The sequence below is a fragment of the Lytechinus variegatus genome, chromosome 1 (assembly GCF_018143015.1).
Source record: "Lytechinus variegatus isolate NC3 chromosome 1, Lvar_3.0, whole genome shotgun sequence".
In the NCBI taxonomy this organism is placed as follows: domain Eukaryota; kingdom Metazoa; phylum Echinodermata; class Echinoidea; order Temnopleuroida; family Toxopneustidae; genus Lytechinus; species Lytechinus variegatus.
Genome location: NC_054740.1, coordinates 19041437 through 19113525, shown reverse-complemented (window position 1 = coordinate 19113525; position 72089 = coordinate 19041437). Strand labels below are relative to the sequence as shown.

The following is a 72089-nucleotide window of genomic DNA, read 5'->3' as shown; positions in this document are numbered from 1 at the left end:
TGTGTTTAATGCGCATGCTTGGCAGAATGGGAAATATTAGAATTGGTGAGCTGACGTCATGTGATTATCGTGAAGACGTCATTAGTTATCTCGTTCATGTTTCGGATTTGAAATGTCATGACTGATAAAAAGAAACCCTCAGTTGTTTGAAAATCTTGTCATAAACTAACTTAAAAATTACGAAGCATGATAACGAATTTAGAAATAATGGGAAGAGGAAGTAGGCCTGCAAAGTGGATGTGTATGATAGATACATTGAATATTTTGTATTCTAATTATTTTCCAGTTCAATTTTCGACGATAAACGATGAATCAAATGCGATTTATTGTGTTTATTAAAACATTTTAATTGTGATTTTAATTAAAAACAGATCGATATTACATTGACGGTAACATCATTTAAAAAATAATAAAAAATAACTACATGCAGTGTTCGATTTTTGTTTTAATGTTGACGTAATGGTATTAAAAAGAAGAAATAACAATAATCTATATCTTAAATAACTGAAAATTATTAATCAATGGAGAATGAAAAATGATAATATATGTCTGACATTAAGCCCCTAAAATCATCAATATGTTTATTTTTAACTAAAACATTTTGTTCGCTCGCGCAGGTGCATATTAATTTTGATTTATAGCGTGTGTTTCTTATGTTTAACAAAAATAGATAAACTTGGCATTTTTAAATATAAATATCATTATTAAAAAATGGCAATATAAAGCTTGATGAGAATGCCTTAATCATCCCCAAAGTTTTCAAACATTTCCCGCCCTGATAGTTTCTAGAGCTGACGATTTATTTCAATATGAACCATATGTTTGCTCGTTTCATGTGTTTTCGGATGTGGTGTATACAAAAGAAGAAAACCCTTTTTTTATTTTCTTTTTAGCGAATATAAAAAAATAAGTGAGGGAGGTCGAAACGAGCATAATAATGAATTTTTATTTATAGAATTTATAGAATCACAAATTGGAGATGACTGTTGACAATTGTGCAGTGAATAAAAAGTATTAATGCGTAAAGACAAAAAACAATTCTAGAGCAGTTCAACCTTGAAATTAATCTATAGTTTGATTAAAACAAGTTTTGGCGATTATTATTTTTCGATTTGAGAAGATGACAGAAGAAAATATAATTTTTGACAAACTTCTGATAGCATATACGGACATTGTCCGAAATGCGGTCGGCAAGCAATGAAGCAGAGATCAACATTCTACAAAAAAAATATAAATAAATGTACCCGATGTAGAGATAATTATGAAAAGGTACAACAATAACTATTTTGTAGTGTTCAAACGCAAGATATTCCTTTCTTGAGGGAACGGGAAGATTGCGTGCTGTTTAGTGTTTACTTCTAAAAAATAGTCTGTAATGTTAACACTACACTCTAGAAAATATCGGGCAAAAGTGCTCCATGATGGTAATAATGTGTCCAACCAGCTATGGGCATTTCTTTCGGGTATTTTCATTTATCCAGTGTGATCAAAATTTGCCCATTCTAAAGTAATTGCTGCTTATTTTTCAACCTTACTGGACATTATGCTTCCCACACTGGTTAAAATACTGCTCCAAATACTTAGTTGGAAACATAATTACCCTCGTGGTGGTAAAAATTTAACCCAATATTTTTTTTACAGTGCATTAGATAATTATGTTCGCGCGCTCTTTGAAATCCTGAGTGAAAGAAAGGGGGAGAGGGGGTAAGAGGGATAGTGGGTGAGCGGGGGAGATGGATGGGGGGGGGGCAGAGAAATTCAATGACAGACATCGTTGGGTTAGGGGTAATGTTTCAAGGCGCGGCGTGGAATACGATTCAAGACCCCCCACCCCCACCCACCCACCCACAAGCACGCACATCCTTGATCAATCTCTGTGCCTGTCAAAATAATTTCTGTCAATCGAACTAAGCTCGTTGTACACGTTAAACCTGACAAACTTCTTAGTGTAGTGCAGGAGAGAGGAATTGTGACGGGAGAGGCTAAGAAAAAAATATTAATGGAAAGACATTTGCCGTACAATCAATGATCAATCTTTTTATCAACTTTAAGATAGTAAAGCAAAATAATGAAAATATTGTATTCTACTAGGTCTCATTGAAAATCAAAATAAAAAAGACTCTGAGCCAAAATGGTGGATATGAAAATTAAAATTCCCACAATCTTTCAATCGCCTACTCCTCTTACTTTCCATCTCCCCTCCACCCCTTCTCCCTTTTTTCTACCCCCCCCCCCCTCGCTCTCTCTCTCTCTCTCTCCCTCTCTTTCTTGATCTCTCATACTCTCCCTCCACCCTATCCCTGTCTTAATCGACATACTCATGAAGAAAAGTGAAACCATCGACTTCAAACTCTACTCCATTCATTCATTTTTTCCATATTTGGGTCCCGTTTAACGAGCAATTGCCCTAATTGAAACGTAACCACCCCAATTCATGTCATGCATGCAGTGTAATTACCATCAACCGATTTTCTCCTATACATAATGACCATCTTTCTTCATCAACTCAGTCGTCTCTCTTTTTTGTAATGCATAAATATGAACAAGTTTAACAAATTTGAGCACACAGCACTTGAGTCACAGTAATACAGGAAATTATGAATATGAAATTCGTGTATAGTGTTGAAAGTAAATGACTTATTTAGGTGAATGCTCTCTCGACCCCTCCCCACTCCCTCACTTTCCGTGCACTCTCCCACCCTATACCTCCCTCTCTCGCTCTCACTCTACTTCTCTCTCCTATATACCTATCTCTCCGGATGGGATACATTATATCTCAGTCATGAGCCAATCGGTACTTACATTAAAAACAAAACACAGTTTCTGTTTATTGAATGATTTCCCAAGGCATGCATCTCTTCTTAATTAATATAATGTGCAAGACCAAACGAGGCATGAATAATCAGGAAATAGTGCAAGAAGCTAGAGTAAAAATAGATTCATTATCGAAAATAACATAAGACCATTGAGGATTCATGCTTTTCAATTTCGTTTCTGATCCAATTTTAGGTTAGGCCTACTGTAAAGACCTAATTTTCTTTTTTCATACTTTACATGAGGTTTAATTACGTTGTTGTGATGAAATCAAAATTTCGTCGTTATTGAGATCCCCCTCCACAGTTAATGAAAATATTTCATGCCAACGCACTTTTGGGGGTCTTAGACTGGAAGAATGTAGAAGATATCCTCATAATGTATTTTTTAATACCAAACGCGCATAACGATCAATGATAAATTCACTGAATTCAAGTTTTTTTCAGTACAGTGTATTGAACCATTACTTAGACCTTCCGTTCATCATGAGAGAAAAGAAACTGCTGTCACAATATTACATTTCAACATCAGTAAATGTTTGCTTAAATTCCAATATAAATCACTTATTTTATTTGTACCCTTCATTTATTCATTTTGATTGTCATTTCATTTGTTACTATGATCATTATTGATTGAATCTGGTGAACATGGTATTTTCCAGTTCAAAAATTTCATGTCGTTTTTATGTCGATATCGCGCTATATGTAAATACCCTATATACCTATTCGGTAAATTACAGTAGGCCTACATTATTTCAATACCCTCCGAATTCATGGAATACATGTGATATTCAGTATTGGGTATTCGACTTTATACGAAAATGTAAATTTGTTTATTTCTTTCATCATTATTTGCCCTTATGAAATATTTGTTACCATTAGTTTCAAGTTTGATGGGGGAGGGGTCATCATGGTATCACTTTCGTTATATATAGTGACACGACATATTGCACTGCAAAAACTCTGGTGTTGATTTAACACCAGCCCGGAATCTACATATGTCCACACCAGAGAAGCCGTGTTAAACAACACCAATTTCTTTTTGGTCTAACACCAGATAGGTGTTTATTAAACACCAATTAGTATTAAAACAGCATCGGTTTGACCCTAAACTGGTGTTGTTTCAATACTTCTCTGGTGTGGACAGATATAGATTCCGGGCTGGTGTTAAATCAACACCGGACCTTTTGCAGTGTAGTCAGGTGTTAAATCAAGGCTAGAGTGGAGCATGATGTCGCCGGATCACTAATGATCGTCATGGAACCGACTTAATTATTGGTTTGCTCTGCTCTTCCAGGGCCGCCATTTGATACACTGTACATTAATTGCATTTGTATATTATTTGTATTCAAATTAATGTATTATTTTTGCATGTCTTTTGAATTGCCGAATATGCACTGAATATAAACCCCTCAAAAAAAGTTTGGAAATCTGAGTTTGACCATTAATTTCTCCAAACTCCCAAATTTACACAATGCATATTTGACATCATTCAAAAGATCATTCAATTCTCTTTAAAATGATACCATGCTTGTTATGATCATGCCATCACAAAAAGAGCAGGATTCGAAAGTGTTGGATTAGGTCTGAATTGAAATGCTGCAAAACGAGCAAAAAAAAAGTTTGGAAATCTGTGTTTGGCCATTAATTTCTCCCAACTCCCAATTTTACACAATGCATATTTGATATCATTCAAAAGATCATTTAATTATCTTTAAAATGATACCATGCCTGTTATGATCATGCAATCACGAACAGAGCAGGATTCAAAAGTGTTGGATTGGGTCTGAATTGAAAAGCTGCAAAACGAGAAGAAATAGTCATGAACATGACTCTTTTGTCTGTGTCAATAGAGATGAAAATCCATTCAAATCAAGCCCCTGCTTTTTCATTTTTTATGTTATGTTGTGGTTTTAGTAGTAATGGTTCTGTGAGATAACATGGTTTGAGTCGCGGTTTAAAATACCCATGCATGTTTGTTTGTTTCTCATGTGTTTGCTTGTGCAGAGATGTGTTTGATTACATGTTAATGTTGATGTTACGGTGCAAGAAAACAATAGAAACCGCTGAGAAACTCACTCATCACCACGGAAAAAAGAACAGTGACTTTCAATATTGTAATTTTGCAACTTATGAATTTGACATTGCCGACATTTCAAGGCACTGCACCTCCATGATTGTGAAGCATAATCATATCATGTAGGGTATCATTGTAAAGAAAATTAAATGATCTATTCATCAATATTAATTACATATTGATATTTACTAAAACCGAGGAGGAATTATCGATCAAATTCCGATTTCCAAAGTTTTTTTAGGAGTTTATTTAAAAAAAAAACTATGCTGGTAGAGATCTAGTAAAACAGTAATCAATTCATAAATTTATTCATCCCTGGCCTATGCTAGAAATACATTTCTAAAAAAATAGATAGATAGAAGACCGTCACAATTCTGTTGAGATGGCGCCTGACATTTTTAGCAACTCTTCACCGATGAGGGGTAATTTTAAAATACTTACAGTCCATGGGAAGGGGAGATGTATTTTAGTCACGGGAGTAATCACAGTAGGGGAACTATATTCTCAAGTTTAAATCGAATGTTGATTTTGTGATAGATAAAGTTTTAATAGACAAAGGCGGAAGATATGTTATAATAAAAGGTAAATGTCAAAGTGAAAAGTTGATCATAGGAAGTGTATATTTTCCAACAGGAGATAAAGAAAAGGCCCAATGTGATTTTCTTTCTGATATGGACAAAATTATTTCCTCTGTATTTAGTGGAGAATGCTCTCTTACAATTGGGGGAGATTTCAATTTTACTATAGATCATGATTAGATTACATGGGTGCGAGAAATGTTTCAAAAATAAATACAAAGATTTTATTAGGTGATTTTCTTGATAAGCTAGATTTGATTGATGTTTGGCGTAAGCGTCATCCAAATAAAAAAGAATTTACTGTTAGACAGAAACAGCCACCTGTTCAGAGTAGAATAGATTATATTTTCATCTCTTCGAAATTAGAGAAGCTTGTAAAAAAATCTGACATCTTACCCTCTATTACACCTGATCACGCTGGGGCTTGTGTAGAATTTATCAATTTGGTTGAGAGTTTTATTTATGGAAAGTCATATTGGAAGTTCAATAGCAGCTTATATGTAATGATAAAGAATTTGTAGAAGGGATAAAAATGGAGGTTTCTGAAATAGAGGGAACCTGGCGAGACCAAATAAATAGTAAAATTAAATTTTGGGATCTTGTGAAAATGAAACTTAGACAATATATTATGAAATTCTCTCGTAAAAAAGCAGCAATTAGAAAAGCAAAGGTTGAAAAATGAGAAAAGGATATTGAAGATTTAGAACATCATTTGGTTACTAATTTTCGCAATGGAATTCAAGATGAAATCGAATTGAAAAAGGTGAATTAGAGCAGCTCTTCGATTACTCTCGTCATGGATAAAAGGTGAGATCATGCGAGGGTGGAATGGTCCGAAGAAGGTGAAAGAAAGGAATTCAGCTTTTTTTTTACAATTATTGAAATCAAATAAAAGGAAAAGCGTGATTAAGGAGATATACAGTGAAAACGGAGAAATTTTGTGTGATAGCAAAGATATTTTAACAACTATTTAGGAAGTTTTATTTGAATTTATATGAATGCAAAAATAGTGATATTGCAGAAGACATTGACAATATGTTTTTTAATGAATAGCCCAAGTTGAGTGAAGAAAATAAGGATTTTTGTGATGGGCCAATTTGAATATTTGAAGAATGCTATACCAAGCGGTAAAGGAAATGAAATGGAATAAGTCACCAGGTAATGATGGTTTTACAGCTGAATTCTATTTTACGTTTTGGCCAATTTTAGGGAAATTTATTGTTGAAGCATTTAATGAAAGCTTTGATACAGAGATGTTATCAAACTCGCAGAGACAGGGAGTAATTACCCTTATTGAAAAGGGCGGAAAAGATCATTTGTATATGAAAAACTCTAGACCAATAACACTTCTTAATGTAGACTACAAAATATTGTCAAAAGTTTTAGCTGAAAGGGTAAAAGAGGTACTGGGGGACATTATTCATTATGACCAAGTAGGGTATGTTAAAGATAGGAATATTGGAGAGGCAGTGAGTTTAATAGACGATGTATGCTTTCATTCCTTATATCAGCCAGTAGGATTTGTAATTGCGGTAGATTTCGAAAAAGCATTTGATTGTATATCACATAAACTTTTATTTAAAGCATTGGAATCTTTTGGATTTGGTAATATATTGTGCTCTTGGGTTAGAATTTATTATAATGATGTTAGTAGCTGTGTGATGAATGGGGGACACTCAACTGGATATTTTGAGGTTAAAAGATGTGTAAGACAAGGAGATTCCCTCTCTCCTTATTTATTTATCATAGTTATTGAATTACTTACTAATTTAAAAGGATCCGGGTATTGAAGGGATTGTGTTTGGTGAAAGAAAAATAAAACAAGTATTGTACGCAGATGATTGTACATTGTTTCTAAAAGACACGTATTCAGTTAATAGGGTGAAGAAAGCCTTCGGATATTTTGAGAAATTGAGTGGTTTAAAAATAAACATGGATAAGACAAATTTTATGTGGTTGGGGGAAGAATGTGATAGGCTGGTTTACCTGTGTGGACATAGAATGCAATATATACAAATTTTAGGGGTATATTTTACGAGACTCCAAAATAAAAGATGACTCAAATTATGAGGAAGTTTTGAGTAAAATCAAAAGATTAATTGGATGGTGGAGACAACGAGATTGGGGGTGGTATATTTGTGTGGTGGGGAGTACTTAGGTGCGTGTGGTGAATGAAAGATATATAACCTTCCTTTTAAAGAGTTTCATGAAAAAAGTAGTTCATTTGATTTGACATAATTTTGATATTGACATGATATAAATATTGAGGTAATTTTGTTCTATATTATGTACTTTTATGGTGTTTTTTTTTTCTTATATTATACACTTTAAAAAAAAGTCATAACATTTGACATAAAAACATTTTCGTGTTAATTTCTTGAAGAAATTGTAGTTGTATTGTTTTGAGATAATTTTGATATGAATTTTATATGCTCTTATTTGTTTTGTTTTCTATATGCGATACTTTGTTTGTGAATATCTTGTTTTGTGATTTTTGAAATCGTAAAATCATATTAAGAGGAAGAAATAAAATATCATTTAAAAAAAATGTAGACGGTGATCGAGGATAATGCTTCAAAGCATAGAGCTATTATTATTAATAGCTCTGTGGTTCAAAGACTACATGGCTCGTTTAAATGCACGGGTTAAATACACATGACTGTATCCCCGTATCCTCAGATAAAATTTATCCAGGATATAAGGGGAAGAGATCTTATGAAAAGTAACCGTGAGAAACGCAACTAAAACGAATTTAAAGAATTAAAATAATGGATAGCATTTTTTTTTTGGGGGGGGGGTAAAATATATGCATCATAATATTAATAGAAATGGTAATATGCAGTGCTAATAATAATAATGATAATATATCTCGGATAATATGCATTTATATAGCGCAAAACTATTTCTATATATTGCGCTGTAGAGCTTCCTAGGGAAAATTGACCCTAACACCCCCCGAGAAATCCGAAATGCACCCATTATCTAAGGCCAATTTTGATTGTTTCGAGAGGTTACCATTGTATTTTTGTTATACATCTCTATGATCGGAATCTCGGAACACAGTAACGCGCGGCGATCCGACAACATCAATTGCATACTAATATGTTAAACAGCCCATCGTAGAGCGCGTGCGCCTCCGTGGCCTAATGGATAAGGCATCGGTCTCCTAAACCGGGGATTGTGGGTTCGAGTCCCACCGGAGGTGTTTTTTTTTTTTTTTTTTTTTTTTAAAGAATAGCTGCTGGCACTATGTTGAAAGCACGATTTAATCTCTTGGCTGCCAATCTTTCTTCCTAATACTTAAAAAAAAATTCTACAATATCTTGATTATCTATAGATCTAGTGTCCCCCTTTTTTTTTTTTTGAATTGATTTATGAATATTTTTACTTTTCAAATGCCATCACTTGCCATAAATATTGACACCATACAACATTAGTGATTGGTTGAATAAATTTGGAAAATTCAAAACCAATTGATATCAATTTTTTTTTTTTGCCTTTCCAATATTTTTTAAAATCTTTTTTTAATTCACTTAAGATGAGTCACCAGTCATGTCATCAAAATCAGGGGCAGATCCATGATTTTCCAAAGGCGAGTACTGGTATAAGTTTTTTGTTTTGTAGTAATCCTTACCCAATCCTTATTACCGTACTAGTATTCATTCACTTCAATCGAAATTCATACATGCGGTATGGCAGTGAAAATATTTTTTTAATAATATCTAACGCAGCTGTGGCAAATCAAATGCAATCGATACTAGACAATTGGAAAATAAATTGTATCAGGACAGAGACATAATATATTAATACCGCGGTATAATCCAAGATCATACCAAAATGATGAAAAGGCATACTCGTGATATAGGCCCCGCTCGAGAAAAAATTGTAATCGATCATACCTCAATATCTAGGTTGCTAACTTCAGCTCACTATATATACTCGTGATATAGGCCCCGCTGCTGTGTTGAACGGCTTAGAATGTCCGTTCGCGGGGCCTGTTTCACGAGTATAGTACTATAATCGTTATATAGGCCCCGCACTACGGCACTCCAAACACTCCAACACAGTAGCGGGGCCTATATCACGAGTATATATTAAGCTTGCATTCTAAGATAGTCGCGAAACTGGCCCCGTCCAATGCGCTTATCCCAGCATTCGCACGTGTGTGGGGCTCGGTTGACGGCTATTAGTATACTCGTTATCGAGGCCCCTTACACTGTTATGTAGTGGAAAATAACGTGGTCGTGGGGCTTGTTTCCCCGCGCGGTGGACGATGAGAATTATGACGGGCGGCGCCCCTCCCCCCGGGGGGGCTCCAATTTGTTTTCCAAATAAACAAGGAAAGAATATCATGGGCGGCGCCAGTTTAGGGGGCGGGGGGGCTCCAATTTCCTTTTTCAGAAATCTATCTGTCGATTTACTTATGTATGAAAATAGTTTTTTATTATTCATTATTCATTTTTAAATTAATCTATTTGTATTGATTAATTAATGTATTCATTAATCATTTAAGTTATTTGTGTTTGGTGTTTTTTTCGTTTGTGATCTATCTATATTGATTAATAAATGTATTCATTAATCATTTAATTTAATTCAATGTTATAATAAGGACAAAAGTATTTCGTTGGCAAATGGTGAACTGGCTCTTTATTTGCATTTTATGATCCAATTATTGTTTTATTTGTTAAGTGGTATTTTAGGAAGAATTTTCACCAACAAACCAATTATCTCTTGTGATTTTTTTTTCATTTCTTCTGTAAAAAGTGGGGGGATGTTTGTACTGGCCACCCCCCCCCCTCCTCGAAAAGAGGGGGGATATATCCCCCCATCCCCCCCCCCCCGGGATTTACGCCAGTGCAGCTGACTACATCGAGATTGGAAGGAAAGAGGAGGGTGCAGGTCCAAGCAGTCGTCAACCAGCCACGGCAAACAACTACTCAAGGATCGAGCGCCTTTACCTGGGGCGAAGGCGATGACAGCGACTTCGAATGACTCTCAGGAGTCATTTTGGCTTGATATTTAATCTCGCCTCTAAACACAACGGCTCTTTTCAGAGCCACCAAATTACCAAGAAAGAAACTGAATAGCTATGTCTCTATTTACCTCTTAAACAAAAATTAATAAACACCCCACATTATTTTCTTCAATTAATACTTATGGGTAAGCGATTGATTTCTAACCAAGAAAATATACAGTATCAACAGATGCGATTTTTAAATATGATATGTAATTGGCAAATTTATTTAATAAAAATAAATAATATAACTATAAAGACAGGGATAAACCTCAATGCACCCATAAAGTATAAGGCACCAGTTTCGTCAATGAAATATGGTTAAAGGAGAATGAAACCATTGGAACAAGATAGCTTGTGTGAAAACAGAAAAATCAAAGAAACAGATCAACAAAAGTTTGAGAAAAATCGGACAAATAATGAGAAAGTTATGAGCATTTGAATATTGCGATCACTATTGCTATGGAGATAGCAAATTGGTAATGCGATAAAGATGTGTGATGTCACTGATGAACAACTCTCCCCATTACTTAAGTATATATTTCACTGGAATTGCCTCTTTTATCACATCTATCCATAGATCATATGTTCTTTCTACATGAGGGCATGTAATACATATTTTTTAAGAATACATAATGGTAAAGAGTTTGTATCATCGTAAGAAAAAGCAAAAAGAGACATTTTGAGGGTATTTTATAGTCCACCAAAGGGAAAGTTGTTCATCAGTGACATCACACATCCTTGTCGCATTGCCAATGGGAGGATCTCCATAGCGCATTAGTGATTGCAATATTCAAATTCTCATAACTTTCTCATTATTTGTCCGATTTTTCTCGAACTTTCTTTATTCTCATTCTTTGATTTTTCTGTTTCTACACAAGCCCATTTGTTCCAAAGGTTTCATTCCCCTTTAAGCAATTGATTTTCAACCTAGAAAAAAAAAACAATATCAACAGATGCGATTTTCAAATAAGATAAATAATTGGCAATTCTCATAAAAGAATAAAAATACAAATTTAAAGACTGGAATCAACTTCAATACACCCCTAATAAAAAGTAAGAAAATCCATCTCTCAACATGAGTAACAGTGACCGTAACCCCCCGCCCCCCCCCCCCCCGAAAATATTAATGAACAGTGAAGTGATAATTCACGATTGCTTAAATATTGAGAGGGATCACCCGAAAAAGTCCCACAAATATAATAAGAACGACAGACTGGACTTAGAAAGTGGGTAATGGAAAGAATCTCGTATAAACGTGTTGGCTAATAAACTTTGGGCAGAAAATAGTATGATTTGTATGCCTACAAGTAAAGAAAATTCAGATAAACAAAACACTGAAAATATGATCAAAATCGGACAAGGAATAACAAAGTTATCGCATTTTGAAAATTTGCATCAATCCGATGAAACAGTCATGGGTGTGTCATCATCATAATTCAATTAGCAAATTGGTGACGTCATATCACCAATTGTTCTTTTGTATTATGAAAATTAGGTTGATTCAATTTTTTTTCCACGAAGAACTTAAAACATTGGATTGGCAACTGATTTAGTGCATTAGATATTCATTGCTGCAACTTATTTCATTATAAAGGAGACGCATTATTCACAAATATATTGTGAAAAAAAATCGAGCAATGATTTTGTTTAATAACATAAGGGAAAGGAAAGTGGGGTCGTGACATCAGCCCACCTAATGAATATTCATGACGACTGTTTTGACAAAATATTACTACTTTAAAATTCAATAATTTTATTTGATATCCGGTTTTGAGGAAATTTTCGGAATTTTGCTCAGTGAATTCTACTCTATATATTAAGCTATAAATACTTTCAACACGGACCATCCCTTTAAGTTTTAAAATGACTGCAGGATGGGGAAATAGGTTAGCTGAAGAAATACTGGAATATCAATGGACGATATTGTAAGCTTTTTAAAAACAAAACATGAATAAATTGATATTTGGGTAAAAAAGTAGGGCCTACCCGAAATAGATAATATACATAATGAAAGGCCGATCCCCAATTGTGGGGCGGGGGGGGGGGGGATAAGTCTCAGTAAAATATAGATTAAGTTAAATATAGTGTAGATATCCCTCAAGCAATAATAAAATTGACCAAACCAAAAGAAAATTAACAAATCTTCCCCGAATGAATATGACTATTCGTTGTCTTTTCTGAACTTAAGTGGATGAAAATTTGGGAAGCGGGGGGGGGGTGTGCATTTATGAAAGGAATGAAAAATACATATCGATAATACACACGAAGCCAGATGAATGATTCAATATTGAATAAGAGAAGAAAGCCGATTTGAAAAATATATATATATATATTGACTTCTTACATCCAGGTGATTGCATGAATGAATGGAAGATTGGGGGGAATTATACAAGAATTATATAATTTGATTATTGATGAACCCCTCCCTCCCGCAAAAAATAATCAAAATGAAATGTGTGTGTGTGTATTTGAATTTTGTCAGACGTGTATCAATCAGATATGATTTTTTACGTCTGCATGGGACCGACCTTTAACGTCACCATCCGAAAGACGTGACCAGGACTCGAACCTCGAGCCTCCGCATCAATTTGTAACTTCCCCACAGCTTGGATTACAGGCGCACGCCACAACGCCCAGAAATGCGGGGGGGGGGGGCTCCAATCTATTTTCCCCAAAACAAGGGAGATAACAATGAACTTCCACACATAAAAAAATAAAATCGAATTATACCCCTGATTCCATATCAAAAAAGAAAAGAATATAGTAAATAATTAATAAATTTATATTTTTTTAAACACAAGTGCACACCTACTTACCAAAAATGCATATAGCATTTCCATTTATTTGAATGCAGGATAAAAGACCATTGTAGGTGCAGTGGCCGAGGATCGAACCCCGGACTTTCCATGTACAGCCAGGCGCGTAGACCTCTCGGCCACGGCTTCTCCGTGGCCGAGCACCTTCGATTAAGAATTTTTTTTTAAGGATGTTTTATTATATTCTCTCAAATCAAAATACACAATCAGATTCTATAAACAATTTGTACAAACTATTTGAAACATAATTATAAATTATACAATAAATCCATTACATAATAATTATACAACTTATACATCAAACTTCAAAAATACTAGAAATTAATGCTAATGCGTTTCAGTAATTACAAAATGAAATATTAACAAAATATATGACATGATCAGAGAGAAAAAAAGATAAAAATGTTGTTCCACCTCCCACCCCCCTCCGTCCCCAGGTTAGGAGCATTCTTCCCTTTAATTATGCCTATACTCTACATGGAAGGGACTGCAATTCTCCGTATTGGTTGTTTTCTGTGTTTTTATTTATTTTGTTTTGTGGCTTTGTCTCTCGTATGTATACCTTTGCCTCACTCTCCCTATTTATTCTTTTAATTAAGATTTTCCCATTTCCTTAAATGAAGAGACATCTTGCCTCTACCTAGCGCCAGCCTTCTTTCTTCCCATTCTTCTTCTTTAAATTTCCTTTTAATTTCATCCATGGTTATATGTGCACCCTTTTCCCTCCCTTTGAAGATTAAAAATTTAACAAAGATTAAAAAGTGATTGATTAAGCGTTCTTTTCCTTCGTCCTTTAATTCTACCCCTACAAGAATTTCCTCCCAGCTTAAATTACCGGTAGAAATAAAACCAAACATCTCCTTACAATTATCCCAAACCAGACAAGCATATTCACATTCCAAAAAAAGATGGCGATATGTTTCCTCCTCTTTTTTACAATAACAACAAAGGTTATTTTGTGAGATTTTAAAACGGAACAAGTGATGATTTGTGTTAATGCCGTGTAACATTTTAAACTGAAATTCTCTTAATCTACTGTTCAGAGTACATTGTCTTGGTTTCATAAAAATATGTTCAAAATACATTTCTTAATCGATTAAAAAAAGACTGACCAAAAATCTAAATGAACTTCCACACATAAAAAGAATTAAAACGAATGATACCTCTGATTCTCTACATTACAAAAGAAGAAAAAATGAAAACAAATAAATCCTATAATTAATAATACATTTATTAATCCGTTAAAAATAAATTAGATGAACTTCCACAAATAGAAATAATTATAAACAAATTATACTTCTTACTCTCTATATCACAAAAGAAAAAAAACACTGTAGATAAAATAGATTGATAAATAAATAAATGAAATTTCACGCACAGATATAATTAAAAACGAATGATACCTCTGACTCTCTACATCACAAAAGAAAAAATGAAAACAAATAGATTAAATGAAAAAATATGAATACATTATTTAAAATAGATTGATAAATGAAAAATTAAATGAACGATGGATCAATATAAATACATAGATAATCAATTAAAATAGATTGAAATAAATTAACTTCCGCAAATAAAAATAATTAAACACGACCTCTAACTCTCTCCATATTTATAACACAAAAGAAACACTGAACACAAATAAATTAAATGATTAATGAATACATTAATTAATCAATTAATCAATTAAAAATAAATTAGATGAACTTCCACGAAGAATTAAAAAGCGAATGATACCTCTGACTCTCTACATCACAAAAGAAAAAAAATGAAACCTAATAGTTGAATGAAAAAATATAAATACATTATTAATCAATATAAACACATAGATAATCAATAAAAATAGATTGAAATAAATGAACTTCGATCCGCATAAAAAAATTAAAAACGACCTCTAGCTGACTCCATATATATAACACAAAAGAAAAAAAAAACACTTAACACAAATAAATTAAATGACTAATGAATACAGTAATTAATCAATACAAATAGATCACAAAAGAAAAAACACTAAACACAAATAAATTAAATGATTAATGAATACATTAATTAATCAATACAAGTAGTTAATGAATGAATAATGAAAAACTATATTGACACATAAGTAAATGGACAGATAGATTTCTGAAGAAGTAAATTGGAGCCCCCCCCCCCCGCCCCCTAAACTGGCGCCGCCCATGATATTCTTTCCTTGTTTATTTGGAAAACAAATTAGAGCCCCCCCCCCCGGGGGATGGGGCCCCGCCCGTCATAATTCTCATCGACCACCGCGCGGGGAAACAAGCCCCACGACCACATTAAATACCACTATATAGCAGTGTAAGGGGCCTCGATAACGAGTATACTAATATAGCCGTCATCCGAGCCCCACGCACGTGCGAATGCTGGGATAAGCACATTGGACGGGGCCTGTTTCGCGACTATCTTAGGATGCAAGCTTAATATATACTCGTGATATAGGCCCCGCTACTGTGTTGGAGTGTCTGCAGTGCCGTAGCGCGGGGCCCATGCATATAACGGTTATAGTACTATACTCGTGAAACAGGCCCCGCGCACGGACATTCCAAGCCGTTCAACACAGCAGCGGGGCCTATATAACGAGTATATATAGTGAGCTGAAGTTAGCAACCTAGATATTGAGGTAGTATAATCGATTACAAGTGTTTCTCGAGCGGGGCCTATATCACGATTTTGCCGAATAAAAAAGAAAATAATGGCAGTCAGGTAATACCTCGGTATAATATAACATTTTGAACGACTACTCTAACTTGTTATATATGCAGCTAGGGAGGCTAGTAATACTAGTAGTGCCATTGGTAAAATTTTTATTGGAGATCGAGATCGAGAGTGTTGTCGAATCTACACACGCCGGCGAGAAAATTCTGCCTGGTTTGAGGCGTTCGCTACGGCTGAGTCTCCAATCAATTGAGGTAATTCTTTTCACGATTTTAGAGCTTGAGTCTTGAGAAGATAATAACAAATACTTAGTGGTTGTTTAAGTGGATATCGACCTTATTATTGTCATTTGTGAAAGTTATTTGACGAAAATAGTCCGTCTTGTTTGACTGAGAATTCGTGTTGTTTATGACGTTCAGCCCCACTCGTAAACATTTCTGTTTGTTCCAAATAACAGCCTAACGAGTTAGACCAAAAGCTTCAGTCTCTGTATTTTGGTTGTTCTGCTGCACTGCGTTGGCTCACTCACCAATACATAGACTGAAGAGCTTGGAGTAACGTTAGATCTAACATTTGGCGGAAACGTGATTTTCCGATCGTTTTTTTGTGCATAAAAATAAAATGTCACATTGACAATGACATGAAATTGAAAAAGAAATCACATCCATATTTACGAAAAAATGTTTAAAATTCAGAAATATCATACCTTAGACCGCAGTTACCGCTTATTCCTTTCAAATGATGATCGAAACATCTTCATCTTCGATCCTTTCGTTGGTCAACGTAAGTCGTAACGTAAGTTTATTCTTGGATGACGTCATCATCCTAAGTTAAGTTACACTACAGACATATTTACCATTCGCTATATATCGCGATTGTTCCGCTTCTTTGCGCTTTTACATGTAGATGTGCGTGCGTTCGGAACTTGTCGCTCGCATTGATTGGCCAAGATATCGAAAATTTAATCGGAAAGTATCAATAGAAAGATTAGAGTCTCAGGAAAATAGTGGGCCTTCATTCAAGATAATATAATGTCATTTAGAATCTGGAAGAAATAAAAAATCTGGACAAAACCCGCCCTCCGAATTGCCGACCCAGATTACACATGCAGGCTCGCACTAACACACTACCATCGGTGAATGGGGATTATAGTAAAATGTCAGAAATTGTTGAATAAATCCCCAGAAACGACGGTTATTCCTGTCTAGTAACAGCCAGTAAACAGTTATGCTTTATCTACCTCAAGTGATGTTCGTGCAGGCTCCACTCCACTTCAATACCGGCCGCTACACTACATGTACGCTCCACCTACCCGAACATAAAGACAGTGAACTCGTGGTAAAGGTGAGGAAAAAATGCACATTTATTGTAAAAAATATCAACAAAAAAAGACATCAACAATAAATAAAAGCTTAATTTCTTACTCTTCACCCTTATTTCGCTCTATTTATTGTTGATGTCTTTTTTCTTTTTTTTTACAATAAATGTGCATTTCTTCCCCACCTTTGCCACTCGGAGTATCCGAACGAGCTCACTCACTTGATGTTCGGGTAAGTCAAGTGGAGCGTAGTGTAGCGGTATTGAAGTGGAGTGGAGCCTGCACGAACGGAGCATAGTGTAGCGGTATAAGTGGGGTGGAGCCTGCACGAACATCACTTGAGGTATGCTTTATCCAACTCTATGATGCGCTAAGACTTGTCTTGTTTATTAAGTTGTCTTGTCTTGTCTTGGGTTAAGTCGGCATTTGCAGACTTGCTGTACTCCGCCAACTTTACCTTTAGATCTAGACTACTTATACAGTTCGGTGACTTTTTGAAATCTTGAAGGAATCCCAACAAATTAATTGGAAAGCTTGTGAAATAAGATTAAGAAAAACAAGTCTCAATCAACTCATTGTCTGATCTATTGACGGAGATATTCCAATTTACAATTAATACAGGGGAAAATATGCAGATTTTTTCTGTCAAAATTTTTTTTATATTAAACTTGTTGTTTGATTGAGTTGGGGAGACAGCACTCACGTATTGCGAGGTTAGTGTGCACCACGTACGTGTTTACGCTATGGATTTTATAGTTGTCAGATAACATCGCTCCATAATGCGAATAATGTTAACCGAAAATCATTCTGCTACTCACCAGGGCTTTTTCTGGTGAAAAGCGGTCCATTTTCAATTTTACAAATTAAAAAAAAGAACAAAATCGCTTACCTTTGCCTGGAAAGTTGCTTCGCCTGTCTCTTCGACGGAAATAAAAGGAAGGTCGTCGGTGGCGCTAATACAATTCACAACCTTAATTGAGCATGTCGATATTTTTAAAACTAGATTTTTTATTCATTGTATGCGCAATTCCAATGATTGTTTGATAAAATAGAGACACCAATAAATGCAATAACTTAAAGAACATACTTTTTATATTATTTTTACTGACGATAATACTTTTTGGAAAATATTCAAAGCGATGACAAGTTGAACAAAAATATAGAAAATTCTACCTACCTTGAACGAAGCCCCACAAGTGCTACCCCGTTCGTTTGTCAATTAAAGTTCTACCAAAGTCTTTACAGTAAAAAGATTGGACACTGCCGACTTCACGTAACGCTCTGCATCTATTTACGTTTAAAATAGTTTTTGTGCCTAGTCTTTCCCTTGTAGTCTCTTTGATATGGAGATAAATCGCGCGCCCTCTTTAGCTCATTAGACAAAATATTTGGCAGAAGTGGAGATTAAAGCAGGGTCTGTATCAGTGTTGTAGTGCCTTGATGCTCGGCCTTGGCCTTAAGGCGCCTTAAGGCCTATTTTTTCAAAGCCTTGGCCTTGAACATTCAAGCCTTGGCCTTGAGAGGGCCTTGGCCTTGGCCTTGAGGATTTTGAGCCTTGAAATTTCAAGGCATTTTCAAGGCTTTTTCAAGGCATTTTGTATTTTGTACTTTCATTTGTTTTATATAAGTAATTATGAATGTGTCAAATGTTCTGTAATGACACTAATGGTCAAAACTACCAGTCACCAGTAACAGTAGCAACAGCAGTAGGTGTAATAGCTGTGTCATCGATTGTAATTGTTAAATCATCATTATTAAGAATTATCATCACATTGTAACAAAGAAAACAGCAGTAATGAAAAATAACTATTAATTGGTAATGTGTTGTAATCATGACTAATGATGATAATGACAATATTAATAATGATAATAATGACAGTAATAATGATTATGATCAAGATTATAGTGCTTTGATGAAAGGAATAATTCTGACAGATCTGACTGCAATTTTGACAACAACTTTCATACTTTAAACATAGCTAACTCTAAGGAATGATTTATAACAAGGTTGATTTCTATTCCATTAGGATTTTCCTTGTATTATTTTCTTTAGCCAACAAGAATGATTTAAGTCTTAATTATATTCTGAAAAGATTTGGAAAACTTGTACACAGACTTTAATTTTGTAATATCCAAATTGGCTATGTCAATGGCATGATGAGCCAAAAATTTAGAGGGGCCAAGCATGGCATATAGAACAAAATTTCTGCCAAAAAATTTGAAAGCGATTGAAGCCAGCGAGCGTAAAAATTGTCACCCTTTTGCTATAAGAAAAGCTTTTTTTTGAAAGACTGTGACAGTATGTTTAGAAAATAATATCAAATTTACTCCACATTTTCCTTTCCTTTATCCCCCTATTTTAAGTTTATTCTTGGTGGTGGAACTTCTTCCTCTCTCTCTCTCATTTTTTTTGGGGGGTCTGATATATTTTTAAACAGACGAGAAAGAGGAATGGGAAGAGAGAGAGAGAGAGAGAGGATAAGGGAGAGAAATATGTAAGGGGGTAAGAAAGATGGGCGTGGCTGGTTGGGCAGAAAATACTGCAAAATTAGTTAATGATAGGCAGTATATCTTTTCTAAATTGTAAGGAGAAACATATAAGGGCGCAAGAAAGATGGGGGTGGCTGGTTAGGCAGATCATACTGCAGAATTAGTTAATGATGATAGGCAGTACACCTTTTCTAAATTGTATACATTTTGTTTTGGGTCTAGTGTCTCAGATTGACAAAGCAAAGGGAAAAAATCAATGAAATAACGTATTTGTGTTTGTGTCAATATGGGTTCAAGAAATAATGATTATATATTGAATTAATTAATTAATTAATTAATTAAAATAATGATATATATTGAATAATTATTAATATTATTAATAATTATTAATAATTAAATGTTTCAGGATATAATCAAGATTTACCCCCCCCCAACTAAGGGTATGGGGTGCGCCCCATTTATTTTGTATCCTTTTGAATAAAACTTTATTTTGTAAGTATTCTTCATTCTGTTTTTTTTTAGGTAAAATAGGTGTAGAAGATACAAGAAATGAGAATTGAAATTTGAAAGTGGTTGTAAGCGGAAAAACATGAAAACTGGCAAGAATCCTAAAAATTACACATTTTCAAGTCAGCATTTGAAAATTTCAGCTTGTGCTCTGTGCTCTCTTGTCCCCCCCACAAAAAAAAATCCTGTAGGAAAAAATGCCTCTTTTTCCAAAGTAAGAAATGCCTTCTTTTTTCAGAATGATTTTGCCCTTTTTCAAAAAGAAATACCTTCTTTAATAGTAAAAATGATACATTTTAGGTTTGAAAATCACAAGTTTTGAATCATGCTTACATCAGTTATTGTTTAGTACAGTACTACAACATGTAATCCTGTTCATGGTTACAAAAATGTAGAATGGTGTTTTCTGGTTGGAATATCACAAATTTTTGGCTCGCTTTCTGCACTCGAATCAATTATTGTACTCATTCTATTCCTGTTTACACACAAAAAATGCTTAGAATGTCCAGTTTTCAGGTTGGAATATCACAATGTTTTTTAGCTCGCACTTTGCGCTCGCATTACTTTGATTGGTGAGTTATGTATCCTATTAAAAATGCAGTCCTTAAATGCTTCCTTTTCTGATCTGTACATTATCTAGCATTATTTCTTTAATTAGATGTACACATCTTTTTCATGATTACAAAAAAAGCTCAGAATATTTAATTTTCATGTCTTATTACACATGTCCAGAAGTTTGAGATCGTGGTTCGTACCGGCAACATCACGCAACAGTGATTTAGTGATTTAACAGTCATTAACCCCATAATTGACCAAAAATCGAGTTTTACAACTTCAGAATTGATTTTCTTTTCAAAACTGCTTGCTCGCTACACTTTCTCGCTGAGAAGTAAAACCTAAATAAAAATATCTATCTTATCAATAAGACATAAATTTAAAAAGGCTTTGCTCAACTTAATTCTACAAAACAAACAACTACTTCACGCAGTTGATAATCTCATTTTGAAAATACATGTATCTGTTAGCACCAAAAATTCCCATTTTGGTATATAAGTGCCTTTTTGGCTCTGAACCACCCCCCCCAAAAAAAAAATATTATATATAATATATTATGTCTAAATTTATCATGAAATTATTTTTGTTTTAAATGTACAAGGGTGAAATTCTTTATTCGCTCAGTCCGCTCGCTCACATACATTTTTGCCATGTGTGATGTCTAGCGGCCTATAAGCATTGTTAGCTCATTGTTCTGTATATCGTAAGTTTGAAATGCCTTGGCCTTGGCCTTGGCCTTGAGGTTTTCAGGCCTTGGCCTTGGCCTTGGGTTTCCATGCCTTGGCCTCAGCCTTGGGTATTGAAGCCTTGGCCTTGGGTATTAAAGCCTTGGCCTTAGCCTTGGCCTTGGAGGTTTGAGCCTTGACTACAACACTGGTCTGTATTTTGTTAACGAGAAGAAAAATCAACGCTTAAATGATGCTATTTTAGGGATACCGGTATTCATCATATTAGGGGGAATTGACTTCACATCGTTTGGCAAGTTTCTTAGGAGTACTTACCTTCAATTTTCATGAACACGGCGGCAGTAATGCACCCACTAGCTGCATTTCTTCTCCGATCTTCTTCAAATGTGGCTTGAAGGTCCATTAGGGTTAAACAAGTCGCCTATTGATTTTGGTGTGGGCAGAGACTTTGTTGCCATGGTAGCAAGAGTTTTTGTGGAAATAGCAGAGATGTCCTTGTGAGCGCTCTACCAGCTGCATTTCTTCTCCGATCATCTTCAAATGTGGCATGAAGGTCCATTATGGGAGAGCAAAGCCCCGTATTGATTTTGGTGTGTGCGGCAGTGTTGTAGTCAAGGCTCAAACCTCCAAGGCCAAGGCTAAGGCCAAGGCTTTAATACCCAAGGCCAAGGCTTCAATACCCAAGGCTGAGGCCAAGGCATGGAAACCCAAGGCCAAGGCCAAGGCCTGAAAACCTCAAGGCCAAGGCCAAGGCATTTCAAACTTACGATATACAGAACAATGAGCTAACAATGCTTATAGGCCGCTAGACATCACACATGGCAAAAATGTATGTGAGCGAGCGGACTGAGCGAATAAAGAATTTCACCCTTGTACATTTAAAACAAAAATAATTTCATGATAAATTTAGACATAATATATTATATATAATATTTTTTTTTTTTGGGGGGGGTGGTTCAGAGCCAAAAAGGCACTTATATACCAAAATGGGAATTTTTGGTGCTAACAGATACATGTATTTTCAAAATGAGATTATCAACTGCGTGAAGTAGTTGTTTGTTTTGTAGAATTAAGTTGAGCAAAGCCTTTTTAAATTTATGTCTTATTGATAAGATAGATATTTTTATTTAGGTTTTACTTCTCAGCGAGAAAGTGTAGCGAGCAAGCAGTTTTGAAAAGAAAATCAATTCTGAAGTTGTAAAACTCGATTTTTGGTCAATTATGGGGTTAATGACTGTTAAATCACTAAATCACTGTTGCGTGATGTTGCCGGTACGAACCACGATCTCAAACTTCTGGACATGTGTAATAAGACATGAAAATTAAATATTCTGAGCTTTTTTTGTAATCATGAAAAAGATGTGTACATCTAATTAAAGAAATAATGCTAGATAATGTACAGATCAGAAAAGGAAGCATTTAAGGACTGCATTTTTAATAGGATACATAACTCTCCAATCAAAGTAATGCGAGCGCAAAGTGCGAGCTAAAAAACATTGTGATATTCCAACCTGAAAACTGGACATTCTAAGCATTTTTTGTGTGTAAACAGGAATAGAATGAGTACAATAATTGATTCGAGTGCAGAAAGCGAGCCAAAAATTTGTGATATTCCAACCAGAAAACACCATTCTACATTTTTGTAACCATGAACAGGATTACATGTTGTAGTACTGTACTAAACAATAACTGATGTAAGCATGATTCAAAACTTGTGATTTTCAAACCTAAAATGTATCATTTTTACTATTAAAGAAGGTATTTCTTTTTGAAAAAGGGCAAAATCATTCTGAAAAAAGAAGGCATTTTTTACTTTGGAAAAAGAGGCATTTTTTCCTACAGGATTTTTTTTTGTGGGGGGGACAAGAGAGCACAGAGCACAAGCTGAAATTTTCAAATGCTGACTTGAAAATGTGTCATTTTTAGGATTCTTGCCAGTTTTCATGTTTTTCCGCTTACAACCACTTTCAAATTTCAATTCTCATTTCTTGTATCTTCTACACCTATTTTACCTAAAAAAACAGAATGAAGAATACTTACAAAATAAAGTTTTATTCAAAAGGATACAAAATAAATGGGGCGCACCCCATACCCTTAGTTGGGGGGGGGGTAAATCTTGATTATATCCTGAAACATTTAATTATTAATAATTATTAATAATATTAATAATTATTCAATATATATCATTATTTTAATTAATTAATTAATTAATTAATTCAATATATAATCATTATTTCTTGAACCCATATTGACACAAACACAAATACGTTATTTCATTGATTTTTTCCCTTTGCTTTGTCAATCTGAGACACTAGACCCAAAACAAAATGTATACAATTTAGAAAAGGTGTACTGCCTATCATCATTAACTAATTCTGCAGTATGATCTGCCTAACCAGCCACCCCCATCTTTCTTGCGCCCTTATATGTTTCTCCTTACAATTTAGAAAAGATATACTGCCTATCATTAACTAATTTTGCAGTATTTTCTGCCCAACCAGCCACGCCCATCTTTCTTACCCCCTTACATATTTCTCTCCCTTATCCTCTCTCTCTCTCTCTCTCTTCCCATTCCTCTTTCTCGTCTGTTTAAAAATATATCAGACCCCCCAAAAAAAATGAGAGAGAGAGAGGAAGAAGTTCCACCACCAAGAATAAACTTAAAATAGGGGGATAAAGGAAAGGAAAATGTGGAGTAAATTTGATATTATTTTCTAAACATACTGTCACAGTCTTTCAAAAAAAAGCTTTTCTTATAGCAAAAGGGTGACAATTTTTTTTCGCTCGCTCGCTTCAATCGCTTTCAAATTTTTTGGCAGAAATTTTGTTCTATATGCCATGCTTGGCCCCTCTAAATTTTTGGCTCATCATGCCATTGACATAGCCAATTTGGATATTACAAAATTAAAGTCTGTGTACAAGTTTTCCAAATCTTTTCAGAATATAATTAAGACTTAAATCATTCTTGTTGGCTAAAGAAAATAATACAAGGAAAATCCTAATGGAATAGAAATCAACCTTGTTATAAATCATTCCTTAGAGTTAGCTATGTTTAAAGTATGAAAGTTGTTGTCAAAATTGCAGTCAGATCTGTCAGAATTATTCCTTTCATCAAAGCACTATAATCTTGATCATAATCATTATTACTGTCATTATTATCATTATTAATATTGTCATTATCATCATTAGTCATGATTACAACACATTACCAATTAATAGTTATTTTTCATTACTGCTGTTTTCTTTGTTACAATGTGATGATAATTCTTAATAATGATGATTTAACAATTACAATCGATGACACAGCTATTACACCTACTGCTGTTGCTACTGTTACTGGTGACTGGTAGTTTTGACCATTAGTGTCATTACAGAACATTTGACACATTCATAATTACTTATATAAAACAAATGAAAGTACAAAATACAAAATGCCTTGAAAAAGCCTTGAAAATGCCTTGAAATTTCAAGGCTCAAAATCCTCAAGGCCAAGGCCAAGGCCCTCTCAAGGCCAAGGCTTGAATGTTCAAGGCCAAGGCTTTGAAAAAATAGGCCTTAAGGCGCCTTAAGGCCAAGGCCGAGCATCAAGGCACTACAATACTGGTGTGCGGAGACTTCGTTGCCATGGTAACAAGTTTTTGGTGGAAATAAATGTAGCAGAGATGTCCTTGTGAGCACTCTACCAGCTGCATTTTTCCTCCAATTATCTTCAAATTTGTCACGAAGGTCCACTATGGTAAAGCAAAGTTGCCTAATGATTTTGGAGTGGGTGGAGACATGGTTGCCATAGTAACAATATTTTTGTGGAAATACAGAGATGTCCTTGTGAGTGCTCTACCAGCTGCATTACTTTTCCGATCATCTTCAAATGTTGCATGAAGGTCCATTATGGTAAAGCAAAGTTGCCTAATGATTTTGGAGTGGGTGGAGACATGGTTGCCATAGTAACGATATTTTTGTGGAAAATTTGGTAAAACCTGTAACATCTGCTTTTTTTCCAATTTGTCATAACAGTTGGCACACAGAAGCAATATTAGAAGGTGAAGCGAAGATGCCTATCATTTTTGGTGGGGGGTCTTAGGGTTAGGTTTACAAAATAAATCCAGATTACTCTATAATTTTATTCCCCAACAGGTGATACTGGACAATACTTTAGGTTCTGCAGAGTCACGCTGCTTCGTCACATTATTGTCATAAAATTTGGTACCCACAGGCAAAATGTGGGCAGGGCCATTGTCGCCATGATGATTGTATTTATTTGTCAAATTTCTGTATGAGCTCTATATATCGCAAAGACAGATGACGTGGTGGGTTCGGGGGATACATGTGCTCGGCTTCGCGACCCGCCGAGCATCTCTAGTTTAAGTAAAGTTTGTCGTTTAAGAAGTAAGTGACAGAAAAAAGAAGAATTTTAAATGAGTGCAATAGATTGGCCCAGAGTTTGCACAAGTATAATTAAATATTGTTACCTAGAGGGATGCAAGCTTTCACAGAAAATCCCCCCTCCCGTTTTAGAGCCATAATCAAAATTTGGAATGTAAATATGCAGTTCATACACAAGTGAGGACCTTTTTTTTGCTTGTCAATTTTTTTGTGGACAAAAAGACCTTCAATTTTGGATGATAAATAACTTTCTTTTTTTTTTTGCTTGTCAAAGTTTCCTCTGGTAAAATGTGCCCCCCTTTGGAAATCCTGGATCCACCACTGATTGAAGTAAAAGTTAAAATATAACAAAAATGAAACCACAAGTAAGTCTAGAATGCCTTTTCAAGATAAGTCACTAGTATTTTATTGATTCTTTAAAAAGGTACATAGTACTAAATAGGAACTACCAGAAATTAAGAAATTGTTATCGACATGTACCTTCATTTCATTTTGTTTATTTCCATTTTCAACAAGCACAGTTTGTTTTGTACATTTTGACATAAACAAAACATATTTCAAGTATCCCTGTGCAAAAATTATATTCAAGATTATTACATATCAGGTTGGAAATGGAGGAGGCTGCTAAAAAGTGTAGCTTGTAGAGTGCAGCCTCCTGATAAATATTCTTGTAGTTACATAGCAATAAAAAAATCAAAATAACAACTTGAGCATAAACCAATTGAATTGAAAAGAAATAGGGGAAATTAGAATAGAAAAGAAAATAAGAAAAAGAGAGATTAAAGGCTTCCAGAATCCAGCCCCAGCACTCACAAACAGACCTCGTTGATCAACAGGAAAACGAAAGAGATGGAAAATTGTATGCCACATGATAATCATGTTTGATTAAAAGAAATACAAGAATTTGAGTGATGAAGAGTTAATTCAATGGTTATCTTGGAGAAATTTTTAAACTTATATTTGAAAGAATTTAGGCTTGGTGATTCTTTGATGTTATTATTAATAGTTCCCCAGAGTCTAGGGCCTTCAAAAATAAAAATTGATTTTGTAAGGATGGTCCAGGGTAGTGGTAAATGGAATTCATCTGATTGATGTGGGATATTTGTGAAGAATTTTGTTTTGTTAAATGAAGAATTAAATATGGGTGGTAACATATTATTGTTTAACTGATACATGAATTGACCTAAGTTATATTGGTACAGTGTTTTTGTCTCACCTGCATAGCAGAGTGAGACTCTAGGCGCCGCGTTTCCGACGGCGGCGACAGCGTCAACATCAAATCTTAACCTGAGGTTAAGTTTTTGAAATGACATCATAACTTAGAAAGTATATGGACCTAGTTCATGAAACTTGGCCATAAGGTTAATTAAGTATTACTGAACATCCTATTAGAGTTTCATGTCACATGACCAAGGTCAAAGGTCATTTAGGGTCAATGAACTTTGGCCGATTTGGGAGTATCTGTTGAATTACAATCAAAACTTTAAAAGTTTTTGGATCTGATTCATGAAACTTGGACATAATAGTAATCAAGTATCACTGAACATCCTGTGCAAGTTTCAGGTCACATGATCAAGGTCAAAGGTCATTTAGGGTCAATGAACTTTGGCTGATTGGGGGTATTTGTTGAATTACCATCATAACTTTGAAAGTATGTTTGTCTAGTTCATAAAACTTGGACATAAGAGTAATCAAGTATCACTGAACATCCTGTGCGCATTTTAGGTCACATGACCAAGGTCAAAGGTCAATGAACTTTGGCCATAATGGGGGTATCTGTTGAATTACCATTATAACTTTGCAAGTTTATTGATCTGACTTTTGAAACTTGGACATAAGAGTAATCAAGTATCACTGAATATCCTGTGCAAGCTTCAGGTCACATGATCAAGGTCGAAGGTCATGTGAGGTCAATGAACTTTGGCCACATTGGGGGTATTTGTTGAATTACCATCCTATCTCTGTAAGTGTATTGGTCTAGTTCATAAAACGTGGAAATAAAGAGTAACCAAGTATCACTGAACATCTTGTGTGAGTTATAGTAGTTTTCAAAGTCAGCACTGCTGCTATGTTGAACTGCGTGATGCAGGTGAGATGGCCAGAGGCATTCCACTTGTTATTTTTAGAATGTTATTGAAAAACAAGTGATCTGTGTGGGATCTCCAGGACAGGTTGAAAATAACATGCAAAGTCTTCTTTTGTAAAAGCAATATTATATCCAGGTAGGTTGAGTGTTTATTTCCCCAAACAATTGCTCCATAATTTAGATATGGTAAAATTTGTGTTAAATACATTTTTACCTTATCTTGATATTCAACTGCAATCTGTATGTACCTTAACTTGCTATTCAAGCTTTATCAGATGTATTTTTTTTTTATCTCTCACAAGGGTGGATCAGAAAGATGGATTCTGAAGATGAAGATGGTGGCCATGAATTCTCATTGACTGGATTCATGTTTGGTAACATTGATAAGAGTGGACAACTAGAAGATGATGTCTTAGATGAGGTATGGATATATCATTCATGACATTTGACCATTACTGTGCGTGTGAATCACATGCAAGGATGGTTAAACCAATAGCATTAAATTTTAGGATGTTGTTAATATACATGTAGCACCAATCTGATCAAGAATTATCATGTTTTAATATTTCTTTATAAACCCATCAATTTGCTTTTAAAGAGCTTTAATTTGGTTATGGTATTCAATACATGTGTATCTTCTTTTTTTTTGGGGGGGGAGGGGCAACTAGGGTATAGTCAAGCACTCAAAATCAACCACTCTCGCACAGCGAGGAACTGGTGCATGGCTGGGCTGGTAAACCGGGAGCGCCGCACCGTACCGTGGTCGTCACAAGCCGAGTGGCATGCGTGCTCTCCGTCAGCGCAGCATAAGAGCAGCGGTCGGTGCCTCGCTCCCTGTCCATCTCGCACCGAGTTTACCTACCAAAACGCAATGCATGGACACGTACATGTACTGTACGCAACGAGAACTTGACCTCTTTTGTTTGGATTTGTCGAGTGTAAAAACCGCGTATGACACTCTGGTCACTTGACCATGACGAATGGCTCGATCACAAAAGATTGACGCCGAGTGTAACACGCTATTGACACGAGAGCAAAATGACACGCGAAGAGAAATAGTAGCACCTGCTCTCGTGTATTCGCGCGTGTGACACACATCCGGGTTGGATGGCTCGCCGCGTGTCCGCGTATGCTCAAAGATTAATGACTGGTACTGTAGGTTATGTGCATGTATACAAGGTTGCAATTTTGATTGAGAATGCCTATTTCACTCCACATAAGGATTTGTTTAAGTAACTGCATGAGAGGAAGTTCAATGCAATACAGCACAATAAAATACAAGTAAAACAGAAATATGCTGCATATAGCACCATACCACACTCATACCAGTAGCAAAGTAGGATTACTTGACACAAGAGTATGTGGTGTTAACCTCAAGTATATTTACTTTTGTTATATTCTATCTTGACAGAGGTGTTATGGCTCAGTGGACAAGTCTCTGAACTTTGAACCACAAGGCTCAGGGTTCGAATCCCATTGCGTCACTTGCATCTTTTATCTAAATCTATCAACACTCATCTTCTATGCTCTCCACCTAGGTGTAGTAAATGGCTAGGAAAGAATTGCTTAAATTCTAAAGTACATGTATCTGATCAGGCCCAGGTAACATAATAATAATTGTACATTTATATTGCACAATTTCTATATGTATATATTCTACTGCGAATTACAATAATGTTATCATTACCGCGGCTATAGCCGTGCTGCCTACAGGCGCTCTGGCATTTGAGGAATTTTTTCCTACTGGGTACCCATGTACCTTACCTGAGTGGAGTGCAGCACAATGTGGGTAAATTTCTTGCTGAAGGAAAACATGCCATGGCTGGGATTCGAACCCACAACCCTCAGATTGAAAGACTGGAGTCATAACCACTAGACCACGACGCCCCCACAATATTATGCAGGACTTGCAGACATTGTTCAAATTGCTGTAGCCTATAGATGTTGCATATTATTGTTACAGTATTTGTCTTTTTATAATATCTTTGATCATAATTTCATTCTATTGTGCAACAGGATGCCAAGTGTCACCTTTCAGGACTCGGAACCCTGAGTGGTCTGGAATCCATGTTTAAAGAGCTGACTGGAGAACAGAGGAAGGATGATGAGGATGACGAGGAGGAGGATTACGATGATGATGATGAATCAGGTTCTGATCAAGACTCTAGCAGTAAGGAATAGATAGGCAGGGCTGAAAGATGAGACCATTCAATAATGTGGTCTAGGCTACCAAAGCTTGAAATTATATTCTCTTTAAATTTAAGCTCATAATAAGAGTTGAGTTGAAATAGCAAATATATCTAGATGCTGGAAAGAATGTGTCTTTAATAATCTATCTTTCTTAATTTTAATGATTGTGAACTGGAGTTACAGATTGGTACATGTATGTATCATATTCAATAAAATTCAAAGGGCAATTAGAAGGCAATTGGTTCTGTAATGAGATGAACTTCTTTTTGCTATTGTACATTATTACATCTTGACTTCCAAGCTTAACATAACAGCCATATTTATCTTAGTATTTTATTGTAGACTGACATTGGGACATTGATGACGGATTGGGCTGAACACCAGATAGTTTCATCGTTTATTTACAGTAGAATTAAGCAAGGAGTATACATTATTTTAATTCATTTCTTGTGTTGTATGTATTACAGGTGAGAAAGAGAAAGGAGTTGAAGCTGTGGATTACTCCGACATTACAGAGATGGCCGAAGAAGAACAGGTCTATATAGATACAATGGCTTCTATGTCCACACAAAATAAAGGTAATTACTTGGGATTCTAGAATAAAATAATCTGCTATTTAAGATGATGTTGCTGCAAGGTGGTGTTTGTAATATTTCACCACATTCCATGGAAAATTGGTTTCTGATACTTGATACGATAGCTCTATTTGCACATTTCTACCAAATATTGCATATAAACATCTTAGAGATATCTCTTTATCTCAGGCATGTAAAGGCCACCGCACACTTTAAGACCCGACTGGTCGGCGACTGGCTTGCGACTGAGTGAGGGGAGATGAATCGCAAGGTAGTCATAAGCCTCGACACCGCACACCTTGAGATCCGATCTGTGACTCACGCATGCACTTTTTGCTTTTTGCCATAGCATCTGAGAAAGTGTGCTTACTACTGCATATGCGCGTTGTTTATCATATACGCGTCGTGCAACTCCGCTGTCTGATTGGCTGGAAGTTGGATTGAGCTTGCGATCCAGTCATAAGGATTCGACATGTCAAATCCTTACGATTTTCCTTGCGACTTGTCTCTGACCGGTCTGCGACGCTCAAGCTGACAAGAACTGTGACGTCACATCTCCCCTCACTCAGTCGCAAGCCAGTCGGCGACCAGTCGGGTCGTAAGGTGTGCGGTGGCCTTAAGGAGTCAATTACTGTATGCCCATTTTATTTTTTCTTGTTAAGCTTTATGGAACAGGTTATTAATATTTGAAATGTGTTCATGACCATGTTATAATAATAATAACACAGTTCTTGTATAGCGCATATCACATTATGTCATAACGTCCCTATGCGCTTCCAAAGGACTTGGATATTATTACCCTGGCCTTAGTCCCGCAGCCTTTTACAGCGCAGTAGCATTTCAGGGAATAAATTCCTGTCAGGTATCCATTCATCTCACCTGGATTGAGTGCAGCACAATGTGGATGAAGTTCTTGCTGAAGGAAATCACGCCATGGCTGGGATTCAAACCCATGACCCTCTGTTTCATAGTAAGAAGACTAATCCACAGGGCCACTACACCGCAACGTTCTAACAGAGAAGGGAGAAATGTAATTTTTAGGATGAGAAGGGCAGTGATCATTATTGAATATACATGTATGCAACAGGGTTCTGTAAACATAATTTAAATACGAAATAAATATTTCTCAAAAACATTGACTTGTTTTGTATGAAGTTGAAGTTATTAATGTTATATTGATTTTGTTTATTGCTTTGTAATGCTCCTGTTCTCATCCCCCAAACAGATAAAGATGGCGACGATGACGATGATGACTATGATGCTGATGATGACGATGGTGAAAGCAAGAATAAAGATGATTCTATCTTGATGCCTCCTCCTCCTATACCACCTCCAGTAACCAGACTGATGCATACATCTTCTTCAGCCTCATCTCAAGACAATGATAACAGCAGTGATAAGAGAGAAGAGGCAGAGACTGGTGAAGGTAAATCCTTTCCATAGTGCACAAATAATAACATAGTTTCTTGATTTAAGATATTAGATAATGATAATAATAAGATTTTTACAGCCCTAGTTATACAACAAAAAAAAATGTTTATAATAAGAATTAGAGATACATATTTTGATATAAAATACTTTATATGCTTCATAGATTCAATCCTGTTTGCTGATTGGTTTATATAGCATCATGTGACCAAACATATTCTCGTTATTTTGCGATGATGTGGAAAATGATACACCCACTCAAGAAAATATACTATTCCGTGACGTCAATGATGGAAAAGTGCACTATTCCATATTCCATCATTGACGTCACAGAACATGACGGCGCAGGCGCTAATGCGTGTTCTGCGCGCTAGGCGCATGGTTCAGGAAAAGTAGGTCAGTCAGCGCAGATGGTTCAGGAAAAGTAGGTCAGTCAGCGCAGATGGTTATCTATATTTTGTTCAGATTAAAAAAGGATGAACTACGAGTACAGGAACTAGATTATCAAAATCTTTTGCTCTAGTTTATTAAAGTAGGATATAAAACAAATATACCAGGCTTTAAAGCCTGGTATATTTGTATACTATTCCCTTGTCTAATCAATCTCACCTCTATCTTCTGCCTCAGTGGATTTGATTCCAGTGGGTTCAATTCCAATATAGAATTGTATGATTTAGTGTTGTGTACCATCTTATTGTTTGTCAAGTGTTTCCAAATTTTATTCAATTGCAACACTTAACCTATAAACAAGATTTCACTGATAATGTGTGCTGAATATCTTTTTTCAATTTTCATGCATTATATGTATCTTCAGATAAAGAAAAACAGGATGAATCAGAAAAGGAAGGCAAGAAAAAGACAGATGAAAAAGAAGGAGAGAATAAAGAAGAAGGAAAGATAGAAGCACCTCTGAAGCACCTGTATGTCACGGCTAGCGAAAAGTTCAAAGATAAAACAGTAACAGATCTCTTCCCAGAATTCAGGCCTGGTCAGGTAGGTGATGATGAGTTATACCCAATTCAGCTTAATAGGATATATATAAATGTATGGAATATCTTGTAATCAATGTATTAGTCAGAGTAGGATGTCTTCATTGATAAAAGGCTGTTGATGTTCACACTAGGAAATCCTGAACAGTGCTTCTTTGATTGTTTTAGAACAAACAGACTTCTATTGGATTTGATACCGTTTAGGATATAGACAATACCGTTGGTTGACTGATTAAATTTAGCACTGGGCATAGGTTTAGAGGACTGGTCATATGAAAGACAAAATTTATTTATTATGTATAGAGTAGAAATATGTTAGGGATGATCTATGGGTCATCTTTCCTTTTAGAAAAAAAGAGGTGCTATTGCAAGACTTTTTGTATTTTGAGATTCTTTCAATTTGTGTATCCTTTGTAAATGTATGAAATTGACCTAAGTTATGTTGTGCAAACATCAATGGATAACTAGGTAAGTGCTAACATTTTTATAAGACTTCTTACAAGACCAATACTGTATTCTTCTTATTGTAGGTCTTGAGATTCTACCGGCTATTTGGGCTCCCTCAACAAAACCTCCTGCCACAGCTGTGGAGGGGGATGAAGAAGAAAAAGAAGAAGAGACACCCCTCTGGTTCTGATGCCATCCCAAAGGACTCTCCTCCATCCAGTCCTCCAAGGAAAACTATTGATGGATGGGATTATCGCTATGCTCCCTCTCCTCCTCCTGAGGACTGCATGCCTGACGATGCGGTATGTGGATAGGTGCTGGGAAGTCACTTGAGAGCTTACTTCAAATGAACAGTCTTGACTATGACAGTAGTTAATTTCTCAATCTTTTGCCATGGGTTTTAGTGATTTGATAAGATTGTATTTGAATGTGTGATAAAAAGTAATACATAATGGCTATGAAAGATTTGCCTCTAAATGTCAAAGGTATAAAGATTAGATTGAATGTCTTTTTTATTCTGCGTGCTCCATGATATCCACAGCATAAATGCAGGATACATAACGTATTGTTGAAATTGCCATTTAAGGTAATGGTTTGAAACTAGAACACAATGAATGCCACAGTAAACATCACTTTAAAGCAATTCAGAGTAGATTCAGGAATGAAAAGTGTTAGAATGTGAGAGTCATGATCAAAGGTATATTCATCTTTGTTATAAACCCCAGGAGTTAATCATGGCTGCCATGGAAGCGGATGATCGTAATGCTAATTCTGATAAAGATAAGAACAAGGATGCTCTTCCTGAGATAGCAGAATGGCGGTATGGACCGGCTCAGTATTGGTATGATATGCTAGATGTACCTGATAATGGAGAAGGATTTGACTATGGATTCAAACTCAAATCCGTAAGTAATGTATTCATTTTGCTAAAAGTTATCAGTAATGCATATTTTGTTAATAAATTGCCACTTGGTCATTTGACCTCTGTCACAATTGTGTTTGTAGTCATGTTTTAGTGGAAAAAATATAACCTATGCATGATGAGATTTAGTCCTACATGTTACTCAGAATGGACACTATGGCCCGAATTCACGAAGGTGGTTTTTAAAATCATCAGTTGAACCCATGGTTTATACAGATTTCCTGTATAACTTACACTTATTTACCGTGTATATTAAAAAATGTCCAATGCTGATGCACGCTTTTGTCACAGTGTGCCAAAGTAACGCCTATTGCCGTGGTTATCCACGCTATTTTATTCATGAGTCCACTCCATTTAATCATACCCAGACATCAGAAACCAAGGTGAAAGAAGAGAGCAAGGAAATCAAGAAAGAACCTGACGACACCCCGACAGCACCATCTATATCAGCCGAGGAGCTTCTGTCTCACCTCCCTCCAATCCCACAAGCCTCTGATGAATGTTTTGACATGGTGACCCAACTACCTTGGGAGAATGATGTCATATGGGATGCTGAAGATGTCAAAGATAAGGTCCTTAGTTCAACTGCAGCAAGCAACGCTGGATGGGTACCTACATTATCCAATAGGACTGCTCTTGCTTACTACACTCAACAGGGTACGTTCAAATATTGTTTTGTAAAATTTCTGATCTGTACCACTTCATCAAAGAGCTTGGATACATTACCCTTTTGATGTTTGGTTTCAGGTTTGAGTTACATGCAGGATTCAATCCAATATTGAAATTATTAAGATGTTACTAAATTGAGTAAAATAAAACACACTTTTTTCCAGATTTCAATATTGTGGGTCCTAGACTATATGTAGTAAATAGGTATATATAAAAAAAACTTACATGTATACAAGACAAGACAAGATATTGCTTTGGTTGTGGAAGACATACCTCTATATGATACTCGTCCATTGATATATAGGGATTTATCCCATCCAGTCAATAAATTGCTTGATTGATTGGTGGTCGGTAGAATGGATGAATAGATAGATAGATAGATAGATAGATGGATAGATGGATGGATAGTTTGAATGCGATTTCATAACTGATAAAGTAAGAAAAGTTTTATATCCTTTTCTTGATGATTCCTTATAGGTCAGAAGATTGTTGACTACCTTGGTCCTAACTACAATGAGAGAACAGCAATGAAAGTGGTTGGTCCTATGTTGAGTGACCTGACAAATAGTAAACTAGCTAAGACAGTCTCGACTCCAAACAAACAATCGCAGAACCCAGGTAAGCATTTTCTTCAGATAATTCCACTTCTGCTTAAGTATTTAAAAAGAATTAAATTGTCTCAGGATTTTAACCACAGTCCTGTCTGCTCTTCGACTGCCTTATCAAAATCAACAATCAATACAGGTGGGTGTTTCATAAAGCTTTTCATAAATTATGAGAAACTTTATGGACGACTGGTGATCCTTTCTTGTGTTTTATGGTGTACACCAAATGTTCATTGGTGACGATTCAGCGCATAATGCCCGTCTCACACTATGCGATCCGATGCTACGCAATTTTTTAAGAAATCACAATTTTGCTTTGAATATGAAAGTTCCAGAAAATAGATTATTTTATTCAAAGTTTGGCATATTGTTAGGAAAAGTAAAATTATATTTTTACTCTGCAGCAAGCCCTATGGTCAGAATAAAGTCCAAATCAGCTTCAAGTTTCAGCTGATGATGATGTTATTTACGATTGGGAATTGAATTAGTTTAGTTTTTATTCATTCAGGGAGGCTCTAACTGGACTGAATTTCAATTTCTTTAGTCCTACCACTATTCTGAACTCTGATCCGTAATATTTTATTAGTTGGAATATCCATATCAAATGTTATCACAATTAGTATGAAATTTGGATCGCAACCAATCATGTGAGACTGCCTTAAGAAAGTATTGTAAGTCATTTGTAATTGCACACTTCTTGATGATACACCCTCCAGATTATCAACATTGTAATAATTTAGTCATGTCTATCAGTAGGTGAAATTGAAAGTCACTCTTGGCCTTCATATTGGATAGTTTAAGATAAGTTTTCCCTATATCTAGTAAGATTCGTACATTTATGCAGGATTTCAGAAATCTCCCTAGTTCATTTATAGGTCAATATGCTTTACTTTTAACCGACAGCTTATCATTTGTTTACATTATTTTTCTATCAGTTGTAGAAATTTACATGCAATTAAAATATGTTAATGTTATAAAGATACGCATTGCTTCCTTTTTTTCTCTTTGGGTCTTATCTTTCATAAAGATGAAAAAAAGAAGGCTAGATTCATTCATTCAATGATTTGAATTTAGGTGTTGACCTTTTTAGGTACTGGTTCAATATTTACATTGGCATAAATGAAGTTTGTGCTGGGATTGATATCAGAAGGGTGTAAGGCTAGATAATTGACACGATTTGAGGTTTGAAGTTAGGGATGGCAATCTGAATTTTGCTTTTTACACAAACTCCAACACCAAACTTGAAACCACACATATTTTGTTTTATACAACTCCCAAGAATGTTCTGTAATCTAATTGGTCCAAATTGGATCACATGATATTCAGCGAATTGCGCTATTGCATCCAAAATGCATTATATTGCACTCTGACGTCAGAGTGCAGGATAGTGCGAGGTCTGGAATTATCTAGAATTTAGCAATTGGGGCAACTCAGTAACATGGGGGGGGTTGTATAAAATTAACAATTCACACATTCTTGTGCATAGAGGACCTAAATAATGAACTCTGTGCTCAACTCGCCAAATGGATACACCGCACATCGTTCATTATTTGGCCCTGCATGCACGCGCTTACGTGCATTATTTGTATATTAAAGATTAATCTGTCATTTTGTTTGAAAGCTCAAGAGAAATCAGATTGTACGTGGTACTCCATCTTCCCTGCTGATAATGAAGAGCTTGTCTACCATCGTTGGGAGGATGATATCATCTGGGACCATGAGGCAATGGATAAGATACCGACCCCGCCCGTCCTTCGACTCGATCCCAACGATGAGAACATTATACTTAGGATACCAGATGATATTGACCCTGATAAGATGGCTGCCAGTGGGAAGGAGAAGAAAGAACCTAGGAAATCAAAGATTGTGATGGAGAAGAGTGGGATGACTAGATCGGATGATCAGGATGAGGTTAGTACATTGTACCACTAATATTAGACTTCTTAAAGGGATACTCCAGGCTGAAAATAACATGTTTTGAAGAGATGAAGAAAAATCAGACACATAACCGTGACAATTTCATCAAAATCGGACAAGGAATAACAAAGCTGTGGCATTTTAAAGATTTGCATTATATCGGTGAAATTGTTCTAGGCATGTCTTTGTTAATATTCAATGAGCAAACTGATGATGTCATATCCCCACTTGGTCTTTTGTATTTTATTATATGAAATTAGGTTTATTCTACGAAGTACTTGAAATATTGGATTGACAACTGATTTAGTACATGAGATATTCATTGCTGCAACTTACTTCATGATGAGGGAGACATATCATTCACACATGTATGAAAAAATGAAACAATTATGATTTCATGTAATGATATAAGAAAAGGAAAGTGTGGATGTGACATCATCAGTCCACCTAATGAATATTCATGATGACTTGCATATCTGTTTTCAAAAAATATTGCTTAACTTTGAAATTCAATAGCATTGTTGTCTGATTTTAATTAAATTTTCAACATTTTTCTCTGAATTTTACTCTATTTATTTAGATATAACATTTTTCAGCCTGGAGCATCCCTTTAAGGGTGCTAATACCTCGGTCACATTAGCTCTACGGCGAGTCGAAAACAGACGTTTTAACATTTTTTGTACCAGCTATATATAGGTGGTTTGTATAAAAATTAATAAAACGGCTGTTTTCGACTTGCCATACGCAGAGCTGCCAAGTAGTACGGATTTTCTGTATTTAGTACTGAAAAATGAGAAGAATACTGATGCAAAATACTGATTTCTCAAGTTTCAGTTTTATGTGTTGTCCTGTGCTATATCTTCAAAAATAATGATTTCCTCACCAAAATACTGATTTTCAGCTTTAAAAATACTGAAATGTTATTGTTCACGTTGGCAGCTCTACATACGGCCGCCATAGAGGAAATGTGACCGAGATATAAGACTTGTGTCAGGTTTGTCAGGTTTACCTTAAATGAGTTCATAGACTGGTATAATTTTCTTTGAAAACTAGTTTTCATGCTTATATTATTTGCTTCAAATCATTCAGAGAATATATTACTATGTGGACATACATTATTCAGTTGATAGTTTATATGTCAGTGTACCTAAGTAGTATTCCTTAATTCTTCCTTACTTCAACAGGCAATTCTGATGCTGATACCTTGTCTAAACAATTGTTTATTTATTATTTGTTGATGTCTAAGTTGTTTTGTTGTATCTTATAAGATGTTTCATCTCATACTGTATTAATAATTGGCAAAATAAATAAATGATTTATTTTAAAAATACTTAATCAAGATGAGCAAGGGGGATCACTTAATCAAGATGAGCCAGGGGATATTCACCAATAAAACTCTCACTATTTACGTAATTCTATATTCCAGGATTTCAACGACCAGCAGGAGAATAAGAATCCCTTCAACATCTCAAACGATGAGAACTACTATCCTAAGAACTTGGGTGAAGGCAAACTAAGACCAAACATGTCATCTGATTTACAGGTAAGGATAATCTACCATGTATTAGTGTGCAGTGACTGGGAGTGTGAGTGATTGATTTACACAAGGAAGCACTTTCTGAGTATTATAAGCACAATGATGGTATGTATGATAAATTCTGAAAGAGTATAGTCAAAATAAAGATTTGAAAGCAACAAAAATATGTCCTGTATTGTATGTCCATTGACAATGCTGAACTAATTTTACAATGATTTTAATAATCAATTAAAATTCATGAATTTTACAAGACAGTGATATTATCGGAGCAAATCACTGGTGTTCTGTGAATGCAATTGTTTTTCTGTCAAGTTGACAGAGAGATGCAGAGGGGGAATGGATGTCCATCCAACCCTCCTCCATTCCTGTATTCATAACAAGTGATGTAATTATAAAATTATGGCATAATTACTCAGGATTTGATCACATTGTCAGTGGAGATTTAACACAGGGTATACTTACTTTTGTTATATAATATATGGGTAATATTTGAGAATTCAGCATATTAATATCCAATATGTGTCTTTCATTTATAACACAATGTCCTATCAACAATGTCTGTAAAGCTTACATGTGAAGAATTACTATTATGTACTAACTTGTGCCAGGAGTGTACCCAGTTCTGTTGTATACTGTATATGTAATCTGATAATTATGATACAATTGAAATTCATCAAATCTTTCAAGTTGTATAATTTTATTAACCATCACTATTATAGCACTAAAGTCAGTTGTACAATTAAAAAGCAGCTGAACTCATTTGTTTTCTTCAATGTTTTTACAAAAATCTTTGCAAACATTTCATGATTATCAGACAATTAGTAAATGGTAAAATGACCTAGTGCGTTTAAAGACCTATTCAACTGAAATTATTTTGAGTTGAACCAAGTATAGAATATTCTAAAGATCTAATGAAGCCAATGTCTGAAATGTCTCAAGTAACAATTCAATTTAACCACTTTTTTTTCGATCAATATCAAATCTTTCACAAAATTCATTTACATAATAACATTCATAGTTCATGTTACAAATTTAGTATAATCAGTCAACTCTAAATTTTGTTCTTAGCTTTATGTACAAGAATTTTAATGTTTTATTACTTCTAAAATATAGTATGACAGATTTATAAGATATAATAAACACACAAATTGTGCCAACTTATCAAATATCCTGTCAGTTATCATGCAACAACTAGTTATTAATCATATTCAAACCATCTACAATTTTTCACTTCATTATCTACAAAACCTACAGATTTACCATTCATTTAACAATCAATTTATAATATGGATTTTGAATATTTACAAATTATACAACTGTATTTTTTCTTCACTCGTTAAGCAAGACAATTTAATATTATATTCATTAACTCACTTAAGATATACCAGTGCATCGTTGCATAAATGTTCATTGGTGGTAACTTAACCTTTAATTGTAAACTACCATGGTAATGATGCTCAAAGCCAATCAAAATCAAATATTCCATGAAAGTAACATTTGGATGGCAAAGTTACCATGATTGTAACTTTTATGAAGTGAAGCCTGGTGTATTTACAAACCCTGTCAACTAAACTTATGAATTGAGTTGATAAAATACATCAAGCAGATGTTGAGAATTTCATTTGAATCAGATTGGAATGTTATTTGATATAAGTGACACTATATTTTTATAGCACCATGTCCTCTTTGATAGAAATGCTTAAGTTGCTTTAAGACAGGGAAAGAAAAGAGAGATATATTTAAATAGAACTTCATTCAAATGTACATCCAAACAAATAAGTCTTCATGTAGTTCTTAAAGGAAATTTCAAAGTTTGCATTTTTGAGATCATGTAGAAACTAGTTTCACACAATTTGCATTGGGATTGGGAATAAATATGCATTGCATAGTTTTCCAGTGGTCAGATGATCTTCCAAAGAAGTGCTGTGCATTATGCAACTTTTGTGTAGATGTAATTCATATTCGACAATCATTTTATTAAAAGATAACATCCTTTCTAAGAACCTGCGAATGAAATCCAAAGTGGAAACAAAAATTGTGACTTGACTTTCAAATATTTGGGCTCTGTTTACATAAATATATTTTCTAGTTCATATAGGGATAACGCTATTGAGTTCCCTATTTGCTCTCATACTCTTCTCAAACTGAGCCCAGAATAGTTCCTGACCATCTTCATCATCTGTCCACAACATATAAGGTTTGTCCCTACTAAGGAATAGTCGGACCAGGTACGGCAGATCATCATCATTTATATCCTCAAGGAAAAACAGTATGATCTTGTCCAATCTGCTGTCATTTAGTTCCTCAAGGGCTATACGTACCTTGGTAATAAACCAAGCTTCACGCACAGAATTGTTGCTTAGCAGGAGGACAGTCTTGAAACTGTTCTCAACAGCATAATGGAGAGCATTGATGTAGAACATCCCGAGGTGGAGGTCATCGTCACCATAGACCACTCTATCAATATTAGGAAACCTTTCCCGTAGAACTGGCCTCATGACATCTTCCACCCATTCCTGGTCCTCCTCTTGGTACATCAGGTTGAGCTGAAACTCATAGTCCTGGTCCTCAAAGTCCTGGACCATTTCCTTGTAGCCACAGATGGCTAGTCTAAGAAGGAACACCTTGTAGTTGAACCACCATCTTTTCCAGTATGCAAACAAAGCAAGAGCTGCAACCAGAAGAGCTGTCAAAGACACACTTGTTATTAGGAGGATATTGATTCCACAGTATTGATCAGGATCGAATGACAGGATTGGTGATTTCACCATGTCCTTGAAGGAAGAACGTGAGCACAGCGTGTCATTGGGATAACTGAGTTCAATATTGCTTGAACGGAGCCACTTCACAAACCAGCTCAACTCACACGTGCAGGTGAATGGATTTCCAGAAACATCTATTGTGATGTTCATAGGAAATATTGTTCCTTCCTCTATTTTGGAGATTTTATTATTTTCCATGTTAAGTTTGTACAGGTTTTGGGTTCTCTTGAATAGAGATATGGGAATCAAATAAAGTTTGTTTGAGTTTATTTTCAAAACATGAAGCTGAGACTGACTTATAAATAGGTTTCCAGAAACTGATGAGATATCATTATTGCTCAGATCAAGTGTTTTGAGAGAATTCAGGCTGTCAAAGACACCAGGTATAAGTACTTTAATAGCTGACTGAGAAAGGAACAATATTTCAAGTCTCTTTAAGGGTTTGAAAGTTCCTGCATCTAACATATCAAGGTGATTCCCACTTAAGTCTAGTCTCAAGAGAGATTCAAGTCCAGAAAAAAGTGATGTGGAGTTTGTTTGACGAAATAGGTCTTTGCTTTCCAAATTGTTTCTATGCATGGCCAATTTCATAAGATATGTATTATTTGTAAATGGAAGTTTGCGATTAGGTATAACTGTCAAAGTCCCGAATGATAAATCTAGTATACGCAGAGCATTCACATTGCAGATTACCATATTGAGTACTTGATATTTTTCATTAGTGAGGTATAGCTGTTTGAGGCCCTTGAGATTTCTGAAGGGACATTCACTCTCATACCATTCAATACCACAGTGAGACATGTTCAGTATTTTTAGATTGATGTATCCCTGTAGGAATTCCTTGATCATTTGAAATTTGTTGAAAGAAAGATTCAGAGTTTCCAGGGAAGGGAGTGTTTGGTTCGTAATCTCAATATCCTTGATGTTATTATGAGACAGGTCTAAATAATTCATAGAGCATCGGTTGGATATTGTACTACTGGACCATCTTCCAATTTCATTTTGATCAAGTCGCAATTGACGCAGCAATGTATTACAGTAAAACATATCATGTGGCAATGATGTTAACTGATTACGAGATAGGTCCAAAACAACCAACTGGTCTAATCCACAAAAAGTTTTGTTAGATAAAGTTGTTATACGATTATGCTGAAGTGATAAAGTATTTGTATGATTGAAACCCCAAAACACAAACTCAGGAAGAGAGCTCAGCATGTTATCTTTTAAATGTATGAGTTGTATCTTTGGAAAGCTGTTAACATTGTCATTGGTTTGGTGAAGTGGAATTATATTATTTATGTAACATACTCTTAAGTCCAGATAATTTATTTCATTATTTCCTAAAATAGAAGAAATGTGAAATTCTTGAATAAGATTACTTGGAAGCTCTAGATATTGAATGCTCTTTATAACTGCAAAAGTATTTGGTGCAAGGTTTTTCAATCCATTACAACTTATGTCAAGTAATTTCAGTGAGCAATCCTGAAGAGGTGTAAAGTCAAGAGATTTTATGGAAATGATGTTATTGAAAGCCAGACTAACTGATTTCATATTGTCAGACCATGGCAAAGAATCTGTAGGGACTGAGGTCAGTTTGTTATTACCAAGGCTGAGAGCTGATAGAAATTTATTTGCATGAAGCAGACCTGTCGGGAGAGACATTAATTTGTTATTCTCCAGTGTTAGTTCTGTGAGATTACCCAGAGGCTGGAAGGTGCCTTCTTCTATCAACGTGATCTGATTGTCTTTGAGTATAAGTGTGATGATGTCTGGAAGATAGGTAAAAGAATCATTGTAGAGGGTTCTAATGAGGTTGTAGTTGAGATCAAGTGATATTGTGTTGTGTGGAAGGTCCTGAGGAATAGATTGAAGATCACGCAATTGGCAGTTGGCAATGACACCACGGCTGGTGTATACAAGATTGCACACACTTGAAGAGACCAAGCTCCAGTTTCCTAATACATCTTTTCCTGATGCACCATCATTCCTAGACAATTCTCCAGATAGAAAGAATAGCACACACATAATCCATGAACAAAGGGGTGTTAGTAAAGTCATCCTGGAATGAAAGGTAGTGATCTGTTAAATAATAATCAAGTTTTATAATCCTGTTATCACTTATTTCACCTGCCAAATAGCAGGGGAGAAGGTATTAAGAAGATTCCAAGCTATGTGGAACAAAGTGCATAATAAATTTCCTTCAAAATATTATTTTTATTCAGCAATATGTTCCCATCAGTTGTCATCAAAGGTCTTTGATATTTAGAAGAATTTCAATTCAGGATTTGGTGGTCTCTTAAGTACTTTCTCTTTCAGAAGAAAGCATCCTTCAGACTGCAATGCAACATGTCATTTCATCTTCAACAATGGAAACAATGTTTGAAGGCTTTTTTTCTCTTAGGAACTCAAGGATTCCAAAAGCTTTTCCATCAACTTCTTTTGACATAGTCTGCTCTTGTAGTTGCTTCCAATGTTTTCAATGACAATATTAGTCCCATGCTTCCCTGAATGACTCTAGAAGTGTCACTCAACCAATGCTTTCTACAAAAACTAGTAAGAGATTTTAAATGACTCCTAGTGAATCATTGAACTTCATGTTGCACCGTTGACAAATGAAATGTAACTGCTTGCTATCAACCCACCTACAAAGCTGATCAAGAGACTGTGATAAAAATTTCCAATCACGATCATCGTCTCATATGCTCGATGTTCCAAAAAACAGAGAAGAAACCAATCAGAGGTCATTTAGTTTCCAGTTTATGACAATCCTTTCATTACAAAATCCAGGTGCTCAAAAAGCCAAGTTACAATGCGAGAATAACAAAAACTACAGAACTTGGATCTATTTCCTTGACATGTATTAAAATTACAGGTAAAATAAAAACTCTTCAGCGATTGCAGAAAATTTATGGTTTCACCAAGGAAATTAAGTTTTTTTTTTAAGACATGAAATGATATGTAAACTTCCTTGTTCTTGTATGTCATTTGGTAAAGAAAGTGGCAAATATTTAGATTCAAGAAAGATTTTGGTTCAAGTTCCACGGAAAGAAAGTACAATCAGTTTATTATTAATTCATTTTCACCAATAGTGGTTATTTGCTTAATAAACAAGTAGGATGTAACTTGATTTATAATGTAACATTTAGTGGCTTGCAGCAGACCTCTAGTGGGAGAATGAAAAAAACTGTGACTTTGATTCATGTTAAAATGCTGACATGCAAATGTCTATGATATATAACACGCAATCTTATTGATTGCTACGTAGAGATGAAGTGATGCTTTTTGTACCGCACACAACAAGGAATTTAAGTGTGACTCTAAGTCATAATTAACTCTTTGTGAATCATCCCCATGGACTGGTTACAACCCAGTAAAAATTGTTTGACCCCTACCATAGGGACCTTTGAACAAAAAAAAGTCAATTTCGTTCATTCGCTTTTTTATACAATTGTCCAAATTCTCCTTACTCAAAAACAATGGGGATCAGACATTTGTAAGCTGCTATGCAAATCTATATGTGACACAGCCATGGAACTATTAAAAATCAAACTCCACCCCAGCAACCAATGAAGAACAACCAAACAAGTTTAACAATATGAATTTCTATCAAATTAAGAATTTGTGACATTTTTTTTAAGTTGTGCTTTTTTTCTCAAATCACATCCAAGTCAATTCCATATGCTGTATCCTATTTCCTACTTGGCATTTTAGATTTTGAAGAGAAATCTGTTTTTTCCCCTAGCTACATCGCAATATGTCTTTGTGTACATGTAGCAAAGGCCTTATAAATCTCAGTGTATTAATTGCTTGATTTTAGTTCACTAACATTGTATTTTATACACTACTTTCATTAATGTATGCTGTGAAAAATAGAAGACTATTTTCACTCCAGCATGAAACTGAAACTTTTGTAAAAATATGTCTGGTTAGCTATCTTTTTGTTCAACTCCTTGTAATATTCTCACCCATTTTGGTTTAAATGAAAAAAAATTTCCTCTAATCAACTCTCACTTTTGTTATTCACAAGGAAACAAATACATGAATATTTGATTACAGCTGCACTTTAATGTTTTACTTTTCTGATAATACAATCCTGCAATGTATGTTCTAGCTCCAATGACATGAAAAAGAGAAACATAATATGATTAATACATTAAAGTATGACTTTGTTTTTCTGTTTTTAATTGTGGAGCTATCACTGTCTCACCTGCGAAGCAGAGTGAGACTATAGGCGCCGCTTTTCCGACGGCGGCGGCGGCGGCGTCAACATCAAATCTTAACCTGAGGTTAAGTTTTTGAAATGACGTCATAACTTAGAAAGTATATGGACCTAGTTAATAAAACTTGGCCATAAGATTAATCAAGTATTACTGAACATCCTATTAGAGTTTCATGTCACATGACCAAGGTCAAAGGTCATTTAGGGTCAATGAACTTAGACCATGTTGGAGGAATCAACATCGAAATCTTAACCTGAGGTTAAGTTTTTGAAATGTCATCATAACTTAGAAAATATATGGACCTAGTTCATGAAACTTGGACATAAGGTTAATCAAGTATCACTGAACATCCTGCATGAGTTTCACGTCACATGACCAAGGTCAAAGGTCATTTAGGGTCAATGAACTTTGGCCGAATTGGGGTTATCTGTTGAATTCCCATCATAACTTTGAAAGTTTATGGATCTGATTCATGAAACTTGGACATAATAGTAATCAAGCATCACTGAACATTTTGTGCAAGTTTCAAGTCTCATGATTAAGGTCAAAGGTCATTTAGGGTCAGTGAACTTTGGCCGAATCGGGGGTATCTGTTGAATTACCATCATAACTTTGAAAGTTTATTGGTCTAGTTCATTAAACTTGGACATTAGAGTAATCAAGTATCACTGAACATTTTGTGCGTGTTTCAGGTCACATGACCAAGGTCAAAGGTCAATGAACTTTCTCCGAATTAGATGTATCTGTTGAATTACCATCATAACTTTGAAAGTTTATGGATCTGATTCATGAAACTTGTACATAAGAGTAATCAAGTATCACTGAACATTCTGTGCGAGTTTCAGGTAACATGATCAAGGTCAAAGGTCATGTACGGTCAATGAACTTTGGCCATGTTGGGGTTTTTTGTTGAATAACCATCATATCTCTGTAAGTTTATCAATTGGTCTAGTTCATAAAAAGTAGACATACATGTAAGAGTAACCATGTATCACTGAACATCTTGTGTGAGTTAGAGTAGTATTCAAAGTCAGCACTGCTGCTATATTGAACCGCATGATGCAGGTGAGACGGCCAGAGGCATTCCAGTTTTTAATTGTGGAGCTATCACTGTCTTAGAGAGTACTTAAAGCACAAGGATCTCAAATGTGCAATGTGTGTAATAAATTGTAACGTAGTCATACAGTAGTCCTCCAATTTGTAAAAACAAAACTTATTTCTCAGATATCTCAACTCCTTCCTCAATATATAGCTCAGTAGAGATGCTAAATAGAAATGCATATCATCAGCTAATCCTCATGTCTTGTATCTCCCTAGCACTCCACCGCTTCAGTAGAGCTTCGTCAGCCGTACTTCCCAACCCACATGGGTCCCATCAAACTCCGTGGTTGGCATCGTCCTCACATCAAGAAATATAACTTTGGTGCTATCTCAGCTCCAGGACCTCACGGAGTATTCCCTCTCGTTAGGAGGATCAAACAGAAAGCAAGGGTAAGATAGAATCCTCACATCAAGAAATATAACTTTGGTGATATCTCAGCTCCAGGACCTCATGGAGTATTCCCTCTCGTTAGGAGGATCAAACAGAAAGCAAGGGTAAGGTGAAGTCTGTTTTAAAGGAAGACATACCTGCCGTGTTTCCATATCAGTACATTCAGTACTAGCTACTCCTATTTTCATGAATAGTCCAGGAATCATCATGTTCCTCATTCAGTGGTGAAATTATTGTACATGTATGCCATTTAACATTTTTAGGTAAAAATGCTAAATCTCTTTATTGTGTCCCTTCATTCTTGACTTTACCCATCTATTGGATATTAATATTAGAAAAGGTGATTTAATGTCATGGCTAACAATGCCAAAGTGGGATGTGTTTCTTTTAGAAAAAGTTTGCCTTACATGGAGAGAAAGTGATTTAAAATATTAAAATACATAAGGGCAATTCCATGGAATTATCAACCTTTTTGTATGTGTGATCCTTATTTTGCATTTCATTTTATGAACTGCTCAAGCGATGCTATTGTGAGAGCTTTACGATTCTTCGTATAAACAAGAAAATAGAATCAAATCCTTTAGTGTTAACCTAAGCATTTACTTCTGATTTAGTCTTTATTATTGCAGCATTCAAGTGACCAATTAGCTGAACAATCTCAGGTAATTCCTATCTGACTTCAAGGTTTGCAATTATAGCTGCAAATGAAAAAAATATATTTGATCATGAATGAAATTAAACAACCCTCTCATGGGATTTAGAATGCATTTTTTAATAAAAATTTTTTTTTTTACTTGACAGCAAAGGGAGCAAGAGAGACAAGCCTCAGGAGGAGGTGAGATGTTCTTTATGAGAACAGTAGAAGATCTAACTGGTATGGATGGTCATCTTATTATGACTGAATACTGTGAAGAATACCCACCACAGATGATGCAGGTTGGCATGGCAACGCGCATCACTAACTACTACAAGAGGGTAAGTCATTGATGGGCACACATAGTACTGAAAAGATGCTCTGGTTTTAGAAGTCCTTTGAAATTTTTTATAAATGTCAATTGATTTGATCTTCTATTTTCAATTCATATAAATCAATGAAAGTCAAGATCTTCCTATAAAACAAAGTACAGTCATCTTAACTGATTTTCATCAGGAAGTCTGTCTGATGAATGATGTGAATTATTGTGAATTTTTTTTTTTTAATTCTAACCTTAGAAAAATTGTAGTACCTGTTATATCATTCTAATTAACCAATTCTTTTGAAAATTTAATGTAATTTCAATTTTACCAATAATTATTAGATTTAAGATCAATTCTTTCATGCAACATGTATCTTAAGATACAAGTTTGTTGTTTTTCTATTCTTTTCTTTTTATTCAACAATGAATTCAAAGTTTGAAAAAAAGATTTTCTTAAGACTTGCAAAAATTTCATACAGAATTTGAAAAAATGGTATTACATAATACAATTTGGTAAGCGAGTGATTAGTGATTTGATATTGATCAAATTCTTGTCAAATTTTTCATATCTTTATAAGTATTTGTGATTTATTTCCTTTTCCGTTAAGTTTTAACAGTATCAGATGTCATCTTTCCATTTGATTAACATTAAAGTTTGAAAAATAAATTTTCTTTAGACTTGATAATATTTCATATACGCTTTGAATGTATCCAAAGTCTGCTTTGATTTTTGAAAATGATTTAACGCAATATTAGGTAAGTGAGTCATATAAGTGATTTGATATTGATCAAATTCTTTTCAAATTGTTTATAATCTTTATGAATATGTGTGATTTCTTCGCTCTTCAATTAGGTGTTAACAGTATAAGATGTCATCTTTCCATTTGATTAACATTAAAGTTTGAAAAATAAATTTTCTTTAGACTTGATAATATTTCATATACGCTTTGAATGTATCCAAAGTCTGCTTTGATTTTTGAAAATGATTTAACGCAATATTAGGTAAGCGAGTGATTAGTGATTTGATATTGATCAAATTCTTGTCAAATTTTTCATATCTTTATAAGTATTTGTGATTTATTTCCTTTTCCGTTAAGTTTTAACAGTATCAGATGTCATCTTTCCATTTGATTAACATTAAAGTTTGAAAAATAAATTTTCTTTAGACTTGATAATATTTCATATACGCTTTGAATGTATCCAAAGTCTGCTTTGATTTTTGAAAATGATTTAACGCAATATTAGGTAAGTGAGTCATATAAGTGATTTGATATTGATCAAATTCTTTTCAAATTGTTTATAATCTTTATGAATATGTGTGATTTCTTCGCTCTTCAATTAGGTGTTAACAGTATAAGATAGCATCTTTTCCATCTAATTGATATTGATTTAATAATAGAAACCAAGCTCAGATGCCAAACCACCATTGTATGAATACGGTGAGACGGTCAACGTCCACAGCTCACCATTCCTTGGTTCATTGAGACCCGTCAGTCTCTTCAAGCATTTGAGAACAATCTCTTCAGAGCTCCACTTTACAAACACAAGGTCCCAGCTACAGACTTCCTTCTCATCAGAACAAGACACAGGTAAGATCCTTAAGTATACCACAATGTCGACATGACAAAATTTTTGTTTTTTATTAATATTTTAGAATTATTATACCACATCTCAACAAAGTTTGATGAAAAAACATTTGACAACCTTAACTTATTAGAAATCTGTCTGCTGGGGCCCAGGACATGGCCATATTAAAACCTACTTAGCCCAATTGAAATAAGTGTTATTTAGCCCTTTTTCAAACATTGGGTATTCACTTAGCCTTATTACGAGCCACCATGTACCAATTTATGTCAAATTTGGTGTGTGGAGGATTTTCATCATGTACTACTGAAATATGGTCTGACAAATGTTGAAATGCATAAAGAGAAAACTATGATGTCACACTTTAGTACTTTACATGTAAAGCTTTCATCTTTATTATTCAAATGCTACTTGAATACATAGAAGAACATATATCATTTTGACAAGAGGCTAATCTTGTTTGCCCCCATCTATTGCCTTACATTTTACACATCAACATATCCTTCCTTTTTAAAAGTGATGTTGCTTCACCAAAAATCCAGAGTGTAAGCAGTGACCCTGTGTCACATGATAGTATAGTGACAGTTGTCATGACCTTGTTTCTTCTTAGTTTTTTACATGATGCAATTTATGATACTGAAGCTAAATATTTGAATATATTCATTTTGATGATTTACTTTCAAATAGGTATCACATCCGTGCATTGAATGATATCTTCACTGTTGGCCAGCAATATCCTCTTTTAGAGGTCCCTGGTCCGAACTCCAAGAAATCTAATAATCATATTAGGGATTTCTTACAGGTAAGATTACAGTTAGTGATGATTGGTAGGGAATGATGGTCAAGATTATGATTGTATGTCAACTGTTTGGTGTGATGGTGATGATAATGATGGCAATGATGATGTTGACCATGATTATAATGATAGTTATTATGATGAGGATGACAACAATGGCAATGACTATGATAATATTGATCATGATTGTAATGATGGTTTTCATGATGAAGATGATTGTGATGATGATGATGATGATGATGATGATGATGATAATGATGGTGTTGACAATGGTGATTGTGATGATGCTGATGATGATGATAATATTGATGATGACTATGATAATATTGTATAACAATATAATGTTGATCATGATTATATTGATGGTGATCATGATGATGATGATTGATGATGATGACTATGATAATATTGATCATGATTGTAATGATGGTTATCATGATGAAGATGATTGTGATGATGATGATGATGATAATGTGATGATACGGATGGTGTTGACGATGATGATGGTGACGATGATGATAGTGATGATGATGATAATGATGATGATGATGATGATGCATTTCTTCTTCAATCCTATATTTATCAGGTATTCATATACCGGCTGTTCTTGAAGAGCATTGATCGTCCTCGTAGGATCAAAATGGAAGACATCAAGAAAGCATTCCCAACTCACTCTGAAAGCAGTATTAGGAAAAGACTCAAACTGTGTGCTGATTTCAAGAGAACTGGTAAATCAATTTATATAATGCCCTCATTATCATTTACTTTTTGTAATTTGAATCGCGTATAATTCAAAATAAATTTCTTTGAATAATAGATGGCATTACAATGTATTGAGTGAAAATATTTCTTTTCAATATAAGCCATAGTAGTAAATCATTTTTGCTTTGCTAATTTGCTATCCTGATTGGAGAATCAATCTTGGCTATCATATGTGTAAATAGTGCTATATTTATAATATATTTTCTTGCATATATTAAAACAGAAAGCAAGGGTAAGAGAGAGTGTGGTAATGCCCCCTAAGTCTGCGCAGTGCCCCTTGTCTGCGCATACGCATATCTGCGCGATTCCAATAAAAGAAGATGCGCAATGACGTCAAATTTTACACCTGCAATTCATTGACTGATTTTCATTGAAAAAAAATCTGACATGGAGGAAAAATAAAAATTAAATTTTAGGCATTTCATTTGATGGCCTAAAAATGCAGATTTTCTTATCAAAATCCCTGAATCATGTGTAAAGTGAATGGGTGCCATTGTTTTGTTCTGAAAATGACTGGCCAAGGTTTTTTCCAGGAAAATGATTAGCACACTTATTCATAAGAATATAATAAACATTATCAACTGAAATTTTTGTGAAATAAAGAAAAATAAATGTTAAATCTTAAGTTAAATGATTAGGTGCACAGACACTTGAGGAATACCCAGAAAACATATAGTTTAATTTGTTCATCATCTGTGAATCCAAAGTCTCATATGGTCCATTCAACCGAAGATGTTATAACTAAAGCTAACCAACTATGTTAAAAGCATCATGATAATCACCTTGCATTTCCTTTCATTGTATCTGAAATTCAATTCAGTTCAAAATGATTTTATTTTCCAATCTTTAAAACACACATAATGTGTATAAAATCCATAATCGCTTGATGAAATTAGTAATTGATTGTATCAGCTTTTATCTTTTCTCTTTCAACCATGAATATATTAGGTTTGGACTCTAACTGGTGGGTGATGAAACCAGATTTCCGTCTTCCATCAGAAGAAGAGATCCGTGCCATGGTATCACCTGAGCAATGCTGTGCCTATTACAGTATGCAGGCCGCAGAACAGAGACTCAAGGATGCTGGCTATGGAGAAAAATCATTCTTTGCTCCGGACAATGATGATGAAGATGATAATCAAAAGATAGATGATGAGGTTAGATGATTATTTTTGTGTTATTTGTTTGTATTATATTGGGAGAATTGTGGAATTTGTATTTTACAGATAGGTATGGCTTAACCCCAAAACATTCTAATGGTGTAGTTTTTTATCTCTTCTCTTCAGAATATTAGCACATTTCATCATAATGTTGTAAAAATAGATTTAATCATTGATTAATTGTCAGTCATCATAATCACTTTCTAAGTGGCGCATATTTGCTCCTTCATTTTTACTGATGTGCATGGCAATCTGTTAGGCACTGCATCATTAGCAATGAGTTTGACACGATCTCCTGTTTCTATGAAGAAAAACAGTGTATCCAGTGGATTAAATGAACATGGATAAAAGCGTGTTTATAAGTTTTAGTAATTTTTTACTCATATATTTTGCATATTTGTGTCCGCAGGTCAAAACAGCTCCGTGGAATACAACTCGTGCTTTCATTGCTGCAATGAAAGGCAAGTGTCTGCTGGCAGTGACGGGTGTGGCTGATCCAACGGGATGTGGAGAGGGATTCTCTTACATCAAGGTTCCTAATAAACCTACGCAACAGAAGGTATGATATCAGCAAAATCTAAGACCATACCTGTAATAGAATAGTTTCCTGCACCTCCCATAGACAGCCTGTTCATCACCAAAATTAGTGCAGCCATCAGCTTCCTGCTTTTGTTGCATTGTCCAGATGGTTTTTGCTGACACACTGTATTAAATATTGTAGAATAGATCAGCTGAGGGACAGATTGAAATAGTTTTTCGAGATGATAAATTTATAATCTTTATGAAAAAGATCTATTTATTAATCCTATTAATTGATGATCTATTATGATCTGTTCCTCCTGCTTATAGTAGGAAATTATTAGTTTTAATATGAGATATTACAATATTACAAATCATCCAACTATAAGTACATTAACTGCATGGCACCCATACAACCCAATCTTTGACGTACATGTAGCATGTATGTACCCCTTCTCCCAATCATTTTAAATGCATGTAATATGGTGAATGACTGGGTGCATGACTTTTTTTTGCTTTCATTGAGCTTTTGCATTGTAAATCTTTCATTTCAAAGTACTTTATTATCATGTCTGCACTACTGCTTCAAAAACTGTACTAAGAATCAATGAACTTCCTTAATTTGATTGATGCCCTCTTCATGCCAACAATTTTGTCATTTTGAGTCAAACTTATAATTCAAACTCAAATGTGGGTGCTTGCAAAAATCCAGTTTTTATTGCAGACTTACACTAAAATTTGTTCAATGTATGCTAAAAAGTACACACAAATAAAATGTTTTGGTTCTGCCAGTTGCTAATGTATAGTTATGGTGGTTGTATTGAAAATGAGTCCAATATTCATATATCAACTCCCTTCTGTTATTATCAGGGTGATCTCCCTGAGAGCCTTATGGTAAGTTTTACAAGACATCACAGTATTGTTGTGGCTTTATCTGGTTTTACCAAATCAATCTCACAGACTTCACAATTAATACATATTTGTGGATAATAAGAAAAAAATAGAGAAAATATTCACTTTTCATTCTGATTGTGTGTGGTGAGTTTGGCGTTTTGTTTGAATTTGTCTGCAATTGAAACACTACCATCACATTGTGCTACTACCAATACCACCATCGCCTCCAACAATCACCACCATCATCACCATTCTATCTCAATACCTGATCCTATCCTGTCTTTTCAACATCCTCCAACCATCATGTCAAATTTCCGACTCTATCTTCCAACTCTCCTTTTTAGATAGATTTCTTGTCAGTTTATGTCATAATATTTATGCATATCTTGCAGTATGTGTTTTCATATTTTGATGTATGCACTCTTTTCTGACATTCACCCTTGAATTCATCATTTCTCACATATCATTTGCTCAGTGAATATAACTTTTCTTTGCTGTGTTTGTTTGTGTGCTGTTTTCTTGCATGACCTCCTGCACTACTCTTTCACCTCACTGCTTCATTCATCCATTCCCACCCCTAGCTATCCCCCACCACCCTTACCTTTCATGAGCGTCGTCGTGGCCGCAAACCTCGAGAGGTGGAAGGTCATAGAGTGAGCCAGATCTCCCCAGTATCTTGGTACTGGGACTTGTCCTTTGAAGATGGCTGGACGGCTAAGCTCAACAGGAATTTATTTAGACATTTACAAGATAGGACAAGGATAGATGTAGGTATAGGGTATAAGCGATCAAGAATCATTAAAGTTTCTGCATACATGTCTGTACTTTTTATAAATCCAAATACAGGTTGTATCATGTAATAATACAGTCTGTTCTTGTTTGAAACTATTTTAACATAATCCCTTTCTCTGTATGTATGTGAATGCTGTTTGGAATCAGAGTTATGATAAATGATAAAGAAAAAATTATTGGTAAAGGTATTGTTAATTTTTCAGAGTGGTTAATAAGAGATCATTATGATAGTGTATGTTCTCTAATTAGATTTACATTTTGATCTCTGAATGAGTAAGTTTAGTTATTTCTGATTCACTTTCATTTTCTTCTTGTTTATGTGATGAAATAGCTTTGTATGCATCATTTATCATTGGAGCTTTTTTTTTGGGGGGGGGGTTGCAAAATATGGTTCATGAACAGAACTAGTCCATATCTAACCTGTATTTTTCTTAATAACTTTGCATGCTGATGTAAACCATAGTGAAGATTGGTATTGAAAATGATGATTCATATTTGATCATGTCTTTGATTTACAGCAAGATGAGATTGAGAAACCAACCCAACCCAAGAAGACAGTGACAGGAACAGATGCTGATCTCAGAAGGCTCAACCTGAAGCAAGCTAAACAGCTACTCCGTAACTTTGGTATTGCTGAAGAAGATGTAAGCAATAACTTCTTGTTTATGATCATTAAATTCAAAGGTTGTTAAAATGTTGTATCAACAGGATTTTTATCAAAATAACTTTTTCATATTGTTCACTGATCATATCAATATAGTTCATAGTTTGTTGAACTTAAAAAAATATTATTTGGTGATTCTTACTTTAACTCTTTCTAAGCACAAACATGTTCAAAGTGTACTCCCATTTATTGGATTGTAAGAAACAATTTGATTTTGTAAACCATACAACATAACTATTACAAGTATGTTGCAATTTGTATTTCTCACCACTATTAAGAGTATTGTTTTGATATGTGGTATTGTACATCATGTAACAAAATGACAGATCAAGAAGTTATCTCGTTGGGAAGTGATTGATGTCGTCAGGACCTACTCTACTCAACAAGCCAGGACGGGGGATAGCACCACATCTAAGTTTGCCAGAGGAAATAGGTTTGGAATCGCTGAGCATCATGAACGCTACAAGGAGGAATGCCAACGTATATTTGATCTGCAGAGCAAGTGAGTTAATTGTGTCACCATTTGCATGAATTCAATTTGCCTTTCATGGAATAAGTGTTTCTGTGCTATAAAGTTCATACAAATTTAATTAGCAAAGAAAGTTTTCAATCAAATTTTCATGATAATGTGTATATATACATAATTTTATTTATATGTTTAATTATTTTAAGGGTCTTTAGTTGATACAAAGATACAAAAGGTTTATTAACTACAAATAACTTTAGCTTATTTTTTTATGTCTTCTTAAAATAGCAAATGTGTATAGAATGGCAGGATTGTTTCTTGTTATTGATTTTGATTTTTAATAGTTGCCCACTGAGATGAGATGATTCCTGTACAAATGCTGTGGGAACTACAAAATTATGGATTGAATTATTTACAGTAATATGTTTACAGATCATTTGTGTTTTCTAACATTTCTAAATGTCTAGGCATTTGTATGATGTAGCCCTAAATTACTTCATCGATGGAATGCTATCAAATCAATATCCGTAGATGGTTATATTGTTGAAGTTGTATTTCAAGTACTAAAAATTTATTTCAACATTTCAGAGTATTATCCAACACAGAGGTATCAACCGATGAGGAGAGTAGTTCAGGAGAAGGAGAAGATAGTGACTTTGAAGAGATGGGAAAGAATATTGAGGTCATGTTATCTAGCAAGAAAACAAGCTCACAGGTAAACTCATTAATATTTGCTTTCTCATATCATTTGGGTGTATAAAAAGTATGATGCTGGATGGATTTAAAATCATCCCTATTCTCATTCCATGGAAAATACCTTGAATGATAAGTTTAATATCAACTGATTTTATAGACTCGATTTCATTTGGGAAGAGATGGATGAGTTTTTTATGTTTTTATTCCAGTATAAAATATTACAGAAATTATTTCATGAATCTAGACAGCACTGACAAAACTCCGACTCAGGCAATTACTTAAGTAACAGTCAGAAACCAGTTTTCACTAAAATTGCCAAGGCTGACAAATCAGTCAGTGTAAACAACCCCACAGGACTGTTTAAAAGAAAAGTGTTAGCCAGACAAGGTGGATTTACTATTGTTGATCTTCAAAAAAATCTGTTAATTCAATAGAATTATTCTCTCATATTGATAGCAATAGTTTCTTTCCATTTAGTGCTATTATTCTTTAGCACATGTGTTTGTATTGTAGGATAATGTGTTTGTTTCCTTAATCATTTCTTGTTGAATTCGAAGTTAAAAGCTATTTGTGAAATTACTTTCTTTAGTTATCCCATGAGCGTGAGGAAGCTGAGAGACTGGAGCTTCAACGTATGATAATGGGTGAGGATTCCAATAGTGGTCTACCTAAGGGGGGTAAGGATGGTTCTGGACCTTCTACCTCTAAAGGAAGTAGGACCAATACACCTGTACCAGGCAAGGATGATGATACAGGATCAGTACATAGCTTTGCCTCCTCTCTGGTAAGATGACTGATAATTTATAACTATGTATTTACCTGGTTATACTCGATGCTTTTGTAGCATCTGAAGCTTTCAGAAAGGAATAGGGGAAGGCGGGGTAAGTTGAGCATAGGGGCAAGTTGAGCCACCAGCTCCAGGCCAGTAATGAATGAGTCAGACATTGTGGTGGTGTCATGTATTGATGACCCATAGCATAACCCCTAACCCCACCATATTGTTTTCAACTTTGAAACAAAAAATAGTTTTTTAGAGGGAAAAATATGAATTTCAGCCAAAAAAGTAAAAAAGAATGTGAAATAGATAAGTGCTTTATAAACACACACGTCTTTAAATATAATAAAGACATGATAACAACATTATTAGTCCAGGTATGGATCTTTATTCTTGTCATAGTCTTTTATATGATGGATGCATAATAAATGTGTGGATACAAAATTATCACACTAAGTTCAGACTGGGGTAAGTTGAGCCAAACAGCATGGGGCAAGTTGAGCCATGGTAATTCCTATGGTAATGTATCTTAAAAAACAAACAAACCATAAAAATCGATTGAAATGCTGGCTGAAAGGAGCAAATTTACATGACTGCTCTTTTCCTTTTAAAGGATGTTCGTATTTATAGAGAATTAGCAAGTGAAAAGACTTCAAACAAAAAATTGACATGCTGGTTCTCCCCTCATACATTTTGTACATAGTTTTTGTGGCTCAACTTACCCCAGAAGGTGGCTCAAACTTACCCCATATATGGGGCAAGTTGAGCCATTTGACATCGTTTTTTTCAAAGGTCACGATGACTTTCAGTGTGGGGATAGAAAGTTATATATAGGTGGAAAATATATCAGAAGAATTAAATTTCAAGGCAAGGTACTTATTTCGACAAGATTATTAATCATATCAATTCTAACATGCCAAAAGCAAAAACTGTCACAACTTACCCCGCCTTCCCCTACTCTATAACATTTTCTTTGCAATGCCACCATAGATCTTTGCATTTATGCCTGATTTATAATCTGAAAAATATTTCTTTAATTGATAGTAAAGGCAAAAGTAAAAGTAAACATGACAATGAAATGGGGAAGTGCATGATATAATCTAAAAATGCCTTGTACAAGTGCAGCTCCCACAACATTGTAAGCATGGTAAATAAAGGATAGCAACTGAATGAACAAAAAGCATGTTATGACACAATTCCAAGGTCCTAAAATCAAAACAAAGATATAATTAATCTTTGTATTCATTTGTATATCATCTTGATCTCAAAGCCTTTCATAGAATCATAGCGCTGACCATCATGATGTTAGATAGTATATAAACGTTTGAACTGTTGAAGAAAAAAATGATTTCATTATAGTACACATTTCTATCGGTCCTTGTTACAGTCTAGGGCGTAGGGTTTAATGGGTTAATTGCCAGAGAATAAAAACACAAATTGACAACACCGCCCATATCCTTTCTTGTCTTAAAGTTATGTAAGCCATCATTAGTTTATTTCTTGATTTGTACATGTATGTTTAAGCAGACATGAACGCCATGAGAAAAATATCAGTAAAGTGTCAAGATTTTATTTTAAACATTTTGAGAATTTTCCATATGATACTAAAATCATATTTGTGTGTTTGTTTGTTTATTAGTCTGGACGTAGATTAAAGATTCATAGAACCTTTAAAGGAGAGGATGGTAAGGAGTATGTGAGAGTAGAGACAGTCAGAAGACAAGAAGTTATTGATACATACGTCAGGATTAGACAAACAAAAGATGAATCATACATGTAAGTGGTATACTCTTCCATCCTTACTGTATTTTAACTTAACATTCATACCCTCATGTTAGCAATGTGCTTTTGTCTTGATTTGCCTATATTTCATCTGATTGCTTTAAATGGATTGGTATTAAGCTTGTTGTTTGTTTACTGCTATAAGATATTAATCTGATTAATTAATCAATTGCTTCCCCCCCCCCCCTAATCTCAATTTCCCTCTTATCTTCATATTCCAATATTATCATTTTGTTGTAATATACTTATTGCTTGCTCTGATTTTTATTTTATAAATTTTATCTTTCCCCTTGACCACTTCTGATAAAAAGTTCAAGTGGATTAAGTTTTAGGTGAACAAACTATTGACATCATTTAGTATGACTTGTGAGATCATAAAGAAATCATGACTTAATATTACAAAAGTAATTGCATCATGATCAAATTATTATGATATCATGACTTTGTCCACACAATTTCAAAACTATATTATGTTATGTTAATTAAAGTTAACACTGAGCATTATTTAGCATAAGTGAATTCATTTGTTTCCCTCCCTAGGAAATGTGAAAAAGTTTGAAGAGACAATAGAAAAGTGTGTCAAAAAATTTGTTTGCCCCCTGCCGTCGAGGGGGCGAATTGTAATTGGAGCTATCACCTTTTGTTCTTCACTTGGCAAAAAAGGATTCATTATCCCTGAACATGCTTTACTCTGTCTTTTTATCTCCCAACAGTCGTCAGTTTGCCTTACATGATGAGCGTCATAGAGAAGAGATGAAGAAGGAGAGAAGAAGAATCCAAGAACAGCTCAGAAGGATTAAAAGAAACCAGGAGAAGATGGAGAAAGAGAAGGTTAATCCTAAACCAAAGGCAATCAAGAAACCAAAGAAAAAGAAGGAGAAACCTGACCTGAAGGTAACAATATAAAGTCTTTTTTATCATGAATGAGAGATATAATCACAGAATAAATAATTATAACAATAATGCAACTTGTATAGCTCATTAATCCATTTTACATAGTGCTGCTGTCATGGGCGATGATGAGGAGTAAGAGGGTGGTTATGATGATGGTCAAAAAGATGACAATGACGATGATGATGATGATGATGAAGATGAAGATGATGATGTTGATGATGACAACGACAATGACGATGGTGATAATGATGAAGATGATGATGACAATGAAAGTGATGATAAATACAAGAATATGTAGAATCCTAATATGTGGAAGCATTGTGGTATAGTATTCAATTTCCTTTGACAAGAAACTCCTTATTACACCTGACCCAAGTAATTTAGTAACTAAACGGCTCCTTAAGCACTCTGCAGAGTTGATAACTGCCCTGCATAAGTTGCTTTGTTATAATCATTATTAATCATATTTTTTTGTTCTGTGCGTGTCTGTTTAGATGAAGTGTGGAGCATGTGGTCTGATAGGTCATATGAGAACCAACAAGGATTGTCCAAGATATAAGAAAGAAGACTCTGAGAAACCAGCTCCTATTACAGTTGCTATGACGCAGGAACAGGAACATGAAGAAGAGAAACAGCTTGGTGATGATGAATTGGTCAAAACGGAAGGAACAAAGATTCTCCTTGATAGAAGAGTTATTGCCCAGTAAGTCCTGATTTGTTGATACAGTTAAACCTGGGTCCCATTTCATAAAACTTGTTATAATATGAAATATACAATGAAATCTTAAAGCTACTGAAATCATTTCATTTCATTGGCTGACAGTAAACTTCATATAGAAATCGTGCCTTGGTTAATGTAAAAAGTGTTTATGAAATTGGCCATTGCTGAAGTGACTATCTCTATATAAGGACCATCAGTTTATAAAAATTATTGAATATTAACCTGTCAATGCACAATTTATTTGCAGTTTCTATTGCCTGGTTAATATTCCAGCAACAAGTCAAGATAAGATTCTGCCCCTTAATCATGCACTCTTTTTTATTTCTTATTTTGTAATTTTAATAATGATCATGATACTCATCTTTCATTACATTCAAGGGGGGCGATCTCTTACTATTTTCCATCAACCCCTTTTTCTTTCCATCATCATATTAATATGCAGTCTTTTTTTTTACCTCCCCTTGCTTTTCTTCCATTTATTTAGTCAGCAGCATTATTGAAAACTACAAGCTAATAGTCAAGAGATCATAGAGTTTGATACTGTAGTGTTTTCCTTTTGCTTCTGTAAATTTTGGCATGAAAGGCCCAATGAGAGAACTTATACCTCGGTCACATTTGCTCATTGGCGGCTGTACGGCGAGTTGAAAACGGCCGTTTTTAACATTTTTGTACCAGCTACATATAGATTGTTTGTATAAAAAAATGAATAAAATGGCTGTTTTCGACTCGCCGTACGGCTGCCGTAGATCAAATTATGACCGATGTATTATTCATCCACACATGGCAATTTAATTGGGTCTATGCCCTGATTTTCAACATACCTTTGATTTCCTTCCTTCATTTCAGTGCTGATAAGATCAGAAGACAGTCGTTGGTTCTCAGGTTTCCTAAGGAGAATATCAAACAGACAAAGAAAAGGAGAGTCAACCCTGAACCACACTGTGATTACCTCAAGGTAAATATACATGTCACATTATAATACTTTAAGGATAGTATCATTATATTTAGCTTGACCCAATTGATCAGAGCATACTCTTTGTCCTCATTATTTTAAAGTTAAACAGGTTGATTCAATTTAGTATATATCTTCACAAAAATGTACTTCATAACATACTGCTAATACTAATTCTGAGGAGCTATAATTATGTGAATTGAATATTGTTGATTAAATTACTTGTAACTTACTTTGTTCTTCATGGCAGAGACCCAATAAATATTGATTAAAGATTGATTCTATTTGATTCATCTGTTCACAAAAATGTCTTCATAACATACTACTGATACCACTTCCCAGAAGTTATAACTAATTTAGTATTGTCAATATAATTGCTTTTATCTTCCATTGTATTTAATTACAGAGACCCAAGCAATCAAAGAACAGACGTAGAGCTGATCCTCAGGTCATCATGAGTGGTATCTTAGAGGAGATCCTGAATGCAATCAGGGAATTACCCTATGTAAGTCACCCTGATCATAGGTTTTGCCCAAATTTAAGCATGATCGGTGACTCTGGTTAAGTGTTAAATCACGTATTGATTTCCATCTTCTAAAATTGAAATTTAGTCTTTGTAGATTAACATTATTGTTGATTTTTTTTTCTTAAAAGGTGATATCACAAATACCAAGTAATTAGTTAAAGCAAACATCAATTCATGAACTCTATAGATTACATCTCCTTCAAGTAACTATAGTTTGTTTCTACTTGTATAATATAATCTTGGAACTTTGTTTTCACCTCCCCTCTATAATCCTTTATTAAACAGGTAAGTACTGGTTATTCCTCTGATAGATATATTTCATTATTTTCTTTCAGACTCAACCATTTCATACTGCAGTTGAGAAGAGGAAGTTTCCTGATTACTACAAGATTGTCAGCAAACCTATAGCCCTCCAAACTATCAGAGATGTAAGAATTTACCATCATGCATGGATCTAAACGTTGTGAAAACATATAAGCAATCATAATTCATATTCTAAAAAAAACAACAACACTTAAACTCACAAGAAAGGTTGTGATTTTTATAGTATCAAATGTTTAATAAGCTATTTTGACTCATGTCCAGTGTGTTCCCACTTTCAGGAAATGCATATGTATGAATACAAAGATGACAAATAGCATAGAATAACTGGTAATTTTTTACATCTGTTTTAAGTTCCCCAGATTTTTTGCCAGTTAAAGAGAGATAAATAATTGATACATCAATGTATGGATTATTGACTTATCGACGTATAAAAGTGGAGCATTGTGGCCCAGTGGATTAGTCTCTGGACTCTGAAACAGAGGGTCGTGGGTTCGAATCCCAACAATGGCGTAAATGATCCACAATGTGCTGCACTCAACCCAGGTGAGGTAAATGGGTACCTGGCAGGAATTTATTCCTTGAAACGCAGCGCGCGTAACAGCTGCACTGCTAAAGCCAGGGTAATTATGCTGCATATACTGTAGAGCGCTTAGAGACTTATGACAAAGTAAGTATTAAGCGCTATATAAGCAAGTATAATTATTATTATTATAACATTAAATTGACCATGACACCTTTACATATAATAATGTCTTTGTCCACAGAATGTTCGCAAGCATCGGTATGCCTCAAGGGATCAGTTTGAATCAGACATTAATCAGATTGTTGATAACAGTATCCTCTACAACGGAGAGATGAGTCCGCTCACCATGGTCGCTAAGAATATGCTTCTCATGGCACAGAAAAAGATGCAAGAGGTAAGTGTTTGTGAGAAACAAATAGATGTATGTATCCTCATTATGTCTTTAATAGGGTATACCTGAGAATTTTTTTCCTTTTACATTGGCTACTTGGGTGAATCCATGCTTTAATCCCATCACATACATGTCTAGAAATCTCAATTTTGAAGAAGAAAATAGATTTTGAAAATAAAGCCTACATTTCAATTTGCAATGTCTTGAATTAATATGAAAAATTTAGGGATTTCACTGTGCTAATTTGAACAGAGTACCCCCCCCCCCCCACTCCATGAGGGTACAGTCATATACACAGTTATCTGTGTACAGTACACGTCAACTTCTGAAGAATGAAGTCAGTTCATCATTTCTAGTGATTCCATTACTTTACAACAAACACCAGTTCTTGTCTGTATTATATAAATAACTTTTCACAATCACCTTGCAACAGTTTTCTCCATTTTTCCGATTCACATCCAGAACTAAATGTATTTTTAATCTTCGAATTCTGCAGAAAACTGACAAACTCTCTCGGTTAGAGATGGCCATCAATCCTCTTCTAGGTGACGATGATCAGCTTGCTTTCTCATTCATCCTTGATAACATTCTAACAGCTCTCAAACATGTACCAGAGGTAAGGAGATTGATATGTAATCTATAAATATATAAATTCTCAGGATAAGACCCCTTTGCTTGGAATGTTTTCTTCTTTGCTTAAATATGATTGTATTTTTTATTCAGATACATCAAAATTACCCTTTTGATAGCCACAGTGCTCAAATTTTAGAAAGTGAATTTCTTTGTTGTCTAGGATTTAGCTATTGCATTGCTAGACAATGTCATGTATAAGTTTTTCTAAGCATTACCTCCCTTATCTCCCATACTATGAATTTACTTGATGTTAGAGTCCCTGAATCTTTTTATACAGTTTGCACAAGCTGGGGACTGTTCATGAAATAACTTGTCACATTATTTATCCTACAGTGGTAATATTCAGACACCTCACAACCAATCAAAACAAAAGAAAAAAATAGTTGTCAAATCTGACAGCTTGTTAAATGACAAGTGTTGATGAAACATTCCCCTTGTTAACTAATTTCATTCAAACTCATTTAGATAAACTTATGGTGGTGGTGAAATTTTCCGAGACCATAGGACATGAAACAGTCATTTACAGCCAACACAATGTGAAGGATTACCAACATCCTTTCATTTTAATTTTCTCTGCATTTTTTTCCAGTCCTGGCCTTTCCACAATCCTGTGAACCCTAAGAAGGTTAGAGATTATTACAAGATCATCAAACATCCTATGGATCTTGAAACCATCAGAAAGAACATCGCTAAGCATTACTACCATTCATCGGAGGAATTCCTCAAACATGTAGAGCGTATCCGTGACAACTGCATCCAGTACAATGGTAAGATGAAGCCTAGTTTATGGTATCTCCAGCCTTGAGAAACACTTTGTTTTTATTGTCATATACTCTTTTGCGAAACTATCAAAAATATTTGATCTTTATTGAAAATAAACAACTATTTTGAAGCTCAATGTAAGTATTTTATATTTGGCAAAATTGTTTTATGAGTGTTGTAGAGAGAGCAAAAACTTTTGTTGTCTTTCTGATAGACTTCATATCAGAATGTTGCATCCTCGGTAAGGAACCAGGTATTCTATGAGTGATTTAGATATCGAACTTCTGCTGTTCAAAGTGGCTATGGTATATTGGATTTAATGTTCAGTAAATGTATGAGTCATATTGAAATTAATTAATCCTAGAAAATATATCAATCTACCAGATTACGTTTAATTACACTAATTTTGGTTCATTTTGCAGGGAAGGAGAGTCAGTTGACATCAGTGTCAGAAAAAGTCTTGGAGACATGTAAGAGTAAACTTCTAGAGAATGAGGAACATATCTCACAACTAGAGAGAGACATAGCACTCGCCCAGGAAGCTGTTCTTAAGGGAGCTGAGACAGAGAGTCTAGGGGCTGCTCCTCATACACCAATGAGTGGTGTCAATGATGATAGTATGCAAGGTAGGTATTTCCCCTTAACAGCACCACCATTCTGAACAACTACTGCTCTAATATTCACCATCACTCACACATGATATTTATAAATTCATATTGATGATAGAATTCCACTTATATAATTGTGCTCGAAACATTATGTTGATGTCTTGAATGTGTCCATTTTGACAACTCATTGAAATGAATATACTTTTATTGAATAAACGAAGTGAGAGGCACTTACTGAATTAATGCCCCTCCAAGGTGTATAATATCCCTCAGTAGTACATGGTGTCCAGCACGGTCTGGAGGTCCTGACTGTTGCTGCTGAACACGTACTTGACTTGACCTGAACTCTCCGGACACAGAACTCTTAACTGACTTTGTCGCACTCTTGGTCATCGGGGGTAGATATTTTGTGGTATTGCGGGCGCGGTGCATTATGTTCACTCATGCACGGAGGTGAGTGCAGGGCTATTAATCGTCCGTATCGCGGGTTAAGCCCAGGCGACATTGTTTAACGACCCTTTATGCAACACTATTAAACCTTCATCTCTTTTATCCAGGATATGAGGATAGTCTGGCTAGTGGTGACAGAGATGGTATGGGGGACTTGGAAGGAGACTACATTGATATTGAAGGGGAAGATGTGAGTAGCACACATCATTACATGTTGGCTTAATTCATTTCACGTGTGAGCATCTACAATCAGTTGTACCATGTTGAACTCAAGATAAGTATCAAATGTATTGCTGGTTGTGATATCAATCGTTTTATTCCGGAATGAACTTTACTGTTCTTCCAGCGCAGAATGAGAATCACGTATGGTTGGAACCTAGATGATGGTTTATGCCTTGTACACAAAATATGGATTGAATAAAAAATTGTTATAAAGTTGAAATAATTTTGAGTATCCTGTTTCAACAGAATTTTAGTATCCTGTTTCAGCAGAAAAGAACATAAGATTTAATTTAGTATCAGTTGTTCACTTCAAAACTTGGTGTACTTATAATTCCATGTGAAGATATATCTGAATGATAATATTTTGATTTGTATGATCTGTTTAATAGAGTCGAACCATGGAAGGTTTCCACGATGAGAGCAGTGTCCTGGTCAATGATCTCCAACTCACACCAGATAACAGTGAAGATGATGAGGATGACTTTGAGTTTGATGACGATGAGAGCAAACAGGGTCCATCCCACAAGCTGAGTGATGAAGAACACGACGAGGAAGATGAAGATATGGGAGCATCGACATCGATGTCGGCTTCGATGATGATTGGAGGAATGTTTGGTGATGAGGCTCGTGCTGCAATGTTTGAGGATGATGATGATTCTAGGAGTTCCGTTTGGATGGAAGAGGAATCAATGGATGTCAGAGATGATAATAGACTCTCACTTTCACAATCATTGGGACTAATGAAGTCGGATATAGGGGATGAGGAGGAAGAGGAAGACGATGTCGGGGAACAAAGTATAGATGATGTCAAAGAAGATGGAGATAGTGAGGATGATAATGATGAGGATGAGGAAGATGATGATGACATGGTAGATCTTGAAGAAGAGACATGAAAATAAGATCCTCTGTGAGTGTAGAAGGCAGTTTTAGGAAAGATTATCATAAAGGGCTTGCTTGCACATGATGTCAATTAATAATTTACTGGTTATTTCTGTTACACATTTAACCCTAAAAGAATTGGGTTATCGGGACCCATCTCACAGCTGGGGGGTGGACGGATTCCGCCCCCCCACGAGATCTCGGCCTTCAATTGCGCAAGCGCCGCAAAATTTTACACAGTGGTAGTGTGCGATAAAATCTACAAGGCTGTTTTTTTTTTTAAAACAATAAGATCTTTCATTGAATTAACTATGCTAATTTATGCATGAAATGAAACCTTTGCTCTAATCAGCTATCATACGGCCCCAAAACCGCTAATTTTTTATTTACAGACTCTTTGTAGGATCCCAATCAAATGTACTTCAAAAAAAATGTGGTATCACAATTTTTTTCTTGTGTTTTTAGATTTCTTTGTTTTTGGACTTTTTGGTTTTTTTATTGTTTTCGATGAAAATTTATAGACTTTTTGTTTTTGTTTTTTATGGAAATTGATGCAGACTTAATTCTGATCATAAACAAGACAAAAGTAATTAAGTTAAATCAGTATTAGTAGAAATAATGATACATTTATGAATTTTAGCTAAATACACAATTTCAATTGGATTTGTACATGAATTGACTTTTTTTAACCGTTTTGGGTCTGATATGCACTTAAACAATGTTGCGTAATTTTGTTACTGCATACCCAGGCATTGCAAATTTGGTTTCAAAAGTTAGGCGAGATTTGAAAGTATAAAGTCCGCGAGTGGCACGGTTGAAACGTTTCGCGCAGTGAATTTATCATGAAAAATGTCGAGGGGGGCGAAATCCGCATCCCCCACCACCCCCCATCCCCCCCCCCCCCGGGCCTTTTAGGGTTAAGTATCAGTGGTAAGTATCAAACAATTCAGAACGTCCAAAAGTCTGAGATGTATCCACTTATAACTCTATAGCTTTGCTTGATTTTCAATAGAGTCCATCATTCCGTCACTCCAGAAGCATTTGTTTCATGGATAGTCCAATCAGGTAAAAAATAAAACATGATCTCAAATAAACATCAATATACATATTACTCTCACATTATTTTGAAGTAGTCAGGAACAATTCTGTTATAAACAAATGTCAAACTCCCCTTTGTGATGATGCTTTAAAGGGATGGTCCAGGCTGAAAATATTTATATCTTAATACATAGAGTAGAATTCACTGAGCAAAACGCCGGAAATTTCATCAAAATCGGATAAGAAATAATAAAGTTATTGAAGTTTAAAGTTTGGCAATATTTTGTGAAAACACTCATCATGAATATTCATTAGATGGGCTGATGATGTCACATCCCCACTTTCCGTTTTCTTATGTTACTTGTATTACATAAAATCATATTTTTTTCATTATTTCATACTTGTGTGAATAATGTTTCCCTTAAAATGAAATAAGTTGTAGCAATTTATATTTAATGCATCTTATGTGGCTAAGAAAAAAAATTATATTGTTTTCATGAATCTTGTATTAGAACTGCGGTTCTGTGTGGATTACTAGTATTCCCCTGATGAACTTTGCTGTTGTGATGGGATTTCATTTAAATGTATATCAAGCTTTCATGCTTCTCATAACTCAACACAAATAGAAATCCTTGTATTATTTTCTTGTTTGCTGCCACCTTGTGTCCACCTGAAACTCATCTAAACTTGATATTGCGGTATGCACCTGTTAGCAGTGAAAATAATTAACTGATTCAGCCATGAGCCAAGATTTGAGACCAAGTCTTATCTTATACATGGTGACATTTAAGGCAGTTAGTATCTTTGCCAAGGATCAAAAATAAAACAAAGTATAATCTTGCCAAGAATTGTTGATTTGTCAACAAAGAATCAAAGTTGATTTCCAAAAAGTTACTTGTGGATGGTTGGTTCCTGTGAGAGAATAAACCTGTATCTCACCTTTTCTCTTTATGGAATGAAAGCGATCTGAAAGACTTAATTTAAATAGAGTGTTAACAGAATGTTCTGTCAGTGATATATTCCTTTTAAAAAAATCTTTGGATTTTCTAGCCTTCAGTGATCATTAATTCAGTCAGTAAGAGATGAGAAAGTAAAAAATGTTGGATACAGTTATTTATTTGAATCATGTTTGTGCATTTGCTAAAAAAAATCTTTCCTGTCTTTGAAGTTATGTGCATGGAATGATGGACACATCTGTGAGGATTTCAAATCCTGTTTTGTAAATGATGTAAATATTATATAATATGTAGATATTGTAAGATTAAACATCAAAACTTGAAATCATCCTCATTATTCATTTTTTCCATACTTTCATTTATCCAAAGTTTGCCATTTTGAACATCTATGGAATAATGATAACTTGTTCAGAATGAATATTTTGCATGCGAACTTCTGTGACTGGCATGTCGAAATTTAAATGTTGAATTAACAGAAAAGGTGATAGTGATGATGATGATGATGATGATGATGATGATGATGATGATGATGATGGTGATGATGGTAGTAAAGATAATGATATATGATGGTGGTTGCAATACTATGATGACGCTCACTGGAGGATCCAGAGGGGGGGGCAAAGCCGGCACATACCCGCCTTTTGAGAGGCAAAATTGAAATTTTTTTGTGCTTGTCAATTTTTTCCTTGGGGAAAATGTGCCCCCCCCCATTTTTTTTTGTAGAAAATCCTGGATCCGTCCCTGGTGATGGTGGTGGCCAGTGGTGGTGATGATGATGATCAAGGTTGATACTGGAAAAGTAATGTTAAAAACGAAAGTGGTGATTCGTGGGGCTATGTTTTAGTTATAATAATAATATAGGATATTTCTATTGCGCACATATCCACCTTGTTAGGTGCTCAAGGCGCTCCTATATTACCCGGCTAAGCTTGGCGTTCATAGCGCACACAGCTTTTCAAGGAATTACTTCCTACCGGTACCCATTTACCTCACCTGGGTTGAGTGCAGCACATTGTGGATCAGTTTCTTGCTGAAGGAAATTACGCCATGGAGTTATGTACTTGGGAGGAGGAAGAAGAAGAGGAGGAAGAGAAGGGAAGAAAGGAGAAGAAGAAGAGTGGTGGTGAGGATGATTATGATGATGATGATGATCAAGGACTTCACAGTTGATACAGGAAAAGTAATGTTAAAACCGAAAGTGGTGAACCATGGGGCTGGGTTTTAGTTATGCAGGTGCCGCGGGGAGGGAGGGGGGCTGAAGCTCCCCCCACTTATTTCTAAAACCGTATACAATAACGTAAAAATTACCATGGGATTGTGATTTTCTGCATGATCAGCCCCTCCCCCCACACTTTTGGCTTGGCCCCTCCACTTTGAAAACTGTTCCGTGGCCCCTGTTATCTGCTCAAGAGGAAAAGGAGGGAGGAATAGGAGGAGGAGAAAAGAATAAAAGATTTGATTATCTGTGCGTTAAGTCTAATACTATGGGAGGCCTATGCGGTTATTTTGTGCGCTTTAGTGTTTACAGATATACAATGTAAGTAAATGATTATCACCCACTTTGACTTTCTGACAACCCCCCTTGAGCGTATCCTTCATTTAGACTGTCGATTAGCAAATCTTTTATGTCTGGCCAAAAACATTTATAAAACTCCGAACTCAATCCATCGCAACCAGGTGCCTTATTATTTTGCATTGAAAGCAAAGCTTTATAACACTCGTTTTCGGTTACCAGTCCTTCGCAACATAGCGCATCCTTCTCATCTAATACGTTCAATTCAATGTTTTTTAAGTTGATTTGATGTTCATATCATTATCGTTATAGCTATTTTTGTACAATTTACTGAAATAATTACTAATAATCTTCAAAATATCTGTTTTCTTTGTAAATGTTTTACCGTTTTGTACAATACAGTTAATTTCTTTTTTCATGCCATTTATGGTTTCTTTTTTCAAAAAATACGATTGGACGCCAGACTCCATCCATTTCTCCCTAGTTCTGATAATTATACGCACCTTTGCACTTATATGTGTAAAGTTTGCACTTATATCCATTAGCATACCTACGGGAGGGAGCAGTCTGCCACCCCCCCCCCTGACGAGTCACTACCCATGCAAGGGACGTATCCCTGCCCCCCCCCCCCCCCCCGACGAAATTGAATAACTTTTTTTGTACGAAATCCTAAATTTTTTTTGCTTGTCAAATTTTTGGGCGGACGAATTTGCCCCCCCCCCTGTGAAAAATCCTAGGTACGCCACTGTTATCACCATAAAAATTAGAATATCTTATGCTCATCAAACATACCTATAATTATAGTTATTATAACGGGAATACATAATGAAGTCATATTTAGAGTTTTATTCAGGCTGACGAGTCTTGACATAGAGACAGAAAGTGAGTCTGGAGAGAGAATGAATGAATTGATAGTCTTTATTTTAAAGTATACCATATGTAGGCTTTCAGTAAAGCTTTCTGCTAGATGTACAGTATATCCACACAAAAAAGATGAACAATAATTAACCTTGTGTGGTAAGAAGAGCAACAGCCTTCTGAAACGAGCGATTTACGAGCAAAAATAAGACGTTGACTTTAGGCGGGATATATAGAC

General features: G+C 35.0%; 2 protein-coding genes and 1 non-coding gene across 3 annotated transcripts; 2 read left to right on the top strand and 1 right to left on the bottom strand.

Annotated features, from left to right (window-relative positions):
- The first annotated feature begins 8600 nt into the window (after nucleotides 1-8600).
- TRNAR-CCU lies at nucleotides 8601-8673 on the top strand. Its single transcript has one exon. It is a non-coding gene; the product is annotated as a tRNA-Arg (tRNA).
- Nucleotides 8674-16129: 7456 nt separating this feature from the next.
- LOC121408313 (transcription initiation factor TFIID subunit 1-like) lies at nucleotides 16130-67979 on the top strand. The gene is given in 37 exon segments (XM_041599739.1): nucleotides 16130-16231; nucleotides 28305-28423; nucleotides 30019-30172; nucleotides 30660-30770; nucleotides 31993-32193; nucleotides 33010-33188; nucleotides 33715-33933; nucleotides 34357-34536; nucleotides 34922-35210; nucleotides 35700-35840; nucleotides 37449-37738; nucleotides 39171-39287; nucleotides 47581-47754; nucleotides 48557-48730; nucleotides 50111-50198; nucleotides 50201-50300; nucleotides 50983-51097; nucleotides 51678-51819; nucleotides 52802-53010; nucleotides 53423-53572; nucleotides 54403-54426; nucleotides 55737-55862; nucleotides 56209-56384; nucleotides 56937-57063; nucleotides 57634-57828; nucleotides 59459-59595; nucleotides 60315-60495; nucleotides 60990-61198; nucleotides 62063-62171; nucleotides 62575-62673; nucleotides 63030-63122; nucleotides 63783-63935; nucleotides 64429-64548; nucleotides 65155-65332; nucleotides 65750-65953; nucleotides 66493-66575; nucleotides 66997-67979. Coding segments are annotated over 36 exon segments (5856 nt in total). The 5' UTR covers nucleotides 16130-16231; nucleotides 28305-28318; the 3' UTR covers nucleotides 67501-67979.
- LOC121408322 (toll-like receptor 4) lies at nucleotides 41199-42202 on the bottom strand. The gene has a single exon (XM_041599751.1). The coding sequence runs from the start codon at nucleotides 42191-42193 to the stop codon at nucleotides 41372-41374; it is 822 nt and encodes a 273-aa protein (XP_041455685.1). The 5' UTR covers nucleotides 42194-42202; the 3' UTR covers nucleotides 41199-41371.
- Nucleotides 67980-72089: the final 4110 nt, after the last annotated feature.

What these genes read in the sequence shown, in the direction of transcription:
- LOC121408322 (XM_041599751.1), bottom strand. Translation starts at nt 42,193, where the DNA reads ATGAACATCACAATAGATGTTTCTGGAAATCCATTCACCTGCACGTGT.